Source organism: Zonotrichia leucophrys, chromosome 5 (assembly GCF_028769735.1).
Source record: "Zonotrichia leucophrys gambelii isolate GWCS_2022_RI chromosome 5, RI_Zleu_2.0, whole genome shotgun sequence".
Taxonomy (NCBI): Eukaryota; Metazoa; Chordata; class Aves; order Passeriformes; family Passerellidae; genus Zonotrichia; species Zonotrichia leucophrys.
The window spans coordinates 34,822,484-34,883,431 of record NC_088175.1 but is presented as its reverse complement, the minus strand read 5'-3'; the positions used below and the strand labels follow the sequence as shown (position 1 = coordinate 34,883,431).

General features: G+C 38.2%; 2 long non-coding RNA genes across 2 annotated transcripts; one reads left to right on the top strand and one right to left on the bottom strand.

Moving 5' to 3' along the window:
- Positions 1–4,056: 4,056 nt before the first annotated feature.
- On the bottom strand, positions 4,057–5,611 carry LOC135449256 (uncharacterized). Its single transcript, XR_010440699.1, has 3 exons — positions 5,483–5,611; positions 4,945–5,005; positions 4,057–4,615 (listed from the first exon to the last, which is right to left on the bottom strand). It is a non-coding gene; the product is annotated as an uncharacterized LOC135449256 (long non-coding RNA).
- A 497-nt stretch (positions 5,612–6,108) lies between these two features.
- LOC135449113 (uncharacterized) lies at positions 6,109–13,471 on the top strand. The gene is made up of 4 exons (XR_010440646.1): positions 6,109–6,181; positions 11,154–11,470; positions 12,708–12,888; positions 12,995–13,471. It is a non-coding gene; the product is annotated as an uncharacterized LOC135449113 (long non-coding RNA).
- The last annotated feature ends 47,477 nt before the right edge of the window (positions 13,472–60,948 follow it).

Sequence of the window (60,948 nt, the reverse complement as noted above, 5' to 3'; positions counted from 1 at the left end):
GTCATTAATGGGCAAAATAGGTGTTGCCTGAATTTTCCTGTTTCATATCTCTTTCAGGAAAATTGTAAAGCCAGTATCAGAAGGAATAGGCAGATACAGCCCAGTGATCATCAGGGGAAGTTCACAGTGACAAAGGAGATCCAAGATCAAAGGGTGAAACTGGTCCACAGGCCAGGATGAATAGGGTTCATGACCAAGTAGAGGGCACAGCTGTGACAATGCTGGAGAGGGACACACCTCCCCTGTAGCTTCACCAGAGACTGAAGGTGTTGGCCTGAGCTGCAGTGAGGTTCCTGGGCCTATGAGTGGAAGGCTTGGAAGGAGCTCCCTAGTGAAGCTGATCAGGGTAATTAAGGTCTCAGGGCACTCAGGGGAGCAGGAGATGAAAAGGTGTCAGGAATGTTGCTGTTCTTTTGGTAGGCAGGGGTTTAGGATGGTTCTGCAGTAGGTACCAAGGTAACCAGACAGCAAGTACCACAGAGACTCATGAACATGGAATTGTCAAACCATCTGCACTATGAAAGCGCTTAAATCTTAGGAGGATGCTTAGGTAAATGTTTGATCATTATAATGCTTTCTATCCTTCTCAGTCTGAATTACCAGCCAGAGTTGTGGGCCCTGGTTTTGGTCAATAACTATATGATAGGAATTACTTTTTATGATTGGAGTTTATTTTTTAACTCTCCACCTGTATTGAGAGCTAATATGTGAATGTCAATAGGCTGTATCTTTTTCTTCCATGATCTTGCTGCTGCCTTGTCCTGCTGGCATTTTGTGTCCCAATCAATCTTATCTGTTTTGACACTTATCTCAAGGCACTTGATGGAAGAATCTTTTGCTTTTCTTTCCAGTCCTTTGTCTTGGTGCAGGATATGTACTTCCATTACATAGTTGTCTTGTAGAACATCTTTGTGGATGTTTTTAATCTAAAGCTATTACCTTTTACTTCACAGTGTTATGAGATTGTAATGATTGAATTCAGTTGTATTGTCTGTGCATAATCAATTTAAATTGAAAGAAACTCAGAGAGAATATTCACACAAGGAGATATATGTTTATAATTATTTTTGGTGTACTTTTAAGCTTTCACTTGCTATATATTTTATTGTTGTTCTTGTCCATGGCAAACTTGGAGAAAAATTTCTATTGGATTTAGCCACAGGGAGTTAAGAATCCTCTGGGTTTTAGGAAGATGCATTATCATCTTAACATAAAGATTCAAAAGTAATTTGTTTTTTAGCAGCAAGCAGTCCAAAACTGGCAGAAAGACCTCAGCTTCTAAACATCAATGGTTCTTCATCGTCTTAAACTTTGCCTTCACTAGCTTGTATAGATCCACCTCTCAAATCCATGTATAAATGTTGGTAATTAGATTTCCTAATATATTTAGATGTAATTTATCATATTTGTAAACTACCACTTGAAGTGAAATGGCATGAGGACATAGGACTGTGGAGTAGAAGTTAGGGTAGTATTGAGTTAGGGGTAACTGATGGACCTGGCTTGTGGAAACCCACCATCAACTCCACATAAAACTGAAATCTCAGGGTTATATCACATGAGAGGAGTAAAAGATGAGAGAAGCTGCTTACAGGAACACGAAAAGCTGTATGAAACCCCAAAACCTGACTCAAGTAAGGTGCTACTGGTTGGACTGGAGATCTATCATTGGAGCCTGAAGCATGACTCACTCACAGGAGGGCAGCGCTGAATGCCCCAAAGGGAGAAACAAATTGATGCTGCAGGTTCACCTAAACTCCCAAATGTACTCCTTTTAATCTCCTGGAATTAAAACAGCTGTTCACAGGAAGGAAGCTGTGCAACAGAGCTTAAAATATTCATTTCTGAATGAAACCTAGTTGTAATTTTTATAGACAGTAAAGTCACTGGTCTTTTTACAAACAGAATAAATAGTCCATTAAATCTGCTCTAGTTTTGATCCTGCCTCTTTCCATGGTATTTAGCAAGATATTTTTACAGCTATAACTCAAAGTGTGTTTGATACAATAGGATTCAGACTCCTCCTTGCATTGGTTCAAGAAGACATTATTTTTCGCCAAATATATACCATTTCTAACAGCAGTCTAGAGTTGTTTTTTGTACCTAAGGAATACTAAGATCTCAGCTGATGGACAGCACTCCAGTTTAAAGTGTTCCAGAGTCTATCAGCTAGTAATGTTTATTTTTAGCATCTGTATGTGCTGGATATGTGTGTGTTACACCAGATATATGGGAAACAGATTTCTAGCATTGTTTGGTTTGAGAATAAGTATTTATAAAATAATGTAAATGAAAGAAAAGTAACAGTCTACTTATACTCAGCCCTCAAATCTTTTGGTATTACCCCAAAACTTTTTAAGTTAAGCTTTGCAAAATAAAATGGAGCTGACAGTAAATATCTTTGCAAAATGAAATGCATTAGTCTGCTTTTGTCTGAACTCTGCTATCTGGTTCTGTTTCTACCAGTTTCTGATAGGGTGACCTACATTTAGATTTCACACAATATCTTACCTCAACTGGCATGTGAGAAAATCTATTGCAATATTGATAAGAGCATTCAAGTAGTTTTTGAAACAGAAAAAAACACCCCCTTCTTTAGGGGATGTACATTATTTATGACAAGGCTATCCCAGTGTAGTAATAATATGCCCAAATCAACTGTGTAAAATGAGATAGGCTTGCAAGTTACAGCAATTTAAAAATCCTTAAATTCTCCCATTTAAATAAATTGTACGATAATGTAAATACTCAGTTTCATTAAAGTTTTTGTTACTTTTGCCAATCTACACAGTAATCACAAAATGAGAGGCTATTTCTGGAGGATAATTTATTCAATACAATAATTTCTTTCTTCTGTTGACAAAATGCTCGGAAAAATCCTCACAATATTGCCTGAGTTTGTAAATTTATTTGGTAAACGTTTTTCCGTGAATATTTTATGAACAATTTGTTGTGGATATTCATGATTCAAATTATAACATTAATTCAGTGCCTAAGTAGTATGGTTTCTGTATTGTAATTGTCACTTGTGCAGCTTACCCACACACTTCCCATTTAGAATTTAAAGTGTGAATAATCACATTGAAACATATATTTTGTGACTATTTAAGCTTTCAAATTTAAATTTGTACTTGAAAGTTTAAGTAAGCCCTATTTTCCTCTAATGAATATTAGTGTGGTTTTTTCAATTCCTTACACAGCTCTTGTAATTGAATTTTGCTGACCTAGATTTCTCCTGTAGTTTCAGCAGTTTCAGCTGAGTAGAGTCTTTTCCTTCCACTTAATTTTCTAGACTTCTATGGTGTCCAGTAACTGGAAATAAGTTTTCTTTCTGTATAATATGATTTGGAGAGATTGATTACTTGATTTAGTTAATGATTACTTCACTTTGGAAATTTTGGCAACAAAACCATCTGAGAGTCCTACCGGCACTGTTGTAGAGTAGATGAATGGGGTTTTTTAATCCTTGATCAAAATCTCTTCTTGTGACATCTCAATTGACATATTAACTGTCTCTTCTTGTAATTTGGGGGGATAATGTCAGTTTGATGAAAGAGCTGTTTATGAATCTCACATCTATACAGCAGAGATGGGCATGTTGCCAAGCAAATACATAATTTCACTTATTTTAATTGGCTTATTATTTATTCCATTACTGTGGGAGCAATTTCTCTCTGTAACATTTTCTATAAGTACAGAAGTTGTGTATTCTTCTCCTGAACATGTAGAAATATACTGGTTTTTTGTTGATGAGATCCACCTTCTTTTTCCAGAGACAGAGCTAATCTTACTGCAGAGATTCTACAATGTCTGAAAAGGATCAATTTTTGGAAGAAGAACAAGTATCTCACACTCCCGTTGGGCAAAACAAAAGTGACACTATCCAATACCCATTTTCTCGAGGGAGCACTTTCTTTTTCTCCTAATCTAAAAACCTAGACTCTGAGAATTGTTTCACACAACAGCCAACTTTAATGGGCAGAATACTGGGATATTGACTGAATTCCAAAATTCATCATAGGTTTGCCATCCGTATCCAGAATAGTAAACAGGTAAGCCACCACAGAAAATTATGCGCTCGTAGAGAGAAGGGGGTTTTTTGGTGATGATCTCCATAGCCCTTTTAGGAAACTATTTAGCTGTATTTACAGAATGATATGACTCAATTTTTTAATGCCATTTTTAGGAGTTAGGATTTTAATTACGAGCCATTCTGTAACAATCATTTACACACAACTTCTTCTCAGATATTTGTTGAAATCCCTAAGTCTCATGCTCTTTATAGGAGTACTATAATGAAATTGAAACAACAGTGTATGAAGGACTGACGTACAAGAACTGATTCTCTTGGTTCTAGAGATAAATCCAGTACATTCACTACATCTGTTAATCATTTATCCAGCATTGGATATACCTCTTTATACCATAGCTGGTGCAATATTGGCCCCAGGTTAGTGCTCTCCAGCACCGGCTCAAATGTGGTTTCCTGGGTCTTGTTGTCCAGAGCAATTCCATCCAAATAGCGATGTCACTGGGCAGTTTAGTTTGCCATTTGGGAGAGCAGTTCTTACATTTCTTCAGGGGATGAGAAAATATTCCAGACATTTTCATCACCCTTTATATTGAGAGAAAACCTGAGGTCAGAGAGAGAGAAGCTGACAGTGTATTAGAATGTGTCATATTAATGGTTATGCTATTGGAATTGGTAAGTGCCATCTGATGAATAAAGACAATATACCTAATAAGTGAAATTTACAAGTGAACAGAACTAAAGGATAAGGAGGTATTTACTTAGTTACATTTAACCTCTTAAATCTACTATTTCTTGTTTCAGTTCAGGGTAGTCTGAAAAATGTTCTGCAGTTGATTCAATCAATTGTTTTGTTTTGATTTTTCTATTGACTGAACTGATTATTAAGTCAAGATAAGAATTATTGATATTACCAGAAGCAATGAAGGATTGGAAGTAGCAGAAGCAATACAAACAGTGAAAAGTGGAAGTAACCTAAAAAAAAAAAGAAAATTAGAATAGGATATGCATTCTACTTACTGTTTTGCATTTGTATTGTATAACTTTCACTGTTCTTGCATTTTTGTGTGGTCTGTCTGGCAGAGCTATTTCTCTTTTAGTGACTGATGTTATGTGCCTTTAAAAAGGCACTCCAAAAAAAGCAGTATTTTTAAAAGCTTGAGATAGCTCTTATTTTCTCAATTTACAGCTTAAAATCTATACATTTTTACTAAAATTCATGTAGGTTATTTTACAGTGTTTTACTGCCCATAACTCTTTTTCAAATAACAGCTTACGTGGTTATTGGTGCTTGGCATGGCATGATCTTCATGGGAAATTTTGCTTGTTTATGGAGAAAAGTATAGAACATCAACTGACAGAAGTGAAACAAAACCAAAAATTTCTTCATAGGTTATTGATTTGACAGCTGGCATGCATTTTCTTGCTGTACCTTAATAAAGGCAAACCCACCCATCATATTTCATCCTCTGGAAGTTGCATAGCTCAGTGCTCCACAGAAGGAGAAGTAAATGCTATATTTATGTATGCACTGGTGCTGCACAGCCAAAGAAATCTGCGGTATCAGGAGGTGAGTCAGCAAAGCATCTGCAGAGGGAAAAGCAGGCATGACGGTTGCTGAGACACCACACCTGCTACACAAAAAGGAGTACAAATTGAATTTCTTAATGACTTACTGCAGCACATTTACAGTAATCTTGGCACGTAGAACAAATAATGGACATCCTACATGTACACAAGTTAAGCTATAGAGTGACAAGAAGCTGTGAAGCAGGACCACCCTGATGGAACAAACAGGCAGCAGGGAGGGATTAGTAAAGTGCTGCCATTTGGGTTTTGTTGTGAATGTGGCTGGTGGAATTGGCTTGAACTTGCTGAAAAATTATGGCTTGTAGCATGTATGTGTAAGGGGGATAGAACATAAGTAAATAAAAGGAGTATAGAAATTAATCTTACCCTCTAAAGTGCTGCAGCTGAGCCAATTATTAAGGATTAGGAGCAGGCCTGATTTTAACAGGCCACACCTGTAGCCAATAAGAAGAAGAGTGTTATAAAAGAGTGGATTGGTTGGTTGAAGGGAACTGGAGTTAGTTGGCTGCTGTAAGGAAGAGTCAGAGCCTAGAGGAGCTGCCTACAAGAAACATCAAGGAGGTAGGAAACTAGCAATATAGAACCCTTGCACTATAATGCCAACATGTATGAGTATCTGAATGCTAGTATCTGGGAATGGGAAACTGTCCTGAAATCATTAATCCAGACCTAGATTTCAATGAGCAACTGAGTTTCCTGAAAAGCATGCTTGTTTTAGTTGACTGGAAAATGGTAAGTGATTTCAGATTTGGAATAAATTTTCAGCAAGAGGCATTGTCATTTGCGTTTGAAAGTAATTTAAATAACACTGCACTTTTTTATTACCTATTGAGCCAATTGGTGATATTATTTCAGCAATTGAAAATTTGGGAAATCAGCCTCTGGGAATAAATCACACTGGACTCCATTTTCTTGGGTGGAAAAAGCCCATTCTTTATTAGCATAACTTCTTTTTATAGGGTTTTACAGACCTCATGTGTTACTCCAATTGGTTAGCAGGTTTCTTGCCAAGTACTTTGTTGGCTAGTAGCAAGTTGTCACCCTATATTGGTCACTCAACCCCTGGTGTGTATGTGCAGGACAAGTTCTTTGTGAGAGATAGTTGTCATTTTCCTATCTGACAGTGTAAAAACAGTTTATACAGGTGCTAGTTGTTTTTCACCCAGGAATAGATTGTTATGTTAACCAACTGCTCATGCTAGGATTGCTTTCACATGGGAACTTACAAAGTGCTAGCTTGACAAGGCCAGTCACTGATTCCAGAAGAGCAGTCTTGATTTTATGAAGCCTTTCTTTATGATTTTTCTACCTTATAGCAACATCTGCCTAACGTTCTCAAGGTACTCCTGCTTACAATAGACAGGGCTTGTTCCAGTTGCAGAGATTGGTGAGTGATCTATTTTTTCCTTGGGTTGGTGCGTGCTGTATTTTTTGTTGGATTGCTAGTGTAGAATATATGGATAGTAAAAATATTATTTACTGTTTAGAAGAAAATTATTAATAAATAGTCTGAACTCTTGAAAAGCAGAACTAAATTCTTCAGTTGTTTAAGTTCTTTGACCTGATTTTCGTTGTGCTCATATTGATTTTGGTATAAGGCATTAAACTCAAGCATAGAACAAGTGCTTTAATTTAAACAAATCATTTAACATTTTGGAGATGTCTTGGCTACTGATTTGCAAAATGGAAAATGCTTTAATAGCATTACAGCTTTTAAAGAACACAATGGAAAACTTAAGCAAATTCTCTGGAGTAAGAGTGAGAAAATCTCACCTACCTAATCTTGAGTTTTAAATTCTCAGTCTTGTCCAAGAGAAGAAGTGCATGAGGATGGAAAAGTTACCTTTTAGTTGCCAACTTATATATGGTAGTAGAAAATGTAGCCTCAAGTTGGGGCATGGAGGGAAGAGTGTCTATATATTTTGTGCAGCAGAGAGAGCATAGAAAAATGAAAAATTGGGGGAAAGAGACCTGGATATGGAAAAAAAATGAGCCTCCTTGGATGTGCAGTTGTTAATGATGTATGGATGATTTATCTGGGTTGCAAATTAATGATGCTGAGGAAGCAGAGACACCAGTTCAGAGGTTGTGAAGGGTCAGCTCAGGTATGGAGTCTGTCATCTTTGATGCAGTGTGGTGCAGAGCTGTGGAGGGGCCAGCCTGGCAGTTTTTAGTCTGTGGTTAACACTCCAGCTGGACCTCAGCTAGCAATTGTCTGATTTCACCCTCTTTAAGCCCTCTCAGGATTATGCCATGCTCGTCATTCTCTCTTGTCACATCTAGAATACCTGCCTTATTCTAGGTGTCTGCCTCTGTGGCTAAAGATCTGTTGTGTACTCATTCAGTTAATTTGTTAGCTGGAGTCACAGTGTTGGAGCAAAAAATATATCTCTCTGCCTTAGAGAACTTGGTCATTGTTGTTTTAAAGAACTGCTAAGTACTCTTTTGTGGTTTTATGGAAAAGATTGGGATGAAATCTTTCTCCAGAGTGCAGTTTTAGTGCTGTGGCTGTGTAACACACCCCACCCTTCTCCTCAGGCCACGCCATGAGCTCAGAAATGCTCCTTAGCCTTGATGAGCAGCACCTGTGCTCAACTCGTCTGTGCTTATCAGTAACACCACCTGCTCCCAGGAACTTGGAGCTACAGAGCTTGGTCTTAACAAACAGCCTTGGGAACGTAGTTTTCCTGCCTGAATAACAACCTAAGTGGAATAACATTTTTGTTGTCAAACCTTCAAAGAATATTTCCAGCATGAGTTGTGGTCAGGATGGAAAATTACTGTTTCTAAAGCCATTTGTAATGGGACCCTATAAGCAGTGGTCCTGAGAGTGAGACCCTTTGGGCTCTCCTCAGCAATCCTCTCCTCATTGGGACAGCTCTTAGAACCAGCAAACTCTCAAGTTTGCTCTACTTAGAGTGCTGCCACTGAGCACCTGTGATGGAGCCTGAGCTGAAACCCCCCCACTCCCAGAGGCTCAACCCTTTGTCCATGGAGAAGGTGCAAAGGCATCTGATGGGAGTATTGTGCTGAATTTGAGAAGTTTCACAGGTATATACCTTGGTCTCTGCCTGTGTGCAGGTGTGAATATACTGTAGCAAATGTACTGTGAATGTTGCTTTCTCAGCTTCTTTACAACTTTTAATCTGTAAGTAACTGTAAGAGTTACTGTTGTGCTGTAGTAAATTTTTATATTAATATTTTGCTAAATTGTTTAAATTGAGCTATTGATTGAGTGCTGTTAAAACCTTTAGGCCTAAACCACTGGTCAAGTTCAGGGTGAGGTTTAGCAAGGAGTCTATCCTGAACCTTGTGGCTCAATGGAAGGGTCTCCTTCCTTTTCATCCTTCAGCATTTCTATCCTTACCCTTTTCCACTCCTCATAGACAACTTTTGGTTGATTTTAACTTTAGATTTATAGTTTTTTTTTTTTAGATTTCAGTCCAATTTTCCTCTGTGTCCTTTAACTACCTACTGAGTAGTAGAGTGGGCCTTGCCACAATGAACCTTGTTGTACTTTCATTTTAACATTAAGCATGCTTTTGCTGACACTTTACTGGTGATTCTTGGAACAACCTAAACCACTCATTTGTGTCAATTGCACAAATAATGAGACTTTTTCTTCAGCCTATTTCCAGCACTATCTGCTTGCCATTTTCTGTAACAAGAGTCACACAATGCCCCTCTTGCAGTCATTCCTCCACTGCATAATCTTAGCCTGTCTCTAGAGAGAAGGGACCAGGAACAAAAAAGTACATGAGCTAAAGTTAAATTTATGTCATTTATAATGTCACTTTATGCTGTGTGTGGGTGGCAAGGTTTTGGTAGCAGGGCAGAGAGAGGCTGCAGGTGTGGCCCTGGTGGGAAGAGGTCGGGGGCTGCCCCACACTGGGCACAGCCAAATGGAGAAAGCTGTGTCCTGGTGGGGTCTGTGTGCAGCCGAGCCAGCAGCCAAGCAGGTGGCACCTCTGTGGAAACATGTTTTAGAAAGAGTATAAGATATTAAAGGGAGAGAGGAGAAGGAAACAAAAAGAGTGAGGAACAAGACAGGGGACACCAAGATCAGAGGAGATGATCTATGAAGAATAGTCAGTGCTGTGCTTGGAAGACCCACAGCAGAACAGCTGCATGTTCCTGAAGGAACTGCAGGTTGTGGTGATCACATCTCAGAACACATGCTCACTTTTAACCAGAGTACCAGGAAACAGTTTACAGAGAAACTTGTGCATTCTTAGGGTTGAGGGCTTCATAGCCAAACAATGACACTTGGAGACTCAAGTCAGTCACTCAGGAGCTCTATAGCCCATGTTACCAGTACAGTGGAGACATTAGGAGGCTTACTGTGATTATGATTCCTGTCTCTCTTTTTTTTCTTTTTTGACAGCAGGTTCAAGGCTGCAGTGTCTAATGATTGTATCACAAAAAACAAATCTGGAAATAAAATATCAGTGCTACTTTCTAACTCTTGTAAACCTCAAATGCTTTCAAGACTGACATTTGTCAGCCACAAGCTGCTGTTCATGAAATCAGTCATTTTGGAATTGAAGTAGTTTCCAAACAAAACAAATTTGAAGGTGACGATTACTTAATTTTACCTTTAGTTCACATAAGGAATAGTGTTGTCTGGCTATCTTAAATATTTAATTATTTCTGTTATCAAAGTGATCTCATGCTGAATGTAGTACAGAGAACCCTGCCAAAAAAAATTAAGATGAATCAGAAAATGACCTGAAACTGAACTCTCCAAATTAGAAACGAATCAATCTCTTAGATGACAAAAGTAAGTCAGACCTTTGATGGAATCAGCACTAAATCTATTTGTAGTCTTTGGTAAAAGGGTACCTCAAGAGCCAGCATTTTCAGGTGAAAAGAAAGGAAGAAATTTTCCTAGTCTCTGCAAATGCAAGAATGTGCTCCCTCTATCTCGTTTATTTTCCTCTTAGGACTGCAATGTAGAGAAATCAAGTCTGAAAATCAGTCTCATCTTTATATTTGTAATCTTTATTTTTCTTTCCAGCAATAAATCTGTGGAATATGTGGTTCAGAGCTGTGGTTTGTATATACAGGGAGAAGATATAAAAAAACCCAAGCTCAATAAGAGTTGAAACTGGTCAGTGTTAGATTTGAAGGGCTTTTTGAAGTAATGCTAATAGCAAGAGGGAGGTCTAAAGACTACATTGGACTGATACTTGTTGAAGGTGATCACCTGGCTGAGAGCAGGATTGTTCCATGTTAAGAAGCAATCACAGCTCTCTTTATAGAGCAGAAGTTCAAATAAATTAATTTTCTGATCAGTTTGCAGAATTTTCATAATTGGTAATGATATGTTTTGCCATGCTAGAAATAAGATTACAGAAATGACATGATCTAGAAAAAAGGCATTTGTAATAAATTGCGAAGTGTAGACCAAATTTATCTTTGGCATCTTTATGGTTTAACCTTGAATTTATTTGGCCTTCTTGGGTCTAAGTGGGGGTCATATAAACAGAAGAGCAAAGAGCAGTCGTGATGGAGTCTGACATTCTGATTGCAGCGTGACTCTGATGGGGAAGGTTCCAGAGAACGCTCGCGGTGACGGGAAGGACAGACCCTGCAGATGGCAGCAGAGCTTTAAACTTCAGCCGGAGACACAACCCCTAAAGAAAACTCCCATTTCCATAGACTATTACAGCGAGACGTTTTGCTGGTAGCCAGCAGCGTGATACTGATGCCTTAAAAAAAAAAAAAACAACAAAAAAACCCAACAGTTTTTATAATTATCAAATATTATAAGGATGTTTTTGTGCCTTTTGGAATCACTCCAATTTCCCAATGTAGACATTCCCTACCACTCTGTTTCATGTATTGCAGGTGGGTTTTTTTCCTTTAGTATTTTTAATCCTTTAAGTTTAGAGCAAGAATGTGACCTAGCTGAATTGGAGTAGCATAGCCCACTAATATCTCTATTATAGCCAGTTTAGTCATAGCAAAATTTAAGTGACTGTTAAAAAAACACCTTTCATGTGGCAAATACCTATTTCTAAAGACACAGCCTCACAAACAGAATAAACAGATGAGTTCAAACACATGAAAAAGTATCCCTTCCTGGATATGAAATACTGTTTCCCTTACTTTTACTAGCTCTGTGGTCCTAAAGTGATTTCTTCAGTCTGTCATGCTGCACAGGCATTTCTTCCTTGCTCCAATGTCTTTATCTCCTTTTTTTTGCCCTTCTTTTCTCACCAATGCTAATCCTTCTTGTAGTTTGTATCGATAATCTTTACATCTTCATCTCCTTTCAATTTCTACCCTTCAATATTAATAAGATAGAAACAATCCACAAGAATAATGATCAAATAGAGCCTAGTGCAGGTAAATGTTTGATGTCTGTATTTTGTGGCAGTCCCTCTAATTTTAAGGAATAGTTTGGTACCCATTATATTTTTGCCGCATTTAAATATTTTGGCTATTCTTCCTCTGTTTCCACTGGCATTGCTTTATCTCTGTGCTTGTATTGTAATTTATTCAGGGCAAGGGCAGTGTCTTCTTACTTTGTGTACATAAAGTATCTGAATATCATTCTTGACTGAATGATGGATTCTTAGCAAATGGCTGTCTATTTTGACATGGTTTCCCGGCTGGTTCATCAAAAAGACAAAGTATGAAATAGTTTTCTGGCAGGCTAAGTAAGCAAGGGCTATGAAGCTTGAATATGCTTTTGTTTCCAAAATGTAGATCTCTCAAGAGCAATTTTAAAGCATGTGTATGGGACTGTTGGGTTGTTCAGAAGGTTTATTTCTCCAAAACCAGTAAATGTTTGCCTAGTCTGAGTGTGGGATTTTTTTAGTGCTCCATTTCCTGTCCTGGAATTTTGTGTAATGTTACTGGATGCTAAAGATGCTTGTGTTTTAACAGATCAGGGGAAACCGATCTCTGTAAAGGCTTTGGGATGCTTCTAGATGGAAGGTGTTATATAAATTGTTGGCAGTTTTACTATTTCATACAGTGTGAACTGATAAAAGACAGGAAAGGAGCGGCACTTACCTCTCAATATGATATATAACTTGCCTTAGGTAGGACCATTCTGTTTACTGAACATTTCATTCAGTCCCAGTGCAGAACCAGTGGTGGCATCTGCTGTTTTCATAACAACCCAAAGAAGATGCCATGTCTCTGAATGGCTGCCTACCCCCGATGGCAAAATAGCAAAGAAGTAATGTGAGAAACAGCTCTGCTGAAAATAACTTTGGTTATCATCACTGGAGCGAGTGGATTCATTCCTGCCACAGGTCTGTTTGCCCTACAGCAAATCTCTTCTCCCATAGTGGTGGATTGGTGCCATGACTCTCTTGGGCATTCCCAGCTGGTTTTGTTTTTTTTTTTTTTTTACTGCAGGAGCAATATAAGAGGACAGGATAAAGAGGAAAGGAGAAGCTGCTAAAAGAAATATACCATTATATGACAAAACTACTGACTAAGTAGGATGCTACTACTATTAATACTAATAATAATTTTAAAAGTAGCACAGCTTATTTTTTCTGGAATCCTGTAATTCAAACACAGAGAAAAATCGTTTCCAGTTTGTTTCTGTTCAGTGAGAGACAGTAAAGGACAGAGAATATAACATTGCACTATATCATAGCCACTTTGCTCAAAATCTAGCAGGCAGAAACAAACAAAAGCTCACTGTGGTTAAAAATCTGCAAAGGACCAGCATTGTGACCCAAAAGAAGGCATTGGTACCACCTTTGAGCAACAGCTAACCTTTGGGAAAAACTGAATACTCACCCATTAATCAGTCAATTAATACAAAATTAGATAAACTGTAGACTTTGAGACCCCTGCAAATAAAAACATGCTGTGATCAAGAAATCATACAACAGCTGCCTGAACTGGGAACTGGTTGCAGCTTATAGCAAAAGTAAAAACCCATTTCAAGTGAAAAGGTGGAAGGAGCAGACAAGGAGTCTGGATAGATTGGTTAGTTTTACACTGGGGAGTTGAGTAAACAAGTACAGAGCAACAAAAAATTGATGATGCATCAAGGCAACAGCAGAATTCTTTCAACAGGAAGCAGAATATGCTTGCACCATCTCTGGACCAAGTGTTTAATCTAATCCTGGGGAAATGAAACACTTTGCAAGTGTACTCAGTAGAAATGCAAGGTCTGCAGACGTTAATTTGAAACCACCTGTCAGTGTGGGAAACAGTGTTTAAACACAGAAGCATCTGAAACAGCCTTTGAAAAGCTTTTGCTGTCAAATTTTGCAGCTAGGTGTTGGTGTACAGAGGTTTGCTTTTATATATATAAAAATATGCTTTTAAATATTCACATAGTGTGTGTATATATATATATAGGTGTGTATATGTGGTTTTGTGTATACTTACGCATAAATATAGAGAGAGATTTTGTTGCCACTGTGTATTTTGTAGAATAACTGGGAGCAGCCTCAAAGGGCATCACACTCAAAGCTGAGATCAAGAAATGAAGAACAAGAGTTTAATATCAAGGTCTATATCTTTATCTGGGACTTTGAAAATTATGGGAAGAGCCTCCCAGATTACACTGGTGACATCTGAGGGGTGCACCAGCTCAGAAGCACAATTTAGTGTGCACAGCAACAGACATTGTGGAAATTATTGCTGGGCAAGGAAACAACACTGTTGATAGATGAGTGATTTGGTAATTCTTTTAAATGACTGGGAATATTTAGAAGCTTTTTGGGGGAAGTGTGTGAATTACTTTTTTTTTTCGGTGAGGTAGTCAAGGAACTGAATTCACAGACAGGAGATAGACTGTTTAAATAATTAGAAAGGAAAATCCATTGAGGAAGCAGTTTTGGGTGTACATTTTCAACCCAAGGGACACAGGTGACCCTGACAGTGACCTTATGGAATGCTACAGAACTGTAATGTAAATATTGTTAAGAGGAATGCTGTATCCAGTGGATGGTTCCACTTTCTGAAAGGGCATAAAGTTACTCACTAAGGGCATATCACCTCTCACTAAATACAGAATTACAAATTACTGGACTGTTGGCCTGATGTGCACTTCTCAAAGCTCATGAGTTAGTGTTTCCAGAGTTTTGCTGAATTTAATACTGAAATAGAAACTGCTGTATCCAAATGCTGGCCAAGTTTGGTAATGTTCCTACTTAGAAAACTGATGTAGACCCAGACTTCTGTTCTGAAAGCTGCTCTCAGTTGAGTGGAAGGCTGCAAATTTCATCTGAACCACATAGTTAAAATGCTGCTCTGGTACAGCTCTGAGCAAATGCATTGCCTACATCTTCCTAGACTTGCATTAGCATCATTAGGACACTTAAATATTTAATGCAAGCTTTTGATGAAAAAATGTGTTGGTGTAAAAGGAAAAGTGGACAGGCTGAAAAACATTTAAAATGAAATGAATGACTCTGAGCAGAAAAAAGTATTCATCATGCCAAAGTGACGCCAGTTGAAATTGAAAATTATTTAAAATATATCTGGTGGGAAGAAAACTGCTTCAGGTTTTGGAATGTGAAACCCGACGCAGAAATGAGCTGGTACTGGGAATACCTCAGAAAGAAGCCACTTCATAACTGGGGAACAGATGCATTTCTGCCTTGCATATTCTGGCAGACACATTCAGGTTTGCTGCTGCAGGCATGTACAGAATGTTTCCAAGTATCAAAAGACTGAGTCTTACATCATCACTTTGCAAAAAAAGAAAAATGGATAATATGGCCTGGGGCAGAAAAGGCACAGGCAGGAAGTTACAGAACCACTGAGAAAGAAGCATGGAACATGGCCCTGTAAGCCAGTTGTAAAACATGGTATTTTTTAATTCCTAAAGTGCCATCCTCAGTGGAGTCTAGTACAGTGGGCTGGTCATTCACAAGCAGCAGAGACAAAGGCTGTCTGCCTCTTTCCTTCTCTCTTGAGAGTATGCATTGTGGTTTTCCTGATGGAGATATCAATCTTCCAGTGACTGATACGTTAGTGAAGAGTTTCTCATCAAGTCTTACTTTGCTTAAGAAAAACTTTAGGTTTAGATTTGGCAAAAGCATGAGTACTTCCATGTGAGACTGAAAAATGTTGACATCTTGTCACCTCTCTGAAGTAATTTTAGTTATCTTGAAGGCAGATAATTTTAATTAAAATGTAATGTGGCATTATAATAAATATTACATTGAATCCTTAGACAGACCTGTTTCCCTGCTGACCTATCACCTTCTCATTGATGTAGTCATCAATTTTTCTCTAGGAGGTGCTGGTTTTCAGTGTGATCCCATTAGGAAAAGGACTCAGACTTTGCCAAATATCTCTTAAAACACTTTTCATTTGCACTAACATGGAAAGAGAGGATGGTACAGATCATTTTACATCCCCTTAGATGCTGGGGCCGCTGAGCTGCACAGCATCAGCAGAGCTCTGATCAGAACACGGCGCACTGTGCAGACCCCATCCATGGCAAGAGCACACAGCATTTTGGCCTTTGAGCTCTTGCAGGATTTTCTCAAAAGAAAACAACTCCATTCATCATTTTTACTGTCAAACAAAGTTCTCATGAGAACTTGTTGCTGCACTTTTCAGATAAAGGCAGGGACAGGCAGGTGGTGCAGTGGCTGCTGCTGAGTTGGGTCTGCCTGCAGGCCCCTGTTACCATTAGCTGGAAGAGTTCTTCTGTGGCACAGGGACATGCACAGCATGACACTGTCCTGAGGGCCAAGCTGTAAGTGGGATGTAGCACAACACAGCCCTGGGCCTGCTGGGGGTAACTATAAAGTGCTGCACGATGGTCTTCCTGCTCCAGTCGTTCTGCTTAGGGTCATTCAGAGAACAGCTAATTGCATGCTTCCCTCCCTTTCTCATACATCTCATCCTTTTACATAATTTTCAGGGATTTAGCTATCCTTAGGAACACGTGTTTTCCCTGCTCCCCCCACTTTGTTAAACCCGGCTTTAGAACAATTGCAGTAGACAGACTCTTGAAGAATTAATTCCAGGTCTTACACTCTATGTGGTGCAAACCTAGACAAAATGTTCAGAATTTTAGTCAGTCTAGAAAAGTTCCCAAAATGGCTGAATTTACCGGATTTAACTTAATACTGAACCTTAGCGATTAACTCATTAACTCATATTTGGTGCCAGACAAACTTGATCCAAATACTGTTCCATGCAGGTGCTATGGAATGCTTTCCTTATTATAGAATTGTTTCCTTATTTCCTTTTATAATTGGGGGGGTTGTTGTTTGTTTTTATTTAGTTGGTCAGTTTTTGAGATTATCTGTCTCAAAACTAAGCTGTTCCTCTTGATTTCCACTATCCTTTGTTGTCTTCTTCATTGCCAGATGGCAAAGATTTTGCTGCCTTTTTACTGCCCAGATACATTAGACCAGTCCTTCATATTGTTCTAGTTGTCTTTTTGGGTTTTTTTTTCTCAAGTAAATTTGTCTTTCTTTGGTCCTTTAGATATTTCTAAGAAACACTAGATAGATTTTGTGGAATTGCTGTCCAAGCTTACACTATTCTCCATTTCCTATCCACATCTCAGTTACTTGATGCTTTTTTCATTGCAGCTTTCAGATGGGGACTTGTTAGTGCCAAGAGATTGAATCTGACAAGAAAACTGACAAGATAAGACAAGCAGTTATGCAACTGAAAAGGAACATTTCTAAAACTGAGCTTTTGGTTTTGTGATTTTTTTACCTTGGCAGGTTCTAACCAAAAAGGTGAAAATGTAAAAAACCCACAAAACTGATATTAACCATTCAGTTTCTTACAGTTCAGCCTCTAAATATTAAGTTCCAAGCCATGTTCCACTTGAGATTTTTTTTGTCTACCTACCAGTTTCTGGGGTATCTTAATAATTAAGCTTCTGAGATGCTAAGCTGTTTTTGTGTTTTGTTTTTTTTTTTTTGTTTTTTAAATTTTAGTTAACTCCTCTTTTGCAGTAGCACAGGAATGAGTCATTTGCTGAAAACTGGACATAGCTTTGTATCCTGTTACAGCTCGGTGTTACAGCAGTATATATAAAATATGTGGTCAATACATATGCAATGGTTCTTGAATTTATTTTATTTTACTTTCTTCGCAGGTAAATTGGCAGTGTTCATTTTTCTTATTTAACAAAATCTTCCTCAGCAAGATTCCAGGAAATGAAAACACTGGAGAGAGTGTGTCTCTTTTAAGAATTGTTTGCTTAAATTTCCTAGCCGTGTCTTGTCTCCAAGCTTCAGCTCACCACACAGACATTCTGGAATAATTCCTGGTGTGAATCTGGGCTTGTGATGGCTCTTGGCTTATACTAACAATTATTATTAACAATTGTTATTCATTTCCATTTTAATAATTTTAAGTATAGGCAAGCCAATATAGGAACTCAGCTGGAAACACCACAGAAGAAAAAGTTAGAATAAACAGAGTTCTGACAGTTGCTGATGTTTTACATGGGGGGTCACTTAGCCCTGCTTTCAATTACTTAGCTTTAAATGTGATTTACTGCCTACAGCAGTGCTCATGGTCTTGCTCTCTTCTTTGAGATTAACTGCTGTTAGCATAAATTTTATTTAAATTTATATAAATTTTACTTTAAAATTATCATTAGCTACAGAAGAAAAACAGTTTAAAGGAATTACAGTAATACCTCCTACTTCTGTGAAAATAGAATAATTTGACTGTCAGGTTTCCACAGAGTAACAAAGATTAAAATTCAGTGTTACCATGTAACCTGAACTTCTCTTTAAAAGGAAAGAGAACTATTCTCTGACTCTAGTCTGTGTATGAGATATTTTCAATATAAATACTTGGTTCAACTGATATCCCCATAAATATCTTCTGGTCACAAATTTTATCACACAGACCTGTGATAAAATTTCTTTCGAATCATCAGTATGAGGAGGAGTTAAATCTCAAGTTCATGAGCTAAACATCCAAGAAATTACTACTAGTAGGAGCATCAGTTTATAATTGTCAGTGCTTCAGGAAAGGTAAAGAAGACACTGGTGTGATGAGCTGAATTATCCAACCAGCTAGAAAATGGCCATCCTGGGGCTATCCATGCAGGGCCACAAGAATGACCAAGGGCATCCTTGTGTGAGGAGGGGGAACTAGGAAAGTTTAGCCTGGAGAAGGGAAGACTCAGGGAGCTTCTTATCAGAATGTATAAATATCTGAAGGGAGGATGTTAAAAGGATGTATCCAGACTCTTCTTAGTGCCTAGTGACAAGAAGCAATGAGCACAAACCTTGAGACAGTAAAATATGACACTTTTCTGCTGTAGCTGAACATTGGAACATGTTTCCCAGGGAAGCTGTGAAGTCTCCATCCTTGGAAATATTCAAAACTCAATGCAGTCAAATATTCAAAGTGGATGCAATCTTGGGCAACTTGCTGTAGCGTACCCAGCTTGATTAAGAAAGCACAGAAGGTCTCTTCCATTCTCACTTCTGAGAAAAATAAACACTGAGTACTCATCTTCAATCTGAATGTCTCTGTCTTTAGAGCCCTTCCTAACAGCTTTCACTCTGAGTCTAGAACAGGATGTGCCCTTCCCTCTTTTATATAGATTCCCATATTCCCTAAAAGCTGAATCTACCCCCAGACTGCTGTGTAGAATTTGGCAGGGGAAGTGCCACATGTTTGTTTCTGCCATCACAAACGTGCTGTTTGTCTGTTTTCCTTGAGTGCAGTGTCTCCAAGGGACACAGACTCCAACAGAGCACTCTCAGAGATCTCAGCCTTTGGGGGGCTGTGGTTAATGTGAGAGGACAGCTTCACTGGGCATTTCTGTCAGGTTTGCCCTCTTTCTAGCCAGATTGCTTTCTGCCAAGAGATTTTCAGCCTCCTTAGGAGTGTGCATCTTAGCCTGAAGACGAAATTCTGTGATTTCCTTGAAACCTTGTCACTTTACCCTCCCATCTCCCTGAACTCTTCAGTTCATCAAATATAAACTCAAGGGACAACAGTTTGTCACTGAGCCCCTTAAGCTGCCTGAGCTATTTATGCCACTTGCCAATGGAGCAAGTTATGATATATGGAGTTTTAAAGGGTTTTGACAATCAGGAAGTGACCACTGAGAATCCCATAGTTTTGTCCATTCACAGATGATGTTGCAGTCCAGATGAACTTTCTTTTCATGCCTAGCTCTGCTCTGGTCCTCAAACTGGACATGGCTCAACATTCCCCACAGGATTGTTACAGCTAATAACAATAACTGTGCTGTGATGATGTGCACTCCAGAGAATGATTCTTGTCCAGACCACAGTCCAACAAGTCTACCTAGATCAAAATTAGAATGAACAAGCAGTTAATTTCTAAACCTCTGAATTTCAGTTAGGCATGAAATAGATTGCTTAAAGTAAATTTCAGAGAATAGGACTAAAAGAGGAGCTTTTTTTAATATTCATAAGGGTGGGAGCATAGTAAAAACTTCGGTATAGGATGGAAAGTTGTCATTCTTGAGAGTTCCACTTAGCAAACTCGAGGACTGCCCAGAAGAATTTGTCCTGTGGAAGCATTTCTGAATTGCATTCTGATACAGCAGGAAAGCCATTAAAAGCCCTAAGAAATAAGAGAAACTGACTGTGGCACTTTTTATACATAAGAACCTTCATGGTGAAGCTCACTCCCCTAAATCCTTCACTGCTAGGTAGCAATAGGACAAATTTGTCAAGAGAAATTAGGCCTTGCATAAAAAATAGCCTGTTACTTGAAATAATGTCAGCTGCAAATTCTGCACTCATGATAAGTTTACTAAATGTTTTAATGGGTCTTGTGCCAATAATGAGCTTATAAAATATATGACTTGTACCTTGTAATGTAATGAGTTGCCCAAGTGCATTGATTTCCTCTCAGTTTCAAGGCGTCAAGAATTTCTAATGTAATGGGCTTGTTTGCAGGCTGTGCAGGCTTTCAGAGAGATGAAAAGGTTGTGACTGCACCAAATGTGAATTATTCAGTGTAAACAAATTTCTGTGCAAAGCAAACTAAAGCAGTCACTCCACCACTCTGTTTTATTCTTCCTGTATTTTAAGCCTCTTCAAAGGATAACACTCATCTGCTTCATTATTGCCCTTTAATGATGCTAAGGTTATTGAGGAAGACAGAAGCAATAAGGATGCTAATTGCTTGCTCTGACATCTATCTCACATTTCCATCCCACTCAAGGCTGTCAGGAGAAAAACCTTTTTTAGCAACTTGTACAAACATTTTACTATTTAGAAACGTCCAGCACATAGTTGGGCAATCTGATTTGATGAGAGACTTGTATGACTGGAAGTAATTAATCCCCATGCAGGTTTTTCCCTGACATTTTTGTCTTTCCCCATAAGATGATTATCCATTTAATTATTGGGGTTTGTTATGTTTCTGCAGACAAATGGGATGCAGAAACAGCTGTTGGAAGAACTGCTGCAGGAGTCCACTATGTTGTTCTTTGCTCAGTAGCTAGTCCAGAGTGTATCAGTGAAACAGTGTTTTTCAGATCTCCTAATTCTATGGGCTAATGTGGAGAATGAGGGAGAAAGGGAGAGGGAGACAAAAGACCATGAAAAGCAAAGAACAAGCTAGGGAAAGATCTTGATGGTCCCTATCCCATGTTCAAGGAGAAAGACAATCACTGTAAAACAGTCTGTTCTCTACCACTGGAAATCTTACTGAGAGATATCCTAGGGACAGCTAGAGGAGAAGAAGCAAAATCTCTAAATTCCAGAAGATGGAGAATACGAAGTCTCCAAGTCCAGTCTCTAGGCAAGCTCCTCAGGTGTGATATTTGTTGTGATATTCTGCTCCAGGGTATTCAAAAGTTCAATAGAAAGTGAAATCTTTATCACACAAATTAGGGAAAAGTGCCAAGCCAATTACTCAGATATGCCTCTGATTAATGAACGATTATTACTTATTACTGTCATAATTACCATCTTTTTTTTTTTATTGTACATTTTGAATTATTTCAAAATTCCTCTCTATTTCTGAATTCCATTTTCGCTAAGTAAAACCAAAAGACATTTCTCCAAAGAGAAAGCCTATTTTTTTTCTGCTGTAAGTTCTATTTCAATACCTCTCAGTATACAGAAATATTAGACAAAATTTCTAGAACATAATACTGGATAACTGCAAAATTCATTGCAAATTAGCTAATTCGTTCTTAGCTCTGAAGGTCCTAAAATAAAAGTACAAGTCAGAAAGCTTCAGAAAGTTATCCATGACAAAAATATATTGTGACATACTAAATTATAGACACAAGACAGTTCTACACTTTTCTGAATGTCCTGATAAACAGAGTCCCCTTGAGCTCAGAATTTAATACACCGGAATAGGAGACAGTAAATTGTGGATTCAATAATGCAGGACAGACTACTAGAATGAGAAGTTCTGCTTTGGAAAGCAGTGAAGAACATGATTCAGAACTATGCAGTGTAACTCAAAGAAGGCAAAAATCCAATTTGTAATGTATCTACAGCGGAATAACCAGCATAAATAGAGGGTTGTTAGTATGACAAAAAGAAACAAAATGAATACTTTTTGGGTGCCTTGTCTGCCTTATAAATGTATGATCTTAGAATAAGAGAGCTCTGCAATCTAACAGAGAGCTATGCTGCAGACAGTAATTAGACTAAAACTTTTACTAAAAAGTTCATTAACTGCTGGAAAAACTTTTTTATGAATGTGCTAAATTTGTCTCCCTGAGGCCTTAAAATATAGACAAGATCTTCACATAGCTCTGCTGGAGGGCAAATCTTTTTTTAAGGATTTAGTTGATAAAATTTAGTGGTTTATGAGAGGTGAAGAGTCTTCTGGCCTGAAAAGCTACAGCACTTCTTGGGGGATTTTATCTACAGGGCCACAGTAAATCCATGTTTATGTGAGGAATTCCGAATGACACAGTTATATGGATTTTATGTGCTGTGATGCAGTGTGTAACACAAGTCATTCACGATTGTCTCAGCAACAAACCCAAATATGCTGATTGAATTTGTGTTTACACAATGCTCAATTTCATTTTCAGTCAAGAAAAGATGTGTCTTTATTGTAGCCTGGCTTCTAACACAAATTGCTTAGGGGAAGTATATGCAAGATATAGGATACTTTAGCACTGGAGAAAGTTATCTGAATGTGAGTACTTTTTTTTTCTTACAGCAATATGTTATATATATTTATCACATTACACCAGTAGAGAAAACTTACTAAGGAAAATAATTTGCAATATAACTTCATTCATTCCATTTTGGCAGAGATTTCAGATTTCTTCTTTTGTAAAGAGCATGTACTTTTTATTCCAATAGAAGACAACTTGTTTCTCGAAAGTGGAAAAACAGTAGTAATCTTCTGATAAAATTGAAACAAGCAGCAGTATTGCTTCCTGTTGCTATTTAACTTCTTGCATATGTAGGAAATATGTAAATGGAGAAAGGTTGTTGAACTGGAATTCAATAGCATCAGGCAAAAGTCTGTTGAGTGCTGGATTGTGTTCAGTGTTTTAAAAATGAATCATTAGGACTGAAAATCTTATGCCAGTTTTCTTGCTGTGTATTAGTAAAACAACAAAACTGTACCTGAATTTTAGTTTTGTGTATATATTTCAGTGAATATGTGATGCTTTCTAATTTTGAGTTAACCACTATTGTTTGAAAAATGAAAAGTGCTTGTAGTATCAGTGGAGGAATAAGAAATACAGTACAAAAACAAAGGTTGAAAGGTTAGATTCTGCTGAATAGGTTTAAGAAAAGGCAATTCTTTTTCTTTGTTATTCCCATAAGCAGAAACCATCATAAAATGAAAACAACTGAATAAATAAGAAAAAAAAAAAAAATAGAGGCTTTTAGCTCTAGATGAGTGACCCAATTTTATCAGGGGAATGGTAAGATATATCTTTACATGTCAATTTTCTGGCTTCGTGAGAGTTTAAAATAAAAATGGTTTTTGTAACCTAAGAGTGTTAGGTTACAACCTAATATTGTTAGGTATATATTTGCAAAATTATGGCAATTCATTTTGTTTCCTGTGTAGTGACAGATAAAGCAGAACATATGTGGCTCCCAGACACCATTAAATGTTCCTTGGTACCAGATACTCTTCCTAATCCCCACCTTCCCTAGGCACAGATGTAAGACACCTTCTTTCTCCATATTGGAGACTTCATATTGGATTGAAAATGTTTTTTATGTGTGTCATTGTGTTCTGTCTTTTGTAGCTTCCCTTTTTTCCCTGCACTTAAGAATCACTGAGACTTAAATGCCAATTTTTTTTTCCTCTTTGTACAATATTAAATTCATCCAATTGCAGTCAGACATTAGCATGAAACAGGCATTTCTCAGGAAAGAGACTGAGCACCGAAAGGGGAAAATGCTCCCATTTGTTCCTGTCAGAGCCCAGAGCTCAGACTCAGCCCTCAAGCCCAAGAGCTGTGCTCACCAGGGCTGTTGTAGCCCTTGGTGAAGTCAGGGCCCTGGGAGTGCCATGCACCAGTCCTGCCGTGGAGGCCTGAAAGTGGCATGTTCCAGCACAATGCCTGACCCAGGAAATCTAGGAATCACAAGCCTGAGGTCTTATTTTCAACTTAGCTTAGCCATGACCACTGTTTTGAGATATCTCCATAGAATCCTTATTTTCTGTTGGATGCTTTTGCTGAGCCAAACTTTAAGGATGAGGAGGTTAAGAAATTAATGCAAAACTTGAAGGATGGAAATTGATGATTTTTTTTTTTCTACCAGTGAATGTTTTACACATACAGTTATCTCTGGTCTGGGTGACAGTCTGCAACAGAAACACAAAATAGCACGAAGAAAAAAGCTGGTCTCCATATGCATGCTCTTTAGTTCTGTGATGTGAGAAAAAGATGGGTTGCTTGTTGCCTATATTTTATCTGATTCTCTGGATTTTTCAAAAGCCATCTGTGTACGCAAAAAAAAGGCATGTTGGTGCATGTACAGTATCTATTTGTTGATGGCTTGGTGTGGAATGAACAGACTGACTTATGACCTGTTTCATCTGTTTAGTCTTAGCTTATTTGTGGTTCAAAGAAAATCAACTGCTGGAAAAGAAATGAGAATATTTTACAGTGTTCTGTGTTGATTTTTCTTGTTACGACTTTAATAACCAAGAGCTCTTCTTAACTAAAATGTTGCAGCTCTTTGAAATCTTCACTTGAAGCATGCTGTGTGTCCCTTGGTAATCAGGGTGGAATTAACTGCAGTTTGTAGCCCGACCTGTCTTTGCTCACTGCTTGGAATCATGGTGTGAACAGCAGCTGTCTTTGAGGGAGCTGTTCTTTAGCAGTGTTAAATGGGATATGCTGTGGCATAATAATTAGTTTAGAAAATTTGAATTCCTTTTAAAATTGATTCATTCCCTGCTGGCTAGGCTTTATGGAAAGAGCTAGGATTTATCCACTTTTGTCTTCTACTGATATTGTTTACGCTACTGAGCTCACATCCTTTTGTGTTCTGCCAGTCTCGCTAATCATTCTGTATGAGTTGTATGATGAGCAGGAAACATGAGAATCTATTGGATGCCAGATTTTATAGATTTTATTACCTGGTACAACTTTAGTCCTTGGAATTATGATTACTGTGTTGCTAAAGGAATGTTGTATCACACTATTTCAGTGATTCTCCCTAAGGAAATTACACTTCCATCCTACATCATTTGAAACCATTCAGAAAATCTTCTAAGAACTCATAGAAATATAACACTTTCAAAGGTTTATTTTATCTAGTAAGATGTTTTATCTAGTTTCTCTCTTGCTGTGCCTTTGTAAGCTGGTGTATCTATTCCTGTAGTTGGGGATCTAACACTAAGTTTGAGATAATAACAAAATATTATAATGGAACTTAAAAGACATCATGTAGAGATTACCATGGCATCACTATTGCTGGGTTATGAGATACCTTATGCAATGAAAATGTATAGAGACTCGGAACTGTGACTGCATCACTGGGGAAAACTGTATGCAGTGTAACTGTCCTAATGGCTGAAATTGTCTCCTCTGGCATTTTGCTTGCAAAGGAGGTAAGAAACTGTTGGACTAATCATTAAAACTGTCAAGAGATTTAATGATGCCACTGACTGGCAGGGAAGGCATGCTTCATTCAGGTTCTTGGATGTAACAAGAAACACCTTATGTTTCTAAGTCACTGACCTTATTTCAGTTATTGTCTGTTAAAGAGGAACTGGCTTTTGAGAGCTTTCTTTCATCTGAGCGTAGGATGGCTTGGATTGTAGCAAAGCAAAGGCCTCTTTCTAAGTGACCATTCAGAGTGCTGGCTGAGAAACCTGAAATGCCTTTGTGTCAGCAATGAAAGGATCATCCAGAGCAGCTCTCCGGACAAAAGCTCTGCTTTTGAAGGAAGTTATATACAGGGAACAGAATCCAAAATGCTGTTTTTCAGATTCAGAAGGCTGGTGAGCAGTCCTTACAAGAATTTTCCTAAAGAACTAAGCATAGACACCAAAGCATGTAGGGCAAACTGCACAGACTGGAAACTCCTCTTTGTTTCTAAATATTTTGAGAGCAATAGCTCAAAGAAACCTCAGTTAAAAGCAGAACAACAACATTATAGATGCTCGTGCGTGGTCCCAAAACTTAAGATCCAAATCCAGTGTGTCAGATGCTTGCGTTCTTAGTTGGATATTGTGTACTTGGAGTGTTTAAGTAACTCACAGGGCATATTGAGTATGTGCCTGCTCACTAAATGAGAGATTTTGAGCTCTGGTCATTGAAAGGGGTAACATTTTGGGTGTAAATTTATTGTGAAGTGGCACATGTTTTTCTTTCTGAGCCTGCAACTATGGCTTCAAGAGCGATTGAAAACTTTGACTCTCTTATTCCTTATTTTGATGAATTAGTTGTCTCTATTTTTATATCCATCTATGTTTCTGACTAGTTTTTAAAAAAATAATGTTAAACTAACCTAAAATTTCAAAGTCAAGTCCTCCAATGTTAGGAAGCTTGTTAGGCTAAGTTTTGTAGGAAATCTTGATTTATTACGTATGCATATATTATAATATGGATGGCACACTATACACTGCCAAACATAGTATTTAGTGATAATATAATGAGGGTTTTGGCTTTGATTTTTTTTTTCCACAGAGCCCTTTTATTATTTCATTGATGGAAAAAAAAGAGAAAAATAAAATACAGGGGGAAAAGAGAGGTGATGGGACTGAGGCCTGATGGTAGAAGATGGAACACAGAAAGGAATATGCAGATTGAAAAGAAATGGAATAATGCAGCCAATGATAAAGCTAAACTTGTTTTTCTACTGGAAAATACAAAATAACAATATGCTAAAAACTACTGGGAAGATTTATTAGTAAAGTTAGTTTTATTTTTACTTGATTCTGAGTGAAATCAACAAACAGAAAGTTGCTGCTGAAAATCAGAACTTTTCTAATTAACATCATTACTCTCTGGATTAAATCCCTATGCTGAGATCATTAGCAAAAAGTAGTTAACTGACCCCTAGAGCTATGAAGGTTTATTATCACATCGACAAGGAGGGAGAGTAGAATCCCTCTGCCAACCATTATTTTTATTTTAAATGGGCTTACAAATAGACTGATTGGCTGCCTAAATTTTATTTCTGCATGTTATAGTGTAGGATCTACTTTCATTGCAAAACTGCAACTCCTATTGATGTCAACAGAAGTGGTATTAAAACACAAATATCTACATGGCTTGGCATGAGAGGATAAAATGCTAATGATTAAAATAATAACAGATCTTCAAACAGATGAAGCCAAGAAGTTGTTCTTTCACTAAAGGAAAAATACAAAAGCACTGGGTGCTAGATGCTTAGAAGAAACAGAGCTTCTGTAATGTATTCTAATCAGAGGCCACAGCAAAATTAAAGCCTAAACATTTTGTTTTGTAAAATTGGACTGGAGAGTCTCAAGACACAAATATCAACAGTAATAAAACACACCTCATTGCTTATTTCATTCAAGTTTGGCACTGGACAAAGCATATTGTACATTTATTGAATTGATGGCTGGCTTGAATACCTGGTGTGATTTTATCCAATATGTTTTTATTGCCACTTGGTGAAATTTTTTAGAAAATAATGTTAGTGGGCCGCATAACATAAAAATACCTGAACAGACCAAGTTGTGACCCTGTTAGCTACACTGGAAGTGTTTAATTTTGCATCTGCCCTCTCCTAAATTTGCATCTACTGTAGTAGATATGTGTGTGCAGTTTTAGTAGCTACAGCTCTGATGCCAAAGTGCTTGTGTCGACACAGCGTCCAAATTGGTTCTAAATGCTAGAATATATTTCCAAGCATCTTTTTTGTTTTTTTATAGTCCCCTCTTAGATGTTGAATATCAGAACTAGACTGCTACCAGTGCTCCAGACCACTTGCTTAAGATCAAAGGGAGAGAGCATCTTCACTGCAGCGTTGACTGCAGGTAAGAACCCCCTAATATTTTACTGTTTTATTTATCTTTGTAGGTGTCACTGTTAAAATTATTCGCTGTTGGAAAATTATTCTTAATGAAAATCCCAGGAATATTGTTGAGAAGGATTGCTGAAGAAATAATCAGCTATATATTTTGCCACAGAGGCAGAAAACTTTTGGTGGTGCAAACTATCAGGACAGGGTCTGTTATTACCATTTTCCATGATGAGTCCAAGGAATCAGGTAGAATGTTGTAGCACCTCGTGAATACATTGCTGTGTCTTCATAAAGTTCCACTTCTTGGTGATCTAAATATTATCTTTATGATACTAACAACTAATAGCAATAATAATGATACAGTTTAAAAGTCTTGAATATAAGCATAAACTTTCCAAATGAAACGGAATGGACTATACTGAATATGCATCCTGAAGGTTTTTGAAACTGAAGTGTGTACAGAAAGCAGTAATTGTAAAAGGTTTTTTTTTATCTTTTTTTTAAAACATAAGCTTATTTTTAAAAATAAGTAGAATTTGTGATATAGTTCTTAAAGGTTTCATCTTGTTTTTCAGTATATTTCAAAGAAATATTGCTTTACTTTGTGTAAAATATATGGTCCACAATGTTTAGACACGGTGATATCAGTCAGTAGTCACCAGTAACTTTAGTCACAGAGATAAAGCATACTTTGGAAATTACTGTAATTATGTAATAATTTCTGTAATTTTAAATGTAGGGAAAATTTTTATTGAGAATGAGCGAATAGTCTTACTAAATAGAACTGACCTGAATATTTCTTTCTACTCAGACCAGAACTAAAACCCTGAAATTTGCACACACCCAGAGAAATTCTGGTAAAAATATTCTAAGGTTTTTTTTGTGTGGTCTTCTGTAATTCCAAAATGAGGAAGAACTGAATTTACCAAAATTCTAGAGCAGGGCAAGATCTGACGATATTTTTATCTGGACTGTGAGCAGGAGAGACTGAGTATATTGTGAACTTGCCTTCTGGAGGCTGGTGCTGCCTTGTTCCCTAGAGTGCTGTAAGAATGGTTTAAAGTGAAGGCTCTAACAATTTCATGGGGCAATATTTCACAAGTCAGTAAATACCACTGCCAAAATTCTTTTTTAGGTGATATTCAACCTAAATAGTCTGTTCTTTCAGCTTTACCTGCATGAAATAGTTGAAAAATAGAAAAGGCTGAAAATTAAAAAAAAACCACAAAAAAATCCCCAAAAAACCAAAAAAAACCCCCCAAAAACAAACCAAAAAACAAGGAGGAAAATAAAAAGAGAGTGAAATATGCAGAGATGTTTCTTTTGGCTAGTTTTGATGCAACTTGTTATTTTGGACTGTGTACAAAAATAATAGAATTTACAAAACCTCAGCAGAATAAGAGAGAAAATAAAAGAATCATTGAATAGAAGGTGAGACACACATGGAGCAATTTGCTAAGCTTCAGGTTGTCATTTTCTTCTTCACTGCATTGTGAAAAAGAAAGAAGTAAAATAAAGAGATCAGAGAGATTTGCAGCTATGTCACAATTGCTAAGTATCTTAGTGGGTTTCTTTACCCAATGTCTTTTTTATGCAATAAAATCTTACTCATTTTTCTTCACAACAAAATTTTCCTTTGAGCTCTTCTCCTGCCTTCACTAAACCTTAACTGATCTTATATTCTTTTCAAGGGTTTTGCCTGTGGCTTTTACTTTTTGCGGTATTGTATTGAAATCAAGTTTCTGCCAGGCTGCTGGGGTCTAGAAAGACTGAAGGGAAATATTTATCTTTCCCCTCCCTTCCCATTCCTTGCCTTTCATTTAGAAAAGCCAGATCCATCTGACCTGGAAATTGCTGAGAGATATGGGGTTAATAAACCAAAATCTGAAAATGTTCATATGTGTTGGTATGTAATCTTTGCAATCATATTAAGGAACAGTGGAAATAAAAAGAGTCCTGATATTCAGTATTAGAAGTCCGTTCTAGTTTATATGAGAGAGTTCCAATTCATTCTCTTGGAATTGTATGACTGTTTTTTTGAGGACTTCAGCCATGAAGAACTATGACTAATCCTAGAGTTATGGTACAGGAAATTGGACTGACATCCAATTTGTAGTGCTTGCTTGTGGTGTTGTCCATTGCAGGTGAAATGTTCAGGACAAGGGCTTCTACCTGGAGTTTTGCAGGATGAAGTTGCCGTTTGAAGCTCACACACTGCAGGCACTGCCATCCCCAGCTCAGTGCCTGTGGAGGAACCTTCTTGTCACAACCAAATAGGGAGAATACAAAGCTGTCTGTCTCCTCTCCCTTTCCACAGAGGGAAGAGACACAGCAAAAAATCACATCATGATGATTACTGGTGTACACTCAAGCTGTGGTGTCATTTAGTGTCTCCTTTCAGTGAATATTGCTCGATGGTGGAGATTAAAGTGTTCCAAATGAGCATTTTATTTGGTTCTAATGAACCAAATGAGGCTGCTTCAGAATGTTAATTTCCCATTCACTGGACTCTTCAAAGAGCTCAGCATGGCTGCAGAGTACTGAAGATATACCTCAAGCTGCTGCAAAATTAGGAATTATAAAAGCAGTAAGTCCATGATTACTATTTTTCTTAATACATAAAAGAAGGAAATGTGTAATTGGCAGTTTAACAAGCTGGCAGCAGCAAATTAAAACTTAATGTGATTATGAAATGACAATTACTGTTAGTAATTAATTGGTATCACCTTTCTGTAGCCCCATTCAGTACTCTTTGTGAAAAGCTTATATCAATGAGAGAATAATTAGGTAATTAGATGAAAAATTGGGAGAGTGTGAGCTTACAAAATGCTGTACAATTTCTCTTTCTTTTCCTTGGGATCTATGTAATTTGAGATTGTTAGAAGCAGTAGTTGCACCCCATAAATATTCATCCAAAAGGACTAAAGAGCTTTGGAACTGCATGACATTGCAGATATTTCTGTATCCATAATTAAAATGAACACATTCGTACTAAACTGGGAAAGATTGGTAAGAGAGTATCACTAAATTTCTGTTCTTAGTAAAGAATAGTGTTGATAGCAGCATAAATACTTAAAATCAGTATTTCTGGTTTGCAAAGCATAGGAAACTATTGAAGCTGACATGATGTGTTGCCTGATTTTTAATTATTATGAGTAGTCAGAAAGTTTTTACATGTCATGTGCAGCACTTTGAGCAGATAATTTCTCTGCTAGAAATAGAGGACCATGGTGGGACAATGTCTTGGTAAAGACAAATGTAATATCTTCAATAATCTTTGTTCTTTGGAATCCCAGACCTCACCAGTCTGGATCACATGATTTAGATTTTTGTGTCATGGTTTAACCCCTAAGTCCTATGCAGCCACTCAGTCACTCCCTCCAAATGGGGCAGGAGAGAGAACCAGAAAAGTAGAAGTGAGGAAACTGGTGGGTTGAACTAAAGACAGCTTAAGAGATAAAGCAAGAGCTGCACGTGCAAACAAAGGAAATTGATGAGTTAGTTCACTGTTTCCTGTGGGCAGGCAGGTTCAGCCATGCCCAGGAGAGCAGGGCTCCATCAGGTGCAGTGGTTACTGGGGAAAACAAACACCATCACTCTAGACAACCCACCTTTCCCTCTTCTTCTCCCATCCTTATGTGCTGAGCATGTCACCACATGGTCTGTGGTCACGATCCCTTTGGTCAGTTGGGATCAGCAGTCCCAGCTGTTTCCCCTCCAACTCCTTGTGCACCTCCAGCCTGCTCGCTGGTGAGCAGGGTGAGAAGCAGAAAAGCCCTTTACTCTGTGTCAGCAATGCTCAGCAGAAACAAAACTCATCCCTGTGTTGTCACCAATGTTTCTAGCACATAGAGACCTATATCAGATACTGTGAAGAAAATTAACTCTACCCCAACCAAATCCAGCACAGAAGGTAATTAGGTAAATCTGCACCCATCTGCCTTTTCCCTGTATAGGTCTGAAACGGTGTGATTGGAACTAATTTCTGTCTGGAGACCAGACAGCAGCGTACTTCCCTAAAATGGGTTTCAGATTTCTTTGTTTTCTCATTTGTCTGACAGAAGCTGAACAAGGTTCCAGCAGATCAACTTACCTGTGTTCCCTATGTGTTACAGATAGGCAAGCTATAGACTAGCAGTCTGGGCTACCTCAGGAACATGTGTGCTGTAGTTAAAAGGTCAGAGGCCTATTTCCCATTTCTAGACCCTCCCACAAAACTCCAGTGGAGTCCTCGCCCATCTTGAAGAATCTCCTGAAGGAGGCACAGTTCCTTACAGTAGCAGCAGCAGTTCAAGGAAAAGGATTAGAATTTCTTCCAGCCACCTCCAGTGATGCTTCTGTAAAGATGCCAGGGATCTCCAAAGGTAGAGTCATACATTGCAGGCAGAGCAGCTTCTCCCTTTAATTGCCTTATAAACATATGTCAGCATGTGTGGGACTTCAGAGCTGTGTTTCAGGTATGGAGGCTGCAAATGGGCACAGATGTTCACATAAAGTGGGTAATGCTGCTGACTCCAAACATTAAAATAACTTAAGTAGACCATCATTCCTTATTTTTTAAAAACAGAACAAATTTTCAAGATTTTTTTTCCCCCTGCAGCATCCCCCTGCAGGCAGGTTATCTTTTATGTTTCTTCTTTTAACATCAAAATTTGGATTCTAAAATATTGATTTACCTTCAGAATCTAGGGCTCTGAGTAAGGTATAAAAACTTCAGCATGTGGAATTGTTATGATGAGTTGACCCCAGCTAGGCAACTTAGAACCACATAGCAGATTGCTCATTCCTAACAGTTTACAGAACTAAGACAGAAAAGTAGAGTTATTTGTCTGGACAAAGATTTTTTGAAATTATAGATAAAGTAAAAACTAGAACTACAGAAAAACAGTGTTGATATGTCAAAAGCGACAAATAAAGGAACACAAATTGAAGATTTTTAGTTAAGACCTCACAAAGAACTTATCTATAACCATGGTATTTACCAGCGGTCTTGTTATTTGTAACAATAGGGGAATCTGAAATGTGATAGAAAGTTTTCAAAATGGCCAATTTCCATGAGCACATGATCCAGGCCTTCCATGCTGCACAGAGCAATACAAACATTGGGGATGGAGAACAAAGAATGTAGGGCTGATCAATCGCACATTCTCCTTCATGCTTAAAGGGAGTGCTAATAATTCTGCTTTCTTGTGCTCAAGTGATTCAACAAAAATAACTCATCCATGTGCTCCATTAGTTTCCATCAAATTACACTAAGAACTTCTCTTTTTTATTTCTGGATACCAAGAAAAAACTTCTCAGTGTCTGCATCTTTGTTAAAAAAACAAAAAGTAGTTTTGAATTACTTTAAAATAGAACTTTTCATTCTGTTGAAAGATAGATATTTCTCTTATGAGAACTGATTAGAAACTTACAATCTACGTTTGGGTCATATAGGTGCTGGGCTACAGTTTGGGCTATTTCTGAGAGAAACTGGTTAAACCCAATTCAAAGTATGGTTTTGAATTTTTTTGCCATTTTCTTGGAGAGAGTCTTTGCAGGATGTCTCAGTGAAACAGTATTCACCTCCTGAATTCCCTTTCAATCTGAATTATCCTGTAATTATAGATTATTCATCTTATTACTTCATTTTATATATACATCTTTTGCTCCAAATAAAGACAAGTGAAAGCCTGCTTAAAACTCCACTGCTGTGGTCAAAAATTTTATATAGGTGCTGCTGGAAAAGGAGGAAAAGAATATATGTGAAAAAGAAAAAACAGAGACAAACATGAACATAAGCTGTACAGGACTTTCATGTTCCAAAGACATGACTAAGGAAAGGGCTTTAAAGTACAGTTTGCAATGGGACTCAGCAAAAACTTTAGTTTGTATTTGTTGATGTTTAGTGTCTTCTGTGTACTTGGTTTGCTTACATAGAGGGTGTATGGAAAGTGTGCAATGAGATTTATGACTATGTGCAGTCAAACAGTAGTTCTGAGCTAATTGCCAACTGAGATGATGATTTGGGAAAAGAGGCAGTGATAAGGGCCAGTTAATGATGATTTGTACAGCAGAAGGCTCTCTCAGGGAGGCACTGATCAGGAGGTGAAGCTCATAGCCTTGAAACAAAGATTCAGAAAGGCATGTCTGACCTCAGTTTTATTCCCAGTAAGCTCTTGTCAAGCACTATCATTCCACTTTGCTTGGGAAACTTCCTCCTATGTGAGATTCCTTCCCCATCCACTATGCCTTTATGCTATCTACCCCTGAGAGACAGCCTAGGTACAGCTGCCACCAAAACTCAGCTGATGAATTACTTAATGTTTGTACAGAGTTGTCTAAAGCACTTATAAGTTGGTATAAAATGTTGAGTAAATAACTTCTGAGATTTGTAGCACATCTTGCCTCTTTCTGAGTTTCATTTGGAAAGTAGAAACAAACTGTCTTCAACAAAAGTTGACATGTGAAATCTTCTGATTTTTGCAGAACAAGTGGTGACAGCCAGAACATAACACATTTCTTGGAGTTCAAAGTGTCTGCACTACAATTAATTACTTACTGTGCTGTTCATTTTGCATGAACCTCGTCTCAGTAATTGAGCACATCACTGGGAGAGACAAAGTATTAACTTGCTGTTGCTGACTGTATTTGGTTGTGTGTAGACTGCAAAACTGAGTCTGTCATTCTTCTAATCTGGTTTGGTTTATTTTGCACAGAGCTTTTTCTTCAATATCTGCTTTTCTCAGCAAGGGAGCACCATGTTTTCTCTGTGTTCTTCAATAATTCAGTTCAAAGATCTTGCTCCTGTTCAGCAGTTACATTGCCTTTCTGAATAATTCTCTTACCAGGGTTCAGAGAGAGATTTCTAATGGTTACCAATCTGGGACTTAATTGGCTCTTTAGTTTTAGAGTAATTTAGTTTTTAGGATACTTACACTTGCATAGTACTTATCATCCTGGAGGAGCCTTTGTCATGTTAGTAGAGGTGGGGTAGTGGCTTGACACAATGAAAGACATAATCAAAGGTATGTCTCTTGCACAAAAAAATAAGAAACCCAGATCATAAAGACAAATCAAAATGCTTAACCTTGTTGTTTTCTCTTTTGACTGCATGAACCCTGAGTTACCATTTGTACTATCACAGCTCTGAGAGGAATAGCAGAGAGGGCTCTTGCCCAGCAAGGTAACTGGCAAACCCTCCCCTGCATTGGGAAGTCAATTGAAATCTCCCAATACCTATGCAAGCACTTTGACTACATTTATGCTATATAGAAGGCAGGAATGACCTCTTTTGCTTGTATTTTAAAAAAGAAGTTACTACTGTGTTTTGTGAAAGGAAGAGTTCCCTCATGTTGACATGCTCTGGATCTGCTACCACAGTAAGATACTGAAGGATGGAGGAATAAAAAATGCTCAACCTGCTGCTCTTGCTGGGGCACTCCAGGACAGATTCCTAAGTACTTGGGAAACTTTAAGGTTAAACAAGGAGATAACTTTAAGGTTAAACAAGGAGATAGCTGGTTAGTTTAATGCCTCTAAGCTTGAAATGCAGCTATCTGTGTGTATTCTGGATTGTGGCTTTAGATTTAGAGCCTCAATTCTGTGTCAAGTCTTGCCCAAGGCAGCGAGGTCCTTAGCTGGAGCTGTCCCCAGAAGCCCAGCTGGTACACATCAGGAGAGATCAGCTATACTCACAGCACCACAGCACATGATCCCACTGCCTGCAGGCAGAAATAATTTTGCTCACTGTTGAAATGAGCTGCTCTAGAGCAAGCAGATGAAGAGGATGCAGAAGACAAAGTAGTGTTTATGGTGACGTTTACATAGGATTTAGGTAGGGATTCTTTCCTAAGTGCACTCAAATGTGCACTCACACCCCTAAAGCCAACCATATCCTGGGCTGCATCAAAAGCAGCATGGCTTTTGATGCAGCCCTGTTGAGGGAGATGGTTCTGCTCCCCTACACTCTTATCTTATGAGATCCCACCTGCAGTGCTCTGTCCTGCCCTGCACCCCCCAACATAATAGAGACATGGACACCTTGGAGCAGATGCAGAAGAGGACCACAAAGATAATCAGAGAGGTGGGACACCTCTCCTTTAAAGTCAGGCTGAGAGAGTTGGGATTGCTCAGTTCAAAAAAGAGAAGGCTCTGGGCAGACCTTTATTGCATCCCTCCAGGACTTAGAGGGATTTGAAGAAACACTTTTTAGCAGGGCCTGTTTTAATACAAGAGATTTGTTTCTTAAAGAAAAAAGAGGGTAAATTTAGACTAGACATAAGGAGGAAATTCTTTACAGTGGGGGTGATGAGGCACTGGAACAGGTCACCCAGAGAAGCTGTGGATATCACATTCCTGGTATTGTTCAAGGTCAGGCTGGATGAAGCTCTGAGCAAGCTGGTCTAGTGGAAGGTGACCCTGCCTTGTAGCAGGGGGGTTAGATCTGGATCACCTTTCAGGCCCCTTCAAACCCAAATGTTCTGGGTTTATGACGCTAAACCAGCTAACAGTAGCGTGGTTTTTATGTCTTTGATTTTTGTAATTTATCTCAATAAGGTTTCTAAAAAGTGTTATAGGCTCCAATTCTAACAAACAAATTTTACCCTTAGTAACTCTCTTGTCCATCCTTCTTACCTTGGCTTTTTATATTTACCTTTCTATTCCTGTACCTGGAATGAGTTTAGCGCAGGAATCATGAGCTTGTGGTAGCAGCACCTATAACAAAGGGTCAGAATGGATCAAAAGAAATGGAGCAGTATAATAAGGAAAGGTTCTTTGTGCCTCTTACACTTCTTATTCCTCCTGAAAGAATTTAACCGAAGGCAGGGACATGCATTTCTTCAGGTGCATGTGATGCACTTGCTGGGAGAGTTCAATTCTCCTGGGCTGACCACCAAGCACTTCCACCCTCATAAATGTTTATTGAGAAATTAAAGTCATATGAATGCTGGTTTATTTCTCTTTCTGGAATAACATCAAGTGACTTCATATCTTACTGAGTCAATCCAAACTTGTTAGTCCTTTAAGAAGCCCTTCTTGGATGACAGCCCACGATAGCACTATTTTCCAGGGCCAAGAAATAAAGCTTAAATTATTTAAAGTGTGAAAGATAGGAAAAAATGTTCACATTCTACTCTATAAATACAAAAAAAAATTATAGGGCTTTCAGCCAAATACCATGGTACACTAGAAATTCTTATGCCACATATGCATAATAATTCTTGTTAATGCTAAATGGAACTGTTGTTACTGATCATATTTAGTTTGGAAGAGATCAGCAGTGAGTAACTGTGCTCTGTAAAATGCTCAGTCTTATTCTGGAATTCAAATGATAGTTAAAGAATATCAGGTGGTGCTTTTTTATGCACATTTTTTTTTTTCTGCTGGAAAAAAGAGTTAGTTAAAAAAGTCAATTTCCTTTTATCAAGTATTTATCTTAGAACTCTTTCAGTTTATATACGCCATTAAATATTCTCTAACTCAGGGTAATCTAATAGCCTGCTGCTAGAATATAGAGGCTAGGTTAATTACATGGAAGATGAAGACCACAACTTCAAATCTTCTGTAGTAATTGATGTGACTTATGTTCCATGTAGGTACCATACCCACCACATTTTCTGAAATCTTATTCTTCTGGTAACTTTCAGTAAAAGGTTTTTATGAGCTCATTCTGCTGGTAGTGATTCCTCCCATCAAGAGGAAGTTCTTCTGAACCCTTACCGTCTGGTTTTGCAGTGCCGGTTTCTGACCTTAGATTGGTATTGTGTGCCCAGTGAAACAGAATGGGGAAGGCATTCCATCTGAGGTACTTGGGTGAAACTGGAATAGCAGAAGTGTAATGACGGTGCTTAAATGAAGTACAATGGTAGGAGTTTTAGGACAGAATTTACTGCTGTTAACTACAGCATGTTAAATGACCAAGGAGAAGAAAGACACTGGTCTTTCATGCTTTCTACATGCTCTGTGACAATTTGTGTAGCCTGGGTCTTCATATCCCAAACTCCCTGTGCCCTAAGCTGCAGTAAACACCGCAATGGTCTCACCAGGCTGAAACCTATCTCTTAATCCTCCATCCTTGCTCCCATCTGAGGTCTTCTTGTGAATCTGATTTGTGCCATCTCTACACCATGGCATTCCTTGCACTCACGTGGCTCTTCTCTCACTGTTGCCAAATTCTGCACCTGAGTATCTCAAGAGCATAACTTCAGTGGAGCTGTCCCTTTGCCTGCAGCTTTCCCATCACCAGCAAGTGTTCCTTCTCTCCTAAGAAAATGAGTCTAGTCTTGCTATGGTGGTGGTGATGCAGCCATATCATCCATTTACCCCTTGTCTTGTCATCCCTGAAAATGAGCAGAAACAGGAATGGGAAAAAACCGCACACCAGTATTGCTGCCACCATGTCCATGGCTGTACTGCCTTTTTTAATCCCACTGGCCTTTTCTTCTTTTATTCCCAGTAGTTCCTTCTCAAGGCTGTGCTATTCCTAGTGCTATTCCAAGGCTGTGCTGGACCTAGTGGAAAGGAGACAGTTTCTATAAGTAGTGAGAAGGGAAGGAAAGAGAAGAGGAAGAGATAGCAATGGATTACTTTTTTTCTCTGCTTTCTTCTATTTTGACAGACTCAGATTTAAGGAATATTGCTCAGTTTACTGAAGGATGGCTACTAGGCAACTGAGAAGGAGGAGACCTGATTTTTCCTATCTGTTAGTTTGGGTATTTCCAGCAGAGTTAGGAAAGAACTAATATCACTTTGCAAGGCTCTGCTCACTAGAGTACAGCAATGGTCCCCCATGTTGAAAAGGGGTGCTCCAAACTGGAAGAAGTGTGAGGAAGGAACTGTGGAATGGTCAGGAGATGACCATGCTGCACAGGGGGATGGGAGGAGGATGTGTGCACTGTGCAGCACTGCACAGAGAGCTGAGTAGCTATGCTATAGTTCTAAATTTAAAAGCAATAGGATGGTGTCAGCATCTTCTTGCAGCCAACTTAGCTGTGCTGAGTGGCAGCACTAATTAGCACAGGAACACTGCTGTGCTAATGCAAATGTGCAGGACTAAGCAAGGATGGGTGAGCTGAGCCAGGTGAAGGCACTGCTCTGCTTCAGGCTACCGCTGCTGCACGGCTTAGATGCTGAAAGAGCTTGGCTGGCACAGCCTACCTGTAGGGAGACACTGTAGGGAGAATCATTTACTGTTCATAAGTACTTAGGTAGGAAAGCATTAGAGAAGGAGAGAGATTAAGTGAGTTGAAGAGCAGGCTTGGCATAATAACAAAGTGGGAAGGATTTTTTTTTATTATTTAATTTTGTACTTTAAAAGGTGATTAGAGAGCTCCGATGGTGATATTGGTGATTCTTTCAGAATTAGTATAAATATAAGAACTTCAGGAGGGTAAAAAATTAAGAAATATTAAAATGAAAGGACAGAACACTTCAGCAGTATCAGTGGTTCTGTTCATTTTAAAGGTGCTTACTAAAGTCTGAAACAGCTGTGTCAGGTGCCCTGATAGAAGTCTGAATCTTTCTGCATCAAAGGTTTTGTTTCTGCTCTTCCCTCCTCCCCACCTTTAAGTAGGTTTTTGTTCATCTATTTCGACAGATAGCTTTCCTGAACAGAACTGACAGCAGCTTTTGACATTATTGTGGTTTCTGCAGCAAGCTTCCAGTGTGAAACAATCCTGAAATATGAATGCAGTGGTTCTCTATTTGTCTCTTTTGGAAGTAATGCTAATTAAAATTTTAACTTGAACATTTAATGGCTAATTGTTGAAGAGATGAATAGGAAAAAATATTGTGTTTGAAACCCAGACAGGAAATTGCTCCAGGGAGGAAAATGAAAGGGGTAAAAAGCAGCAGTGGTCAGGGAGAAGGAAAGAGGGGAAGGGGAAAGTGTAACACTGTTAATGGTCCAAAAGGCCATCTCATTTTCATCCAGAATGCTGTCATGAGAAACTTAAGACATTAGAAATAAAATGATCTTTCACAGTTAAACATTAGAAATAGAATGAAATCATACAGTTCTGTGAGAATGAGAGTAATTTACCTTTGTGCAGCCTGTTGAAGTTTCTTGACCTACTTTTGTACCAAAACCAGCAGAAAATAATTGAAATATTTGAAATTTGGGATTCTGTGTTGGCTGAGTTTGACATTGATAGTGGGCATCCTCTGCTCTGTTTGGGAAGCTGAAGTTTTTGCTCCTTTCCAAGTGGTTTTCCAGGGGAAATTGCAAAGGTTCTGGCATTCCACTTGATCTGAAGCCTTTAATTAGAGTCAGACACAAGGCTGAAAGATGCCTTCAACCATCCAAGGTCATAAATGCCCAGACTCACTCTGTGCACTGTGAGTCCTGGAGCAGATCTCGTTTGTCCATATGCACAACCAGAAATTAAGGAGTTCACTTAGTTTTTAAAATCCATACGAAAAAGTTGGTATGTATTGTAGCATTTAATGTGTGACCATAAATTAACTTGGAGAAGGGGAAGTGATAATCCACTTGAGATAAAATTTTCTATGCACTGCTACAGCCTCATTTTGATGCAGATTTGATTCCGTTTTCAAATCTTCATACAATGATGATCTATTTCAGATACTGTGTAAACCAAGATTTGATTATCTGCACATGAGTTCAGACAGGGCAGAGGGCAGAAAAGAGGAATTCTCTTATAAAAAAATAAAATTGTTACCTTCACAGTTATTGAATCTCTGTTTGAAAAAGAAAAGAGCATAATCAAACAATTAGCTTTTCATAACCAAAGATAACTGTGAAGAAGCTAAATCATGCATTTGATCTCTCTGCCAAAAGTAACAGTTGAAAGATAAGCTTTCTTCAGAATAGGGAAAGTGACATTTCAGAAATGGTGTTGCTTCCACCTTTTCTCCCCTTTTCCCCTTTGTCAAGAAAATAGAAAAACAAGACCAGATCTAAAGAAATATACAAATATGGAGCTGATAGATGCCAGCTTTAGAGCAAAACAGAAGCAAAGAAGAAACTCTAGAGTGTTATTATTCAAGTGTTATTTCTATACTTCTTTCCTACAGGCAAATTTGGGTATGTTTGGGTTTTTTGTTTGGGGTTTAGTTTTGTTTTGGTGTTTGTTTGTTTGGTTTGGTTTTTTTTCTTAGTAACAGTGGTTAAGTCTTCACCAAAACTTTGATAAGACTATAGATGAAAATCAAACTGGAAGTGGTGCTGTGGTATGTGGCTCTCTCTGAAGGCTTATAATTTGAATTCATTGGGTCTTGGTCAATAAGCAGATAAGAGTGACTTGAATGCAACACATTACATCTATGAGAAAAAAGGATGGCAGGTTAACAGTTGTTTACCTGCAGCTGGTCACGAACTATTAATGGTCTTGTTAAAACTCTGTCTTTGGTGAGTCTGGCAGCCCTCTGTAGGTGGGAAAATAATTAATTTCATTTAAAGTTGATAGCTATGAAATTAACACGCAGAACCTAGAAAATATTGAAAAGGAAACCCAGATTACATAGCAGATTACATAATCTGTGTTTTCCTCTATGTAGTCTGGATTTGCATGTTCTACTTTTCAAAGTGTGAAGGCGAAACAAACTGAGACTTGTTCATTACTAACTACTATCAGGATAAGTAAAAGACTGTACCCAGATTATGTTTTCTGGATAACAAGGATGGGGAAAAAGCTAACATTTCCCTGTCAGACTGTGTTCATGGATTATTATCATCTATAAAATCCCACAGTTGTTCACTACCTCAAGTATCCAAATTAATGTGTTCTGACCACTGAATGCAATTCTGTTTCCCCAACAAATCAGATTTTAAACAATTACACCCTCAATACTTCACATGGATGCTTTCCTGCAGTTTGATTGAATATCCCCATCCCTTTCCAGTAGGAAAATCCTTAAAAACTGATGGTAAAATGTTCCAGTAAAAGGCATTTGAAATAATTTCAATTTTTTCCCTTGCTTTCAATATATGATAATTTCCTTCTTGCTTTGGAAAGACTTAATTTCAAATTCATTCCATATTGGTTAGTTAGAGACATAGTATGATATATTTTGTTCTCTTTCCCCAAGAACAGAACAAATAGGAGGTGATTAGGACTTTTATTTCACTGAATTTCTTCAGGGAGCCCAGCCTTTTGACATAATTAGTTGTTTTGCACTATAAGCTCATTCAATCCTTTAATTCCTCCACATAGGAACAGGCTGTGGAGTTCTCACATTGTCTGAGTGTGACTTGGAGTTGAAGAGAATTAAAACTCAACTAGTTCCTTGGAAAAGATGCTTCTGATCCCAGTGTTGCTAAAGATGTGAAACAATGACATGGCACTTACACTAGATCATCACAGAGCTGATCCATAAATCCCTGGGCCATTGTCTTCCAAAGAAATTTGGAACAACACCAGTGTTCTAAAGCATGGAACCAACTCATGTAATCAATATTTTTTCTGTTTAGGTGCATTCTGTAGCTTTATGTACAAATGCAGTATGAAATGATGAAGTGCTTCCCAAGGCAGAAAATAAATTCTAGATTTTTGTTCCAGAAACAGTATTTTGGGTAACCTGCATCCCTAGATTACTTTAGCTAATATAAAAACAGAAAAAAAGTGAAATTGTGGAATGAGGTTTGAATTAAACGTGCATGGATGCACTTTGAGTATTATTGCAGGACTGAGAAAGTCCTAGTCCTTAGGAGACTTGTCATTAAATTAGCTCAGCTTTACAGTGTATGTCTGCCTCCAGCCTGCCTAGTTCCACAGAAACTGTGACATCATCTTCTGACTTAAAGTCTTTAAAAGGTGTTGAGGTTAATACAAAGTAACAAAGGCAAGAATGAGCAAAAGCCTTGCACAACCTTGTGGACTACACAGGATCTGTTTTCTCACTTCCCTGTCTTCTCCCTAAGTGTTTTGTAAGCTACTGCAAATTCTTTATTCTCTTTTCCTGTGATTTCTCTCTTGTTTGAAAGCTTGTCTGTATCCATGGCTTGACTTGTCTCCAGAGCTGTGTGTGCTTGTGGGCTCAGAACTGTGCCGTAAGACTCTTACAGGTTTGCTGCCTTTCTGGTAGCAGTTATGTAATTGCAGCGACATGAGTTTTACATCAATAACTCAGACTCAAGGTGAATAAAATCCTTTCAAAAGGCAGACTTGGGTTAAGAACAACCTGTGGGATCTCAGCACCTCAGGACTGAGGTGCCGAGTCACCGAGACCACCCTTGGGGGGCTCGGTAGTCCTGGAATGTTGCCAGAAGTGTCTGGTGGCTGGACTTTGACCCTACACAGGAGACGACACCTGTATGAGGATAGGAGGATTTCACCGGGGTGAATGGTGAAGGGATTAGTTAATTAGAGGGTGAGACACAGGGTTTAAGATTGCTGTGCAGGGGGGTTTAGAGAAGTAAGATGGAGGAATTGGGGCGTGTCCTGTCCTTCTTCTTCTTCTTCTTCTCCTCCATCTTCTGTGGTGATGGTGGCACTTTGGGATTGGTCATTACTGAAAGTGCACCGGACAATAAGAATAAAAAGGATTGGGGAAAAATGATAAATATTGTACACGTAACTATGGGTATAAAGATAGGTGACTGTCCGGAGGGCAGGCAGTGTGTGCTCATGGCTGGCTGCTGAGCAGACCTCTGTCGGGCCGAAAGAAAATCTTTTAGATAAACAATTAATAAAGATCGAAAGAAGAACTGAAGCCTCTACTCGTCCTTTGATACGCAGGCTGCCCCAAGGCCACTCCGGGCCTTTCCAGGCCCTTCAAACAGCCGAAAACCGGACAACAACCATAGAACATCTTGGCAAGAGAATAAGTCACTGACTGCCTATGCAACAGGCAGGGGACTTGAAATAGTTTCTCTAACTCAAAATAACTTAAACCACTATATCCTGATAAGATCTACATATGCAATACTGTTGGTTACATATTTCGTATTCTAAGAAATTTTCTGCCACTTCAGAAGCAAAGAGTGGAAACCAGGAATACAGTGTAATAATTGGAGAAGTGTGTGATGTCAAGTACTTTAATAGGCACCACTTTAATAGGCACCAGAGCTACTGCACCATGAATTATACTAGTCTCGTGTCTTTTATGTGAAGCCTTGTCAAGCACATCTCTGGCTTTACCCAGTATTGCCCAGTCTAGCTGTGTCTCAAGCCCAGTCTAGTTTTTTCTCAAGCTCCAACCCCATTCACCCCAGACACAGAGGAAGGAAGGGCTGAAGCTGGACCATGACATTCTGTCTTGAGACATGTAAAACCAGAAGGTCTATCACCTGACCTGGCACATTCAGGGTCATAATATAAGAAAGAGAGGTGTTCTCTTTGTGGTGTTGCTTGGTCTCCCCAGCCTGGCTGTGGCCCGTACCTGTGTGATGTTGAGATGCTGAAGGTGAGTGGGTGAGAGCTCACTGCAGGCTCCAGGTGTGCAGAGTGTGTTCAGTCTCTGTTCAGGGCTCTTTGCTGCCTGTAAGTCACATTACCTCAGTGTGGTTATAATTGCTAGAGAATCAGCTCTGCCATGAGTGACTTCACAACATTCAGGGGAGAGAAAGATCTAATCATTCTTCTTCTACCAATGTCAGCACAAAGAACTTGATTGTATTATCACCAGAGTGGAAAATACTGTCCCCTGCTGAACACAATCACCTCCTGACACTGGTTTTTGTGAGTGCTTCTGCTGACCTTCTTTCCTGGATGGAACTGTGTGTTCCATCAAATTTAATTCTTCATTATTTTTTTGTTAAATGTTTGATATTGTCAGCTACAGAGTTTTCCTCACCCACTGCTTAAAGCATGTGATAGCTTGTTAGGCCACACTTTATACCATATTTTTACTCCCCACAATCTTAATAGTGTCAGGTTGTCACAACAAATAAAACTTTTGCAACACCTTCCTGAAGAGGTGTTTTCCTTTTTGTTTTCTTTTATTGTTTTTTCATTCAGAAAGGTTGAATCAGGTAACAGCTACAATAGAAGAGCTACTTAAGAAACTATTAACTGTTATCTAGCATGGGTGCTGGCTCTATGCTGTCCTTTAAACTGACCCCAAGATGTACAGCCACCCACTGAGAAGCTGAGAAAGGTATTTTACTAACTTATCATTTGGTTATGTCACTTTCAGCCTGTAAGTAATGCCATCAGGATTGAAAACACATTTAACCTATTTTCTGAGGCATTTATATACTCTTTTCTTTAAGCAAGGTTCAGCTGAAACTGTGGCTAGGGTCTTATTAAGTTAAGCCCTGCCTCTTCAAATAATTTCCTTTTCAAAAGGTTATTGCTTCCATTCCATCATCGCCAGTGTTGAAGGAAAAGCTGCTGTCCAAACAGTCTCCCTTTAACACTCAGTTTATGCCAGCTGGACAGGGTATCCAGTAAACATCAGGTGTAGGCTTTTCTATCATTTTCACTTCATCTTACAGTAATTGGACCACTGATCTAGGGTGTGGATTTTCAGATCATTGTTTCTTTTGTCAAGCTGGCTTATGAATGTACTTCCAGTAACATAGTCCAGAGAAAGGCACTTTCCTCTCCTAGAACGTTCAGATACCAAGTTCTCCCTCCAAGCTGCTCAACCTTCTTCTGTGTCTCAGTAACCTCCAAGGACATCACAAGTGGCACAGAAGTGAGATGCAAGTGAGATCACAATCCTCAGGTGATTCCGACTACAAACCTCTGCCCCTTCCAGGGCTTCCTTCGAGCACAGGATTCCTCTGACTGCTGAAGCATGGAATCTGCTTGCCTGAGCCTAGTAGGAGGGCACAGGGCAATTCTCAAGATAAAAGTTGTATTGCTGCACTGTGTGAATTGTAAACAATGCATTTTATTTGAAACTAAGAAAAAAATTATTTGTGTAATGGTCAATAGTGTGCATAGGGATATTGCCTATGAACAAGACATCACAGCTGTGGTTCTGCTCTCTTCTCTCCCCAGATGTTTCCCTACAGCTTCATGTCTGGCTGGGACACCTTGCAGCAATTTACAAGCAGCTGAGCCAAAAGATGTGCAACAAAAGACAGAAATATTGAAAATTAGAAACTAGGGGGCATGTAGTGCAGCGAGCTGCGTCGTACATGTACATGAACATCTTTGATATTTCATGATAATAATCAGGCGAAAACTCAATAGAGATTCTGCATTTGCAGATTTAAAAAAGAAAAATTCCCCTGTGTACATAAAGATTCCAATGGTCATAGGCAAAGCTAGAACCGTCTCACTGCTGACAAATACACAAAACTGACTCATGGAATCACGTTCTAAAACAAACTTCCCCTCTGTGACTGTGTTTATGTGTTAGCCCTTGAAAATTCCTTCTTGAGACCTCTGGGCATTTCTGATGCATTCCCCTTGGCCCATTGATTCTCAAGAGCATATTTAAAGACCTTAATAAATTTCTCTTTTGGGTATGCCCCAGAGGCAGTTCTCAAATGCTCCCAGCTTCTCAAATACTCTAAGTAATCTGAGCTCATTCTCTGTGCCTCAGTGATGATTAAATCCATGCCATTTTTGAGTCTGACCTACATTTTGGCTTCAACCTTTCAGCCTTCATTTTTTAGTCATAGAGCAGTTTTTCTTCAAATGGGAAAAATGTGATTTTATTTATCATCTTTTTATTCAAATACCTGTGGCTTTTGTTTAGTTAGGAAAAAGTATTTCCAAACCACCAATAAAATCAGTGTTTTAGACAGAGTTATTAGAACAGTTTGGTGAGTGGTATCTGTCAGGAAAGACACCAATACTGTATCTGGAAACCATGATTTTTCTGTACTGTGATTAGTGAATGAGTGAATGAGTCAGAATCATATGGGAGTGTCCCACAGTCATCAGCTGGGACTTGGCAAGTTCTGGAACACAAGACTAATCACAGGAAATCCAAGAGACTTTCTGTGGTACATGCCAAGAATGAGATCTGATTAGCTTTAAAGTGGTTCAGATAGATTTTTAGTCTATGTTGGACTGGTTTTAGATTGCCCTTTCTTGGACTACCATTTACTTGTACAAAATTAGCCTCTCCTAATGATACTCTTTTTAACAGGATCTAAGGTTGATAAGTCAGTTGTGATGGGAAATATCATTAGAAGAAAAAAAAAATATGAAATTAACTTTTCTTGCACATATTCCAATTATTTAATTTCTGTATTTTATTTTATGTTATTTACAAAAATTGTTACTAGACATGATGGAGCTTATATTTAATTCCATCATTAGTGATGTGTAAAATTTGCTGCTATCACTCACATTTCCAGACACTTTTACTGTAGAAAATGGAAGATAATTGGTACTTCAGGCAGGCTACAAATCTTTCCTGGCAGCTGTGTACCACTCACAGTACAGTCATTGCAAAAATTAGTTAATTCAAGAGGAATATTATATTCCTTGAGCCCTGGCATAAATCTCTCCAAATTCTGCAGGCATTACTGCCATCAAGTTAAAAGATAGATTTCCATCAGCCTACTTGATTCTGTGCATTCTTCCTGATTTAGATGCCACTTTTCTATAACTGATATATGTTGCCTGTTAGGTCCTCCAGAAGAGACTTTAAATGGAAGGAGTCAGGAATATTGGGCTAGTCTGTTGCTTTTATTTACTGATCTTCTTAGGGCTGTAAATTCCAAACTGCTGGTGTTTTCTACTTCATTACCTTTGCAAATGAAAACGAATGAGGGTGCAGTGTTTATGTATTGATAAGAGTCTGTCTTTTCATACATTTGTGATGCTTTTCTATTTTAGTGTTAAGAAAATGACTTTAGAAATTTCTCTAACAAACCTAAAAATTTTTTTCAATGTTCACCCAAGGAGAGTTCATCTAGATTTGATACAATTGTCCACGCAGCCTTGTGTTCATAAACTTTTACCAAATGTTGTACTTCAAGCATCATTAATTTTCATATTTTTTATGACAAACCCAAGATTCAAGAACATAATACAAGATAGACCAGTATTTTTAGACCAGTTAAAATCTCCCTAATGTCAAACATTGCCTATGCAAAGCCTCAGATGAGGGGGTTTCAGAAAAAAAACAAATCTGTTGTTGCAGCATACCTGCATGTGGAACTTTGGCTCTGCCTAAGTTACTCAGACCTTGACCACTTCTTGTGGACCAGGAGTTAACCTCAAAATGATACTTACATATGAAATAATTGTAATCAAGTATGCATTTTTGGTCTACAATGTTGAGCACAAGCAAAAAGATACAGCCTATTTTGAGGGGTAAGTCTAAACTGAGTTCATAATGCGAATAGAACAACTGTGCGAGGGAGGAAGGTTCTCTCTGAGAAAGCTCATCTTATTTGCTGACTGAACTGGTTTGCTACTAACTAAAAGGGGAACAAATCTGGAGCCTAATAGTGCCACTCTTGTGATGGGGACAGCCCTCAATGAATTTTTCCAAGTTCTTTTCATTTACAGAAATTAATGCCAGAGGTTATGATAGTCAAGTGAGGTAATGGTTGATCTCCTTGTTTTGTTAGTTGGTTTGGATGGGTTTTTTTGATAACACAGTACTCTATTATAATAGTCTTCTTGTTCTATTACATAGAAGAAAATAAGCTTCATTGTTAAAGCAATGGAATTATGGTTTTGTTATGAATTTTGGCAGAATGTTGGAAAAATGCGTTTTCAAGAAAAGTAACTACTTTTTACAGCAAAACTGTTGTTACAATAAACCATCACAGCTGGCAAAATTCAAAACGTGGGCTCTTCACAAAGTTACAACAATTCTTTTACTGAACTGGAACTGAGAGCAAGAGAATTGAGAGCAAGCTGAAGACAGGAGATGATTCTCATATCCTATTGCAAAGTGAGAAATTAGCAAGGCTTCAGATGTTGGGCTGAAAGAGATTCTCATCAAGACCTGTTACTGGCTAGCACAGGAAATATAATTACACTCATTCCCATGAAAATTCCCATCTTGGAAGATGCAATTATGAACATCAAAAGTAGAATTAAGAATTTTGGCTTCCTCTGATTGAACTCATATTCAAAGCAGGAAGATTTATACTACAATCCTCTTTTTTTCTTTTCTTTTTTTGTTCTTTCTTTATTTTTCCCCGTTAGATAGCTGTGCAGGAGCCATGGGATTTGAAGCTTGATAGAGCCTCTTGCATGAGACAGATGAGTGGGTTGTTGTATAGAGGTTCAGCTGATGCAATGCAAGCACATTGATGCAGCATAGGCTATGAATGAGGCGCATGTTTTTAAACTCAGCTCTCTGGTGATCACTGATGAAAAAAAGTTTCTGCACAAAAGAGGAGAGTAGGCATAATCACCATTGCACCTAAAACCTGCAAACCCACAGAGAATAGCTAAAAAATATTTGAGTGTGTTTTTCTTGAAAAAAAGAATTATTGGGCTGTCTGAAAATAATTTTGATAAGAGTTGTTTTCGAAGTACCTGTTTTTTCCATTAGTTTTCCATTAATTCTGATAAAATATGCCTTTATGAGTTTGTATTATTGAACCACACAAAGTACTGCGTGCTTTACAAAGGTGTATAATGATGTGTATGAAAGAATATAAAAAAAAGTTGAAAACATGCATGAATATGCAAATTACTAAAGCTGGTGAGTCATTCTGGTCATTTTAGAGAGGTAACAGGCACAGCTCAGATAAGAAATTGCAAGATCCTAAGCTAACAGGAAAGAAAAGCTGAAGACAGAAAACAGCCCAGTAAATTCTGCTTCTTGTGACAAATGCCACAAGCTGAAGAGAGGCTTTGTGCTTGAAAAAGTGAAGCAAATGCATTAACAGCTTACAGTTAATGACAATTAATGCTCACAGCATGAACAAAGAATGGCAGCAGTATTGCTGCAGATAAGGAAACTCAGGGGAGTAATGGACAGTTTTGGACAAAGTAGGAGATCAGTATTCAAGTCATCATGATCCAAAAAAATATTAGTACAGTAGAAGAAACACTGATAGGGTTAGGTAAGTGGGAAAAACTGAATATTTTGCTTCCATGCAGGCTTATTACAGTTGGCTGCACTGAGGAGGCATATGAGACAAATGCATGGGTAAATAACAAATGTTTGAAGTAGTAGCTGCTAAGACTGCATAGAATAAAAATGTATAATTCATTAAAATATGCAACTTTTTGGAAGGTTGGGTACTCAAGACACAAAAGAAAATATCTGAAACATGTTCCAGGATTTAGGGAGGCTTTCTAAAGAGAACAGATAGGAAGAGGAGAAGCCTATTTCTAAAACCCTTCCAGAATTCCGGACTCTCAAAAACGAAAGGAAAAAAAGGAAATAAAAAGAAGTGAGGCCACTTCCCTCAAAATTACAGAACAAGAAAGAGAACCAATAGACATGACATTACATAACAGTCACTACAGACAAGAGAATTAATAATAATGTGAATGGTTTTAACCAATTAAATAAGAATGTTCTTAAATGTCTTCACATAGTAAAAATGTCCCTACATGGTGGCAAATAGTAAGGCTGTTAATCATAGAAAGATAGACTAGGAAGCCCCTCATTTCCTACAGCTTGTCTATGCAGGAACAAGTGAATTCTTCTCTGGCAGGATTGCTGCATGTCAGGTACAATTTTTACTGGTTTACATGGACTAATGCTTGAGAGGTTGTTTTGTCCTGTTAACTCCACCACTACAGATGAGTTGCAGATCTCCAGCTGAAATTCTAGGTGCTTGATCCCACTTTCATCATTGTGCATGATGCAAATGCTCCTTCTTGAAGTCTGCAGAATTCCCACTCCTCGCCATAGCTTGCTTAGGTGCTGTTAGCACTGAATACAAAACCTGCAAGAAACAGCAGCCTCTGTGCTGCTTTAGACAGACACCGTGTTTTTGTTTCCCAAGGGCACCAGAGGAACGGCTGATTGCAATTGCACTGGCAGATGCCTTTCCTTCTCTGCTTTGAGGCTTTTCTTGTTTTGTGGCTGCAGCTCAGTGAAGTGAGAGGAATGCCTTCTCCGACATGCACAGTTTTCCAGCGGCTCAGATAAAGCCAATGAGCAAACATGTACTTCAGGGTAAAGAGTGTCTTTACAAATATATGTCAGTTTTTGTTCTCTTTCGTGTGCAGAGACCAAAGATGAAGTGACAGATTGGCTAGACATTCAAAATGTGCTGATTTTTTCTGCAACCTGAAACATCAGAGCCGGGCAGGAAGAAGGCCACAATCAGCTGTAATAGGATCACTACAGAGCTAATGTACAGCATGTTTATTCATACACCCTTTTTTTAATGTAGTGCAACATAAAATACACTGAATTTTGCAATTTGTTTTCTTTCCCTAGGGTCAAAAAGTCTTTTACATTTATTAAGTACTTCAACAAACTAAAAGACAACTTTCTCTGGAGTAAGATCTGAAAGCTAAATAGGACAGGTAGACAGACAGACAAAACTGCTCTATCCAATTGAAGCTGAAGAGTCCTTCAGAATTAAAAAACTTCTTTGGAGTTGTGTGTTCATGGGCACATAAGAAAACTTGTCTTAACAAGACACATTTTAGTATTGAAACACCCTGTTGATCAGAGTTTTTTTTTAGGCAGGCAAAAATAAATTATTAGGATGTTCCTAAAACATCACTAGATTCTGCGAAGGAGTTCTAGGCATGTATCTGGTAAGTTAGTACGTTCCCTCATGCCTTTACAATCAAGGTTAGGAGAGGCACACCTCATTAACCTGCATAAACTATTAAGAAGCAGCAGAAAAGAAAGAGCCCCAAGGCTGACTGTCCTTCAATTATTACAGCTTTCCAGCTAAAAGTAAAATTAGAAAGACGAAAATGCAATTAAACCCTAACCACACTACAAGTTGAAATCTTTACTTTGAATTTCTCCATAATTTTGTTCTTCAGTCAATACACTTCATATCAAATTAATCCTGGAGACACTACTCATTCTCTGTCTGAAGACTAGAAGATCTCCCACTATCCAGATTTCCAGTTTCCTTTCTCTTTATATTTCACTTCCCCCCTGTAGTAGCCAGTTGTAATGGGTAAGAGATTCTAGGGTGGGACTGAGGAAGGTTCAGGAAATATCAGTGGCAGTAACAGAGGGTCTGGGTCTGTGTTCTTATGCTCACAGAGCAGGAGTAATCAGGTAGCAGCAGCCCTCAAGTTCAGCTCTTCTGTGAAACAGTTCAGTAGTTGCTGTGAAGTGTGGTGAAATACTTTTTTGGTTTTGGGGCACTGGGTTGTGTTTGAAACTTATGTTTACATTGGTTGATCCTCTGTGGGCTCTGATGGGAAGGAGTCCCTCTCCTAGGTATTCCAAAGTATGTTATCTGTTGAGTTTTCACTCTGGCTGTTTGTTCCATATAGGCAGATTATGAAATAGTCATTACAGGTGTTTACGCCTGAGATTGTAGATACAGACTGCCATAATTTAGGGCCAGAAAAATTTTGCTTCTGTGAGCAGGCTGGAGTCTCCCATTTTGTTTAAGCGATGGCAAAAGTGTATTAAACTACCTATGGTACTATATTACTGTGTACAACCTGCTTTATTTCTTTGTCACTGTTTTATTCACTGTCCTAAAAAAGTTTTATTCAAAGTCCTAAAAAAAGTTTATTCAAAGTCCTAAAAAAGTTTAAAAACTTCAAAATTTACTTGAAATACTTATGATACAGAAGAGAGTTAAATAATTTTCCACTGCATGAACTTAGCTAAACACACCACAAATTAGCAATAATCTGTTGTAGCATTGAACCTGAAAAAACTCTAGAAAATCATTAGCAGCATTATAAAAGCAAATCCTACTTGCTTATTCTGTCTAGTAATTAGAATATAAATGGAATAAAAAAATGGGGAAATTATTCTTTAAATTACTTATATTGTTTAATGTATCATCCAGTACTTTCTCTAAATAATTCTAGTGGTTAGCTGATGTCTTTTCTCTAGGGAGATTGCTTCACATCCAAAAGATTTCATTGTCAGGAAGTATTCTTTGGATATTTAATCTCAGTTTTTCTCTACCTAATGAAGTCATTTTTGCAAACACTTCTAATCTGGAGAAAAGCAACTTACACTAGCAGTTTGATTCCATCATTTGCTAATTGGAGTAACCTTTAAGGAGACTGCTTGTTTGTTTTCAGTTTCATCCACCATTTGTGTCTTTACTTGTGCAGAGGTAATTCAGTGCTCAGTGGTAAATTCTGGGAAGCACATGAAATTTACTGAGAATGAATCAACAGTTTATCATATTTTCCTCTTTGCACGTATTACTGAGTCCTTGTGGTGCTGCCAACCACATTTGCCTTCCAAAGTTCTGTTTGCACTACAGAGGCAGCACATGGCTGAAATGGCTTAATTAGTCAAATATATTCAAGGTAAAGCTTACAAAGGGTCTAACTGTGCTCTCTTGGGAGGAAAGGGAAAAGGAGGAATTGGAAACTGGTAGCTTCACTGCTGTTATTTGGTGATTTTTATTTTGTCTCTGCAGCTCCGTCACACTCTGCCCAGCTGCTGAGCTTCTGTTTCAGTCATTGCTGAGATGGATGCCACACATTTTTTAACATTTGGTATAAAGGACATCATTCCAGCAGCGCCTCACATAACTGTTTGCACAGATCTCAAAATGCCTGATATACCAACTGGGAATCTGGCATTTAAAAAAGCATATTTTTAATTTGAAGCAGATGAAGTTAACTGTGTGCCATGTCTGCAGAGCCACTTCAGAGCCCTGTACCATGAAGTATGAGTGTTTCTGCTGCAGTCTGTTGAAAGCACTGTTGTGGTACTTTACTATGTATTTTTCCAAATCAAAGAATGGGACAGCAAGTTTTGGTGATGTGTTAAAAACAAAAAATGAAGGTGATGTTTACTACTTTCTAGCACTTTATTTAAAAGAAGATTTCTGATCAATGCTTCTCAATTTTTCTGCAGGCTTATGCTGCAGTTTTAGTTACAATATATTACAAACTTTTGTACTAGGTAGAAGTTTGTGAAGTCAAAAAATCTTGCTTACTGTTCTTTGGACTTTGGAGGTCATGTGTTCCAAGTGACTCGGGAACCCTGACTTCATCTTATTGTCTTTATGGTGCTGCCAATATTTCTGATATTTTGAAAAACCTAAACTGAATTGTCTAAGCCTGAGATGTATTAGAGTATAGGATTAAAAGCATAGCAATTCACTTTTCAGCTGCTGATCTCAACTGAATCCTGCTGTACTGCTGGACTCATATCTGTGATTTTCGTTCTTCTCTCCTTACCACATAAAAGCAGTTTTTGAGAATTTCTACAGGCAAGAAATTTGTGTTGATTTGGAGTTATCAGATTCTCTCTATTGGGTGATGCATTCCCTCTGAGGGTCATTTGGCATGAGTATGTTTTCTCCTTCACTTGCAGACCACTTTTTATCTCCATATGTTGACAGACTCCAAATAGAGATGAGAGAATTTTGTCCAATGATTTGAAGAGAGGAATAGGAAGGGGGAAGTCTCTGTTGCATCCTCATGGCCATTTTTTGATTTTTTTATTTTGTTAAGCTTCAGGATGATATCTCCATGGAGACAAAACATTGATGGTTGCCAGTATCTTGATTTTTTTCATTATGACTGTAATAAATATATGTAATTAGCAAGGAGTTGTGCTCTAATACACATGTACATAATGTATGTCAGTCATCATAAAAGATTATGTCAAGTGACACGTAACAGGAATAGAATCTACATTACAAAATGAGGACTAATTTTGTCTATCTAATTAGGGGCAATGGTGACCCCATGCAGAGAAGAATGATATCTGATTACATGCATAAATACAGATAAAACAGGTTAGGGTATTAATTTTTTGTTAGATTTTCTTTATTTGGGAGGATGAAGGATATTGCAAAAATATTTAGGTGAAAAATTCTTATGCCTATCCATCCAAGAGCTCAGGTATATTTCAAGTGCTCTAAAGAATCTGATTTACTGTTAATTAGAAGGCAACATTCTTCTAGAGCTCAAAAATCCCATGCAATATTTATAACTGTCATCTCTTTTTCTGTACCAATGGTTTTTGTAATTTGTACTGATAAATTTCTCCAGTGTTTACAGAGAATTCTCATTAATGTTTAGAATGGTCTTAGGTATGTTGACTATTTCCAAAGCCTTTGGTTACTAACTTGCACACCAATGATTTACAAGATTATAAATATATAAAGGCTTAAAGAGCCTTTTTCTGAAACCTGGAAATGGACACCAAACATGCATGTTTCTGAAGAAACCTAAGCACCTGGAATTCTGGATTGAGTGGAAAAGCATAGAATGCCTTGGGCATCCTTTGGTTATAGCAGTATTCTGTCCCTTTGTGCTGGGAATAAGCAACAGGTACAATAAGCTAAACTTGTTGAACTTTTCTATATAAAAAATAGCTCATAGCTTTTGCAATTAAATACAGTGGCAAAGCAAATGGGTTTTGGTGCTATATACTGGTTCATGACTTCTAGTGATTTGTGAACAATTGGTGTCAGTAATTATTAACAAATAACAAACAGCAATTAATTTGTGGTGGCAATCAAGGATGATTTATCCATGACTTGTTGCTGATCTGTGGTCCATAATTGCTTTTACAAATGATTGGCTTTTGGAAACATTCTGAGGCGTGTTTCAGTGATAGGCAGTTGTTGCCATATGCTGATCAACTGCCAGTGAGTGTCACTGTACTTGTGCAAAATACTGGCTAATAAGCCTGAGTACAGAGCTGGATAGAAGAACACAGGTCAAAAGGGCAGAAAAGTAGCCATAGCACAGCTGTGTACTTTGTGGAGGCCTCTGTCAAGCAACGACAGGCTTCCTGCTGATTGTATAAGGAGAAGGAGTCAGGATGGATGGAGAGACATTAACTGGCAGGGAATGGAAGGGTATCATCTTCCTCAAAAGCAAAACAAAAAACCCAACAAAAACCACTCACCCTAAGCAACCTCTTTACTCTTGGCAGTGAGTCAAAGCGGTGAGTACCCTCTTGCCAAGGACCAATTTCTGTCTCTTTCCTTTGCCCTTTTCACGTGCTCATTTCAGGGTGACAAACTTCAAATTGACCAGGCACAGGTTAAAACTCATTGTTAAAACTTTGTGTGTGCATAATACCAGGTCCCCTAACAGAAACCAAATACTGCAGCCATGAGGTAGGAAGGGGGTGAAATCTAGCACCAGTGGGACTTCAGCAGGAGAGCCTTATTGGGTTTGCAGGTGCCAGGCCCTGAGAATAGCAGGATGAGAATGACAGGGAACACAGCCAAAGCATCTCTGGGAAAACACTGCCCCAGCAGCTGAAGTGAAAGGCTTCAAAGCTCTAAGTGAGAGGCAAAATACAGAACTGCAGATAAGTGACCTTTACCATTTTAAAAGCTGAGACATCTCAGGCACTGTGAACAAAGGTAAATTTTATGTTTTAAGATTATCTCTTCACTGTGACTGCTCACTACCTCTGCCAGAGCAGCCAAAATATGCTTGACTGATCAGCATTTAAGGACAAGGCATTCCAATTACTCCTTCTGTCCTTATTGTTATTTCCTGAGTGCATATTTCATAGTTATCTGAGATTCTTTGAGTACTTTTTTTTTTGTTCAGCTGTTGTGAGCTGGTTTTTCAGTAGGGAAAAGACTCAGAAAGACATTGAATGTATATCAGAATTTCAAGGGTATTTTGCATGTTCTTTTATTCCAGAGCAGGTAGATAACAGCTAAAGTTAAAAATAAACACAACAAAGACCCACTTTCTAATCCTCCTGCATATCTGACAAGCCATCTAGAGATTGAAGTACTTTCAAACTTGAATATTGGGATGGCTTGGGCTGAAATCCAGGAATGGTTGAAAGTAAGATCAGCAGACAAGATATGCCTTAAGTCACTTCTTAAATTAAACATGATACATGAAAGTGTTCAACTCAAAATAGAATTTGGATGAGATTTAGACATCTAAGTTCAAGATCCTGAATCCACAGACCATACCTAACAGCTTAAATGGCTGAGAACTTGTTGGTTTCCACATTTTCAACCACTAAATGTTTCTTTCATGTAGCTTTAATTTTAAAACCAACAACAACAACAACAAAAGCCGTGGCTCAGAGATCCTCTATTAAATTTGCAATTGAGAACATGTCCTGATGAATTTCCTTTTGGGAGGAGGGGTCCTTCACAGGGGGGCATTACTTTGACACTTCTTAATAGAACATGTGCTGAAACCTACACAAACAGCAGCCGATTCAGAAACTGAACACTGCACTTCTAAGGATTCAGTCACCAAAAGAAGACAAAGATTTGATCATTCATAGCCCATAATGTGTTGCCCAAAGATTTAGAAGGACAGAATGGGGCTATCTGGGTTCTATAGATATTTTGCTTCTCAATGAATCCATTAGTGTTCAGATAACTAAAGCGTAGGCAATAACTTTGCTGTCATTCTGCTGTCTGGGGAGGAATAATCACTAGTGACAGTCTGTTTGCAGCTTATGAATTCAGAACTTTGGAAATACAGTTTCAAGCATCACATTCTTTGCAATCAGCATATACAACAGAACATAGCTATGTCCCAAAGCTGTATTTGTATGCAAGTATTTGTGGTTCTCATCTTGAAGAAACAAGAGAACTTCTTTTCAGGGTCCAAAAGAATCAGAATTGCCACAGAATCATATCTATGAAAATTGTTACTTGTTTGATAAAGAAAGGTTGCCCTTTGAAGAGTTCCGCAATAACATACATGTTTATTTTGAGGATGTCAACAACTGAATGTCTTACATGGAGAAATTTTCCAGACTTACAGGAGAAAATTAGATGTAGACAGGAATTCTGTTAAAAATATTTATGTAAAACTGTTAGTCTATTTACAGTTGATGTCAAGCCAGATGTGGGAGTTGGGAAGTTTCTGGGCTGGTTGCACTTCAAAGCAAAAAAAAAAAAAATCAATTTAGGAATAATTTAATAATCTTTGTTTTAATAAGGACCTTATTTTCAGATTTAGAATACAGTTTATTTCAACCTTCCTTATCATTGCCAAGTGTCTCATCTCATTTTGTAATTTTCATTCTACCAAACATTATCACACTGTTCCTGAACCTTTTGCTAAATTTGAATTGCATATGGAAAAAAAAACAAACTTGCTAGGAGAGCTTATGGAAGGAAAACATGAGTAGGAAACTAAGTTCCAAAGAGTAGGACATAAATTCATAGACAGGGATCCTTACAAGAAATCGGTCTTTTGGTGGATCAAAGTGAAGAGGAGAGAAAATTGTGAAACCCTGTGTAGGAGAGGAATAGGAAACAGGTCACAATCAGTGTTGGAATTGTGATAGTTGGGCTGAAACTTAAGTAAGGACAGCAGCATTACCTGTCCTATCTCTTTTGCCTAAGTTCAGACTTCCATTGGATCAAATGTAATTTCTGGTCAAGAAGTGGTAATTATTTCCCTATGGAGAATGAATCACAAAAAATCAGACTGTCAAAGGCAATGGGTATTTTTCCTTTCTCTGACCCTTTGGCTGCCCTAATAACCTAGCATCTAATTTGAATCTATAATCAGATAAATATCAATAATATCAATGAGTATTTTCACCAGCCATCCTCCCCAGCTACTCTCCTCAATCACTTTAACTCAATTTTTGTATGAATTTGAGAAACTCCTAACTTCTCTTTCAGCACAGTGTAGTTGGTGACTATGTCTTTACTGAAGTAACCAAGATCCATTACACACCCATGGTAACAGGAGGTTGCTTGAACACCAGACAAAAGAAAAGCTTTGCTTTCTTCTGTCTTTGCACAGCATACCATTTTGGAAGACCCCATTGTTTCATGTCCTTCAGATAAAGAGGGGATAGCAAAAAACTTCTCTAATGCATCATTGCTCCTTTAGTCAACAACTCTTTCTCTCTTTGTGCTCTATCTACAAATAATTAACTTACTTTTACTGCTGGATTTGTGTGAATTTTACATTTTACAGCACCTGGAATATTTTGATATCTTTATTGAAAAAGCTGTCTCTTCTTTTGTTTTCCTGAAAACTATTTTTTAAAGTATTGTTTTAGTCCCATTTCCTGCCTATATCAAGGACCATATCCTGTGATTTGATGTCTTTCTGATCAATTTAATCTGTTCAACTTTGGCATGATTTTTAAAATGTGCCAGCTAGGTTCTCTAAACAATGTTGCTGCCTATTTATTTAAAATAGTAAACCCATAGGAAAATATATTTGAGCACTTTAATTTAATATAAATTTAATATATCCAAGCAGGATAATTTACAAAACAATCTCTAGAGGTGCATAAGCAAAACTTATTAATCATAACCACATCAGGGTACAAAACTGCAGTACAAATATTTGCACTTCTGTCACAGCCACTTATCTGATCTATGCCAAATGCTGACAGATTTTAAAGACAATCGCATTAAGCATTAATCAAGCTTGAAAGATGCAGCTGAGTAACAGCATACTAAAGAGACATCCATTTCTGAAGACAACGGCACACTCCATATATTCAGCCTCCTATTGCCCTGAAAAATGTTTTCAATGTGCTTCAGTCCCATGCTGTTTCCTTGAGTCTTTTTTGCATTTTTTTCTGATGTATTTTCCCAAAGCTTCTAATATCTCACTCCCTGAAAAATTATTAAATACACAGAACAGGGCTTCTGTCTCAATGGTTTCACTTCACTTAAGAACAGTAGCAGAACAAACCAGCTGGACATGTTTTATTTAAACATTTCTCTGCTCCTGTGTACAACACTGATCATATTTCCACCTACATATTCTCCCATGGTAGCATTTTTTTTCTTTCTGTGCCTCCATAGCTTCTCTTCTCCATTCTTAATGTTCTATTTTTTTCTTCCATAGCATCTATTAGACCAGACAATTTTATATTAGCTCTGTTCCTATACAAATTCTTCAAGTCCCTGTTTAATACTTTTTCATGAGTATTCTCACATTATTTCCAGTGATTTCACCCCACCTCTCATTGTGTCTGTAAAATTGCTTGAATTTCTTTTTCTCTTGTACCAATCTTGTTTGCAAAGCAATCAGCAGGTGCTGCTTTATCCCATTACCAGCTGTATTGTCTCAATTACTGCGTGTGTTCTGCGACATCAGAACACTGTTACCGAGGACTGCACCAGGGCAGCCTTCTGTGCTGCTCCCTCAGGCTCTGTCTGGGCCTGAATCCCACAAGGATCTGTTGCCAGTATCCATCCTGACAGACTTTGGCCTGCTTGAATGCCTTCATCATGCAGGAAGGCTTTTCAAATGCAGAGGCCTGGGTCCATGGACGTGCTTTTTGCCATGACACCCAGATGCTATTTCCTTTCAGAGATCATAGAAAGACATGGCACAGGCCACTGGTTAGGATCTTGTGTCTGTCTGCAGGTGAAACAGAGTTTAAAATAATAGAATAATTTGGTTTGGAAAAGACCTTCAAGGTTATCCAGCCGAACCATTAGCATTGCTGTGTTCCCCACTAAAATTGTCCCTAAGTGCCACATCTACACATTTTTAAAATATCCTCAGGGATGGTTATATTATTCAACTGCTTTTGCTGTGCAGCCTGCTTCAATGCTTGACAACCCTCTAGGTGGAGAAATTTTTGCTAATATCCAACCCAAACCTCCCCTAGCAGAACTTGAGGACACTTCCTCTGCTCCTGCCGCTTAGCTGGGAGAAGAGACTCACAGCCAGATGGATACATCCTCCTTTCAGGGAGTTGTAGAGACCAATAAGGTCTCCTCTGAACCTCCTCTTTTCGAGGCTAAACACCTGCAGCTCTCTCAACTTCTCCTCAAAGGACTTGAGCTCCAGATTCTTCCCCAGCTCCACTGCCTTTCTCTGGATACACTCCAGTTCCTCAATGTCATTTCTTGTAGTGAGGGGCTGAGAACTGAAAACAGAATTTGAGATCTGGTCACACAAGGTCTTAGTACAGGGTGACAATTACTGCTCTTGTCCTTCTGGACATGCATTTAGCTGAGAAACAAAATATATTATAAAGCTTGATCAAGGAAAGAGCTCGCATTTGATGCTCTTGTAAAATCATCTTTCCTCAGGCTCAGATTTATACAGTCCATGGGCACTGAACAGATCCTTACAG